Source organism: Pagrus major, chromosome 1 (assembly GCF_040436345.1).
Source record: "Pagrus major chromosome 1, Pma_NU_1.0".
NCBI lineage: Eukaryota > Metazoa > Chordata > Actinopteri > Spariformes > Sparidae > Pagrus > Pagrus major.
Genome location: NC_133215.1, coordinates 7,342,450 through 7,414,079, shown reverse-complemented (window position 1 = coordinate 7,414,079; position 71,630 = coordinate 7,342,450). Strand labels below are relative to the sequence as shown.

General features: G+C 41.7%; 1 protein-coding gene and 12 non-coding genes across 15 annotated transcripts; 5 read left to right on the top strand and 8 right to left on the bottom strand.

The window, feature by feature from the left end:
* Positions 1-22,378: 22,378 nt before the first annotated feature.
* On the bottom strand, positions 22,379-40,093 carry LOC141005820 (uncharacterized). Of its 3 annotated transcripts, none has more exons than XM_073477876.1 (7): positions 39,185-40,093; positions 30,557-30,659; positions 28,212-28,274; positions 27,903-28,099; positions 25,964-27,116; positions 23,756-23,891; positions 22,379-23,442 (listed from the first exon to the last, which is right to left on the bottom strand). In XM_073477876.1, exons 1-6 carry the CDS (start codon positions 39,254-39,256, stop codon positions 23,764-23,766), a joined length of 1,716 nt encoding a protein of 571 aa, XP_073333977.1. In that variant the 5' UTR covers positions 39,257-40,093; the 3' UTR covers positions 22,379-23,442; positions 23,756-23,763. The 3 variants fall into 3 exon arrangements, with proteins under 3 accessions (XP_073333977.1, XP_073333962.1, XP_073333969.1); XM_073477861.1 differs by having other exon boundaries at positions 28,212-28,277; positions 39,185-40,063; XM_073477868.1 differs by having other exon boundaries at positions 27,903-28,096; positions 28,212-28,277; positions 39,185-40,063.
* Positions 40,094-50,298: 10,205 nt separating this feature from the next.
* Positions 50,299-50,370, top strand: trnac-gca (transfer RNA cysteine (anticodon GCA)). Its single transcript has one exon. It is a non-coding gene; the product is annotated as a tRNA-Cys (tRNA).
* Positions 50,371-51,258: 888 nt separating this feature from the next.
* On the top strand, positions 51,259-51,330 carry trnac-gca (transfer RNA cysteine (anticodon GCA)). Its single transcript has one exon. It is a non-coding gene; the product is annotated as a tRNA-Cys (tRNA).
* Positions 51,331-52,069: 739 nt separating this feature from the next.
* trnac-gca (transfer RNA cysteine (anticodon GCA)) lies at positions 52,070-52,141 on the top strand. Its single transcript has one exon. It is a non-coding gene; the product is annotated as a tRNA-Cys (tRNA).
* Positions 52,142-52,402: 261 nt separating this feature from the next.
* On the top strand, positions 52,403-52,474 carry trnac-gca (transfer RNA cysteine (anticodon GCA)). The gene has a single exon. It is a non-coding gene; the product is annotated as a tRNA-Cys (tRNA).
* A 347-nt stretch (positions 52,475-52,821) lies between these two features.
* Positions 52,822-52,893, top strand: trnac-gca (transfer RNA cysteine (anticodon GCA)). Its single transcript has one exon. It is a non-coding gene; the product is annotated as a tRNA-Cys (tRNA).
* A 414-nt stretch (positions 52,894-53,307) lies between these two features.
* Positions 53,308-53,379, bottom strand: trnac-gca (transfer RNA cysteine (anticodon GCA)). The gene has a single exon. It is a non-coding gene; the product is annotated as a tRNA-Cys (tRNA).
* Positions 53,380-53,741: 362 nt separating this feature from the next.
* Positions 53,742-53,813, bottom strand: trnac-gca (transfer RNA cysteine (anticodon GCA)). Its single transcript has one exon. It is a non-coding gene; the product is annotated as a tRNA-Cys (tRNA).
* Positions 53,814-54,076: 263 nt separating this feature from the next.
* On the bottom strand, positions 54,077-54,148 carry trnac-gca (transfer RNA cysteine (anticodon GCA)). The gene has a single exon. It is a non-coding gene; the product is annotated as a tRNA-Cys (tRNA).
* A 472-nt stretch (positions 54,149-54,620) lies between these two features.
* trnac-gca (transfer RNA cysteine (anticodon GCA)) lies at positions 54,621-54,692 on the bottom strand. Its single transcript has one exon. It is a non-coding gene; the product is annotated as a tRNA-Cys (tRNA).
* Positions 54,693-62,844: 8,152 nt separating this feature from the next.
* On the bottom strand, positions 62,845-62,916 carry trnac-gca (transfer RNA cysteine (anticodon GCA)). Its single transcript has one exon. It is a non-coding gene; the product is annotated as a tRNA-Cys (tRNA).
* A 325-nt stretch (positions 62,917-63,241) lies between these two features.
* Positions 63,242-63,313, bottom strand: trnac-gca (transfer RNA cysteine (anticodon GCA)). The gene has a single exon. It is a non-coding gene; the product is annotated as a tRNA-Cys (tRNA).
* A 648-nt stretch (positions 63,314-63,961) lies between these two features.
* On the bottom strand, positions 63,962-64,033 carry trnac-gca (transfer RNA cysteine (anticodon GCA)). The gene has a single exon. It is a non-coding gene; the product is annotated as a tRNA-Cys (tRNA).
* Between the last annotated feature and the right edge of the window lie 7,597 nt (positions 64,034-71,630).

Sequence of the window (71,630 nt, the reverse complement as noted above, 5' to 3'; positions counted from 1 at the left end):
TACGATTCATGGGGTTAGAATTGTCAAAGAGTGGTTCAGGGAGCATGAAACATCACTTTCACACATGGATTGGTCACCTCAGAGTCCAGACCTTAACCCCATTGAGAATCTTTGTGATGTGCTGTAGAAGACTCGATTTGGTCCCCCAATGTTGACTTCATGGTTACGACCTTGCAACAAATTATCATTAATTCCTAGTTTAGGGCCTCTTGGATTAAATAATATTATTCTACAAGTCTTGATACAATTTAGTTTTCACTACCATGATACTGTGGGCCTTCATGCACAGATGCCCAACAGATTTGAGTCTGTAAATGCCTTCCCTGTAATAACGTAACTTTGACCTTTCACTGTCACTTCTACTTGACCTTAAATTTAAACCCACCGTCCTCTCAGCTCAGTTTGCAGAGTCAGAGGTTCACTTTACACCTGGATCACACAGACTAATGCTTTGCATGAACAGCTTTGATTATGTCATATGACATCTGACCTTCACTCACAGGCCAGTGACAATGACAATTGTATGATGCAGCTGTCCTGTATGTGCTTCAGTCTTGTATCATCATGATCAGGCGAGGATTACTGTGTCCCAGTGGCTGAATCGTATAGCAGATGTGAGAAAGTTTCAGTGTTCATTAACTGCTGTAATTTAAAATTGTATGCCTCTATATAGCCTGGATAAAAAAATGTCTTACATTATCATTATTATCTGAGGTCTTGTTCCAGGTAGACTTCTGTCAGCTAATGGGATGTAGCTTCATGGCTAACTGAGCTAACAGCAGCTAGTAACTACAGTCAAAGATGGCTAGCTATGAGAATTGAGAGCAGTAGTTGGTGGTTACTCTGGTGATATGCTGCCCCCTATATTTTTGGAGATACCTCTGGCCTTATCTTACATGTTGCACCTATAAAAGGGAAACAAGGCAGCACTGATAGTGGAGACCCTGTCAGCACATATTCAGTGCATCAAGCAATAAGTTGTTAGTCAGATTTTAACATAAGGTAATGAAATACTATTCACCTCCATCACATTTGAGTGGCAGCTGAAATCTCAGAGATGGATATCTGTAAACCTGGACAAATTAATTCAAAAACTTTCAGCGTGGCTTGATACCACTCACTGAGGTTTTACATCTCTACAAGCTCTTTTTTATGATGTAAAGACAGGAAAAGAAACCACCGGCTGTCTCAAAGGTAGTAAAACACACTCAGAAGTCTAAAATACTGCAATTCAGCAGCATGGTTTGCAAAGGTTTGCTTGAGAAACTCATCTAGCCTCCAGTTCGCCCCTGCAGTCACTCAACAGAGTATTTTCTGCCTTTTATCTACAAGCTCTTTAACCGTTACGGTTCAGTGAGGAGGCTCTCCACTCTCACCTTTCTGCGTGTTTTGTGTTGTGTCTTTTCCTTCAGCCCTCAACGTGCAGCTGTGCTTGCACCACATTAACATTTCCACTTAAAGAGGCGATAGATGCAGGTTAAGATGCTGGTGTGTTTGTGTGTGTCTGAGTGTGTGTGTGTGCACCCGTATACACACAAGAAAAAAGACAGAAAAGGGCTCCGCTTTCACTTTCCAAACATCCTGACGAGGGAAACAGATACACTCATCTTTAGTGATACCCTCAGTGTGTGTAAAGGAAAGAAGTTAGCCAAAGTGCATTCATCCCCTATCAACAGCTTGACTTGATGGGCAAAGGATCCTCTTTCACTCACAAACCACTTCCACTACCGCCACAGCTTTTAACACTTTAAATAGGACTCGGTGACACGTAGGCCCTGCATACACAGGGCTGACAAAACCTGGTTTTATTTTTCAGCAGAACTGGGTCTCGAGAGTGGATTGATAGTAATTATTTATGAGACAGCTTGAATTTTTGGCATTACTCCTCTAAACCTTTAATTTATACTCAGATTCCCAATCAGATCTATAACTCTCACAGTGTAGAAGTGAAGAAACAGAGGTACAATCTTAAAGTCGGTCTGCTCGGCCTCTGTGTTTCAGGCTGCCTGTCTTCAGGTACAGAAAAATGAAATGCAGCAAGGCTGGCAGGCCCTGCTGACACTTCCCACTGTGAGCTGCTTGTGGGCAGGTTAATCATGCTGTCACTGCAAACACAGTTTACTGCCTTCTCCCATGGTTGCTGCAGTTTAGATCACAGATGGCTGAAAAGACTGCAGCTAATTGGAGTTCTGTTTCAGCTGTCAAATATTTTAGCTGTAATTACCAAAGTCTGTCAGGTCAACACGTCCTCATGCCTAAACAAGTGAATATGTTGATTGCTAATGTCTCCCCAAAAGGACACATGCAGTATATTTCCCAATTAGTCCTGTCTGATGACACAGCCTGTCGCGCTGTGTCTACAACATTGAATGCATGCATGCATAGACTCTTACCCAGTGTTGTATGTTTTTACCCACAATGTTGTTTTGCTTTCCTTGCTCTTAATGTAATGAACTAAAATTGTGTTCTCAAGTCCATTTCAGTTTGCAGTCTTTTATGAAACTGTGTTGACAAAAGCACAGGCAGATAATCCTCACAAAGGCAATCTTGCCAACACTTGAAGGCATTTAGTTTGACTTTTTTAAAGTTTGAATGTCTGTGTCCTGCCTCCTTTTCTTTACTCCAAGCAGACACTTAGTAGACTAAAACATGCAGTCATAGCTTTTGATGGAACACAGTAGCCCAGTGAGATGTCGAGAATATTTTCTTCTTTTTTCCTGAAAGACCCTCAGTTGAAACAGCTGTTACGCCTTGTTAGAGCAGATGTATCTGTTCCAACGATTTTTCCGTCATAAGATACAACAGAGCTTTGTTTCTTCACCAGAAACAGCAGATCCACTGAGCTGAAGTCTCACTGTGTACTGAACCACTCAGCTTCTAAACATATTGGTTTTTATGTCAAATAATAACTTAAAACATTAGAATAGAGGGAGAAAATGACATACAAATATCGTATTGCTTATGTAAACAGAGTTGTGTCAATCATCAGTAACACACTAAGGGTTGTTTTAGTGTGTAATGGAGATGTTCTACTCATTATTTGTGCAGCTCACATGCTCAAACCTGAAGGGCGGGGTGCTCTACTGCACAAGATTCCTCGATAAATATTAGACGCCATGACAACTAAAAAAGAAAGCAGCAGCGGGCTAATGAGGAAGCATCGTATTCTTGATTTAAGTGACTAAGGTCTGAAAATGGCACGTTGTTGCTACACATCAGTGCTGCATTTCTATCCTCAAAACGTGCACCTGCTTCCCTTCAAGGTCATTATCCATGAGATGCTGTCTTATATTAGACTTTGTCTATTAAATACTAAACAAGTTGATATTTAGAGTAATAAATTAAAGGTGGAATATGTAGGAATTTTGATTGAAGACATTTGAGACTTACTCAAAAGGGTTAGGGTTAGGGTTGTGCTGTGTTGTATTGTTAAGATGCAAAAGCGCTTGAAACCCAAGTTCCTTTAAATGACAGACTCTGTGCACAAACTGTAACTCTGCCTGCTGTGCTCAGCTTATGAAAAATAATTAATAACTAGGGATCCTACATGCTGAATATAAAGAGCTTTTTTACCTCACAAAATTAGCATTATTATACATTTTTTAAATACATTTTTAACATCTGGTGTGCCAAACTGAAACTTATGGCAGGCCAACTTTGGCCCTGGCCTAGATAATCCTACTTCTAAAAGTAGTGTTCACGAGCAAAAATCGCCCTTAAGTTTAGTTTAAAATCTGCAGTGTTTCTGTACATCGATGTTTTCTTTCTGAGAGTCTTCTTTCTTGCTTCTTGGGGTCTTTTCACCACAAACATGTGCATCTCCTTTGTCTCACTCTCACTTGGAATAGCACAAAGCTGTCTTCAGGTCGGTGTTTTGGGGGTTAAGGCAGCGAGCGTGAACTGCAACATCCCCGGTTTACATCCAGCTGGGGAACTTTTCCAGTTCTCTCTCTGTGATCTGTGTTCTATCAGCTGTCTAACCAGGGCATAAAAAATGTAGATAAAAGAATCACATAAAACACACACGCTCGTGTCCTTACATGTGTGATACATCTTGCACATGCTAAAGAAAAGCTATATGAGCTCTATAGCACCTCTAGTGGCCAGAATCTCCACCAGCTCCCTTTAATGCATGGAGTGAATGATCAATATCCATCTAGCTAACATTACCAGGCCAGCCAGTCGCTACTGTATGGCCGACCATTCAGACCTACAGTACATCACGCTGATCTTACTCAAAACAGCCTCTTCAACAACATCAGCTACTGTATGTTATAGCTTCATGTCTCCTACGCTGCATGTACTGCAGTGAGGACGAAGAGCTCGTTCACCGAGTTCAAAGCTGTTTCTGATGCTCTCGATGAGTCCCACCATCTGTAGTGTGTCTGTGTGTGTTTGTGTATGCATGTGTGTTACTCTACTGTCTTTGATGTGTACAGTATAGGTCTGTGCATGTCTCTCTCCCTCTCTGTGCTACTCTGTCTCTCTTTCTCCACTGACATCTGGACGGGTGTGAAACAGCTGTGTCTGCTGCTGTCCCCCTCGGGATTTATAGCTACACACACACACACACACACACACACACACACATATACACAAATACTTCCCCACGTAACCCCTCATCCCTTATCTTTCCATAACATCCCACCTCACGCTACACCCCTCCCTCACCCGTCCTCCACCTCTCTCAACCTTTTTGTTAAAGAGGATCATTTGGACATCTTTACATAGTGTGTGTGTGTGTGTGCACTCATGTGTGTGAGCGCGTCCAAGTTTTTCTATGTATTTGACAAATGGTGCATTTTCATGTATGTAATTGCATCACTCCTTTTTATGTCAGTTTGCAAGCACACGCATGTGGGCCGTCATATTTCCATGTGTATTTAGCGCTCGTGCGCTCCCAATGGCGAACATTCCTCAGCCTCTGATCTTCCACTCTTCTCCTCCTTTCATCCCTCCCTTTCTCTCCTCCTCTTCTCTTCTCTGCTCTCCTCCTCCTCTTTTCATCCTCCTCGGGGCAGCCATTCATAATCAAGATCATTCTGGAAGAAAAAGAGTCTGTTGGGGGGGAAAAACACCCCTTTCTTTCATCTTTTGCCCTTTTCTCCCCCTGCCATTTGGACTAAAATCTGCTTCAATAAAATGCTGCAGAATGATTTATGGGATGAAACTGGCTCACTGTCTTGATGGATTCTGTGTGATGCTCACAGTGTGTGTGTGTACTGAGATATGAAAAGGAAAAACAAAATCTTGATATTCAAGAAATAAAATACAGTATATTTGGAATAGGATGCCATTACGACTAGTGCTGATCTTGATGCAGTTTCATGCAAATTTCAAATATTAAATATTTCAGCTTCAGTGGCCAGCAGTTTATTTGGTGCAACTCTCTTGTAGCTTGTGTGCTGCGCCTCTTTTGGCCTTCAGAGCAGCATGAATTTGTCTGGACATGGATTCAACAAGATGCCAGATGCAAAATGAAAGCATCTCTGCAAATTGGACAGCTGCACAGTCTTGCTGTAAAACCCATTCCACCACATCCCACGGATGCTAAATGCTGTTGGGATCCTGGACAGTAAAAATCACTGAAATAAAAGCAATTAAACTGCAATAAAAGTTGCTGTGATGTTCCCAGAAACATTTGGAGACAGAACTTTTCTCAACCCTGCTGTGTAATCAAGTCAAGTCAATTTTGATCGTGCTGTATAGTCTAAAATTGCAAATTTGTCTCACATTAAAAACATTTAAAAAATCAACTTAAATTAACAACAGAATGTGAATAAATAATACTTGATATTACCTCAAAGATGTCTTTGTAGGCTACCATGTTGCAGAGATATCTACTGAAGCCCATCCTGTCTTCGAATACCACTTTGTACCTCAAGAAGTGACAGTCCAAGTGTTTAGCTAGGCATCCAGAGGTGGGCGCTGATGACGCCGATGCTGGGCTGGCAATGCCTAACCTCCTGCTCGTTCCTCCCTTGTCCCCGCCCCGCCGTGTCTTTGTCTTTCCAGGAGTCATAGTCTTGGTCAGAGCGTCTGTACAGTAAATCACCTCTGTAGTGTGTTCCCTGCCATCAGACGGGTGGTTAGCGGTTACTCTGTTGCTATGCTGTCTCCTATTCGTTGAGTATTGATCCAATAGGTGGTCAGTTCTTACAAAGCGGTGTGATGGTTGTGACCAGACTTTGTTTGCTTGCTAAACCCTTGAAACAGCATGAAGAGATGACAGCTGTTGGGACACGGTAGCCGCTATGGCTAGCACAACTATTACGCTTGTCTACCTGACTTGTACCACACAGCACGGTAATGTAATACATAACTTGTTGGAATGTACATTTTGTGTAAAGGCGGAGGGTTAACCTGACAAATTGCATGTGCTTGTCTGCATCAGCTTCTGATAATGGCCTCATCTGTATGTGCTAAACTCTTTATTTTATGATTTATGTGAACAAAGTGTACTGGGGGAGAGGAAGCAAGACGGAGACAGTAACAGACTAATTGGAAACAGTACTTGCTTGTGTGTCTTTGTGTGTGTGTATGTATGTGTGTGTGTGTGGTTCGTGCCTGATGGACTGCAGCTCCCGTTATAGCCCCAGAGCAGTGATTAGACTTGTCTGTGAGCTGATTAATATTCTCCAGAGACGCCGGGCGAGGTGAGGGAAACGATTATGGGATGGACAGATAATGGAAAGATAATGCCCCCATGGATCACACTGTCAGAACAGAGAGAGATGGAGAGCGAGGGAGGGGAGAGAGGGATGCAGGTACAGAGGAGAAGAACTTTGTTTTAAAGTGCTTGGTACAGGATTAAGAGAGAGGGATACAGATGGGAAAGAGGGAGATTAAGGGACAAAATACAATATGGCCAATGTAAGTAATTCATATGTGAAAAGGCAGATTTTACATGTGACATTTTTTTAAGAGTTGGTGTGGACAAACTTTAGTTTCCTGCAGAGCCATGACCTCAAACACCTTTAGGATGAACTGGACAGCTGACTGAGGCAAACCTCATCACACAACATCAGTGGCCACTGATGTTCATGTGGCTGAATGGGAGCCCTAACAACCGACTACCACTTTTCTAACACCTGTATTTAGAAGACTTTTGGCAGATGGGGAACATTTTAAGACTAAACCTTGGGATAACTTTCCCAAGATACTAATCTACAGGAGAGCAGAGAACCTGTATTGTTTATGCACGATCTGTTATTGTCTGTTTTGTTTACCTTATTTTCTTTTTTCGCAAGTCATGTTGTTTTTAAATTTGCTATAGAAATCAATTTTGACTCGATTTGACCAATAATTAGCTATTAATTAGTGGTCATGATAAAAGTAAACCTAATAAACAAAGTTAAGTACAGACATTGGACAATGAGGAAAAAATAAAATTAATAAGTAAATATTAATAAAAAAGATCCAGCCAAGTGATACGTCCAGGCTTAATGGACGTGCCAGTTGAGCGTCTAAGAATATATTTTGGTCTTTTCTAGGTGGAGAAATTGCAAAAGATCTCACAAGTCTTTTTTTAGCTCTTTCGTAACATTTATGATATTGTTCGTTCTTGGCAGCTTCCGATGATTCTGTCCCCGGTTCGTTTCTGCAGTAAAGACTCCAGGCGACGGTTTCCACTTGTTTTCACTCGTCAGGAATTTATTTCCTCCGTCACAGCAAAACATATTACATTAGAAACTCCTGCAGGTTAAACTGGGCTCATTAAACTGATCTGACTTCATTAATGAACAATTTTCAAGTCTTAAAATATAATGCAAACAATCATTTTTACAAGTTATTTCCAGAAAAATTATCTTTTTCAACGCCGTAATGCCCATTATTTTAGAATTAGATATTCTACAATGATATATGTTCACGTTGTCTTAGCCATGCTGTGCAGTAAGGGATGCAGGAGTCAGGAGAGTGAGAGGAAAGAATATGAAACAGGTCGAGAGGAGACAAGAGGAGAGTGAAATCATGAAAGACGAGGAGTGGATAGAAAAGTAGGCAGGAAGACAAGGAGACAAAAGAGGTACAAAAACTAGAAGAGAAGGGTAAAGAGGGATGCAGATGAAGGAAGGGAGATGGCTCCGAGAGAGGGGGAGGATAAGAATTGAGAGAGGGAGGGGAACCGCAGCAGCAGAGGAGTAAATCCAGCCAGTGTTCAGCCCGGCATAATCTATGCCAACATAATAACGTCACTCACAAGCTGACAAACAGCAAGGCTGAGAGGGCAGAGAGAGGAGGGGAGAAAGAGCGATGGAGTGAGACGGAGGAGGAGGAGGAGACGACGGCACTGAGAGAAAAAATAGGGAGAAGCAGAGGAGCTTTACGAGGAAGAGAGCAGCTTTTTGGAAGATCAGCATGTCGCTCATCTTACAGGTCACTGTTCAGACATCCAATTAAAATCTGCCCTGGATGATCTGATCACAGCCAAACGGCTAAAAATACAGGTGTAAATGCATCAAAGACGTACTGAGAATCTGATCACCCAAACCACACTGTGAAGTTATCAGAAATGCATGTGACCACTTTGTAGTGAACACATATGAGTTCCCTGAAAGACTGGACCATATGCATGCAAAAATGAAATGAAAAGATTCTGATCAACACATTTAACAAACGTGGCTTTGGTGAAAAAAGGCATATCAAATCCATTCATGTGTCAGATTGAGGAAAGTTCCCTCTTATAGTTCATACTTGAGGTATGATCTAACAACTTGAGGGGACAAGCTCACCTTGTGGAGGGAAAGATAAAGTCAGATTAATGTTCTGAGATAGCCACACAGGAATGTTCAGAACTGTTAATGGGGAAGCAAAAATCCAATCTTGAATCGTCACGGCAGTTTGAGAAGCAAGCTGATGCTGCAAATCACCCTCAGTCTTTTCAAAACAGGGTGTGTAATCAAATGGTGATCAATTTGCTCCGGTGGTTCTTTAACATAATAGTTCAGTTGTTATTGTTCAATGTGAAAAAGACTTGAATGACAGTAATAGACCTCGTCGAAGCTTTAGCTTTTGATAGTAGCTGGATCTTTGTTTTAGGTTTCAGAAGTGCAACTATGCATGTCAGCCCACTATTCAAGCAATTATAGTATATTATTCAAAAACATTATGGATTTATACACTATTTCTGTCCAGTGTTCTGCAGATATGTTCAGTACAGTGTTTTAAAAAGTACCCAAAAGTCATACCATAGTAAAAGTAAAGATATCGTGTCAATAGAGCAGCATTTTCCCCCTTCAAAATGGATTTGCCATTGCAAAAGTGTTGACTGTAATTATTTGCAATAGCCACACATTTTCCCAAACCATAACCATCAGATGAGTAGATATTGTAGAAAAAGTCATTTGAAAAATGTTGGCATTGAACGTAATCCAGGGGTTTTGCAGAATTGATCCATCAAAACAGTAATCCACAGCCTTACCTCATCAGAAGCACGGTCATATAGCTGGCCTGTGCAAGCCAACCCATATTTACGGTGAATGTTAGGTTGCAACCTCTAGTGGCCATAGTAATTATTACAGCAGCAAAGGCGGAAGTCAGGTGAAGAGGTATAAAGAGCGACAAAGTTCACATAGGGAGGAGGACAGGCACAACGAACACAGGACTTTCACCCAGGAGACAGCTGTTTGTGGTCTGTGTGAAACCAAAATCTTGTTAACTTATGTCATGTACATAATGTTGCTTAAGTTACATAGGTAACATACTTATTTCAACCTAAACCACAGTGTTTTTACAATCCTAACCATGTGGTTTTGTTGCCTAAACCTTCCTTAACTATGAGCTAACACCTGTTGCTGGTACGCTGCAATGATTGTCCTTTTGAGAAGAGTGATATATGTCATTTTGGGAGTCATTGGGCAATCGAGCTGTTCAGTAGTTCAGATTTGAGGATGTGTTCTTAATCTAACACAGGATGCTATTAATGCATTAATTTCAAAATAATAGACCTTTATAGGTGCACTATGTAGTAACTAACTCAGAAAGTTATTATTTACAATATTAATAAGGTAATGATACAAACTGAGAAATAGTTATTAGATATATTTCCATGCAAACAAGTGGTTCTCGAGGGTAATAAGGTCCTCAGAGTACTGTTAACACTTGAAACATAGCTACTAAGAAGGGTCCTGCAAATATAAACAAAGTGAAACAGTATGAAATAGTGTTGTACTTTGATGACAGATTGTATATTCATTTATTCAGCCATGAAAATCAATAAGTGAAGATTTTTCTCTTCTCTTAAAACACTTATAATACAGCTTAAATGTTAACCATCTGGGCAAAGTTCCTAAAAATGTTCTTCTGTCACAGTAAAAGAGCAAAGGTCAAATCATTTTTCTTTATGTAATGGTTAGTCTACCACTACATGATCTATTAGTATAACCAACCCCCTAATCAATCTCTTTCTTCAAAAATGAAATGAATCTTCTTTACTGCGTAGGGCTCAGGGTGCACTAAATTCAGTGGACGCTTATTTATGATCTGAATTTTCAGTCTGCAGATTTCTATCAGAATTTTAGTCACAAACGGATGTCGGTCTATTTGTGTTTTGGAGTTATTATTGCTACGAGACAGGAATGACATTCCTGCTGCGACTGTTTCTGCAGATACGTGCGCATTCGCCCATATCCGACATAATTGTCTTTTCTTTCCACGGCTTCATAATTGACCTTTTGTGTGTGTCTAGCCATCTGTGTGACTCCAGCCCTCCAGTTTGAACATTTGTGTCTTTTTGGTGAAACTGTGTGCTGCTCATTGTTCTCTCTCTCTCTGGTTCTGGCCCTCGCTCCATCACTGGAGTAAAGACACGCTGGAATTCGAGGCACGCGGTTTGTACTTCCTGTATTTTCCTCGTGTTGCTAAGGTAGCACTTCCTGTCTCAGGAGCTGGAAAACACTGCTGGGATGCAAAAACACACACGTGTGCCCAAACACCACATACACACACACGTGCCCACTCTGTACAAAAACATGCTGTGGCAATGCGCCTATTAATGTACCTTGGCAGTCAATTGAAACTAGCATGCAGATGCTATAACAAAAGTCTTTCTCTCCCACCTGTAGACAATCCCTCCGGTCTATAAACCATAAAGATGTGGTTTTATCTGAAGAGACACTGGTGTTCTGCCAATGTGGTAAGCAAAAATGATTTAATGACACTACCATAAAAATCAGGCTAATGCAAAACACTATCTGACCTTTAAACACGTTAAAAAGACTTGATAGAAGCAATGAAACTTGATGAAAAGGCTTCTTTTTTCTCTGCATTACTGGTGTTTTAGTTAGCTTTAGTTTCTCCTATGTTCCCTGCTTGACACTTGCAAGATGCCACCGTTAAACTAAAAAAAATAAAATGTTGTGTTGCTTCATCCAGGCATATTTCAAAACTGACAGGCTGCTGTTAGACCCAATTTGCACAAAATAGCAGGCAATGTTGGCTGCTAGCTGGTGAAGAAAATGGAACATTTAGCACCTGAAGACCAAGATATTATATTCAGGAGTAGTTTGAGACCAAAACAGAAACACAATTTCAAATAATGCTAATGTTGTTGTGTCTGCTGGACAATAAAGTGATATGAGACTTTATATTGTCTTAGACTGTGGATGTTGTCATACAGTATATTGATATGGCACAAGTGTTGTCTTTTTCTGGTTTTAAAGGCTAAACAACAGTAAAGTGATATCATGTTCTGAACTTACCACACTGTTCTATTTATTCTAACACTTGCACTTAGTCATTATATCCACATTACTGATAATTATTTATCAAAAGTCTTAATATTTTGTAAAAAAAACTACAAATAGTCATCCCTACAATAGTGTTGCAATATCGATATCGAGGTATTTGGTCAAAAATATCATGATTTTTGATTTTGTCGTTCAGTCCTGGCATTTATGAAGTGATTTCAAAATATCAGGATATTCAAAAGATTATTTTATCTTAGTGAAAAATGTGTTTTTTTTTCTTTTTCACAAACTTGAACATTCAAAGTAGCTGTGGGACTAGTAGCAGCAGAAGCAGTTTTTTGTTCTCTCTCTGACTCTCCCTCCTTCCTCCTCAACAGTCACACCAGGTTTGTGACCCCAACTCGATCACAATGGGAGACTGAAATACGGTCCTGCTGTCACTTTGTCAGATTCTCTCTCTCTCCGGCCCTGACAGCCTGTGACAGTACGGAGGGGGACACACACAGAGTCGCACACAGACTCACATTCTTTGAGTCTTAGTCACTTGCCCACAGAAAATGCCATTGTCAACATCCAGAGAAACAGACAGAGGGGGTGGGAGGGGTGGTACTGCTGCCGTCGGGGGGGTAAAAGAAAGAGAGGATGTTGAGTGTTGACTTGTGACTTTTCGAAAAGGCTGTTGTCGTATTTCTCAGCTGTCAGCAAAGGAGAGGGGCACAGAGATAACAACTGCAAGGGAGAAGGACTGATAAGTCTGGCGGTGAGGTGTCAAACGGCTGATGTCTGTTTGAAGTGAGGTGTTTTTCACAATTAGAAATGTACCTCTTTAGTTCATGTTTAGGAGGAGAAATGGAAACATTCATTCTGACCTGTGAAGCATTTTGACATAATTTGGAGGAAGGTATTTTTGTATGATTAAAAGGGTTCAAGCACTGTGCTCAAGTGCAATTTTATTTTTACTTCACTTGAGTGTTTCCATTATATGCTACTTTATACTCCTCCACTATATTTCAGAGGGGAATATTCCACTGGACCTTTAGGGAACATTTTGAATGCAGGATTTTTACTTAAAACCAGTGCTTTAAGTGGGCCGGTAGTGATCAGTATGCTACATAATACTCTTCGGTGTATCATGAGTTTTTCTTGTGTACCGGTAGTTCTCACAAGCTGCCACGTTACATGTCTAGCTCTTTAATAGATTTTGTGTAATCAACAAACAAAAAACCGGGCACAGGTAAAAACATAGTGTCCTTGTCAGAGGTAAAAATTAAAATCATTTAAAAAGAGTTAGCATACGGAAACTAACATTTAAATACATTTTTTCTCCTTCACCCCATCCTCACGTCTTGTAACGTGTGTTGACTGACTCTGGGCCCTGTAGCCTTTCTCATTTCAAGGAATGGTTTGCAGGACGACATTCATTCATCAAATGTGGCGAGATGTTCGTCGATCTTTGTCCTGCATCACCCCGTGTGTGTATATCCCATTAATGTTTATGTGTGTGTGTGTTTGGGATATTGGGCGTGTGTGATAAAACAGATACCTGACTCCTTACGTAAGCTAAAGCCTCCAAGGCTGTGGCACACCTCCGCTGTCAAAGTTTCCACTGCACTGACCTCACACTGATGATATGCAGGCACATGTATGCACACACACAGACACAAAGATATACACACACGCATGTAAATACGGTGTACAGTGGACTAACATTCATGCAAACCAGTACAAAGACAGTAGAGATGCACACACACATTCACACATCAAATGCAGTTTGACTTATAAAATGTACATTTACATATTTAGTGTTTGTACACGTGTATGCACACTCTTTCCACATCGTACACAGAGCTGCAGTGGCTTGTTTTTAAGGATCTGGGTGTAATTTCACGTGTCTAATAGAGTGTGACTCGATCGTCGATGGTTTAACTAACTGGACGTGCTGAATCAGCACTGAGCGCTCTTTAATCAAAAAGAGAACAGACTCACGAAGAAAATGGGACACCACATGCACACACACGTCCAATAAGGAAAGAATATGACAAGGCAACTGAGCTGCAGCGTGATGACCACTGGGCCAGTGAGGACAACAGCGGATTATAGAGTGACAGAGTGTGAGTTAGAGAGAGATCAGGGTCATTACAGAGTGAGAGCGCTGAGTATTAGACAGGACTGACAACAAAACTTGAAACAGTGATGAGCAGGTGACTGGGTTGAAAAAAAGAGGGGAAAAGATGAAAGTAAGGACCTCTGATTTAGGCACAAATAGAAAATAAGAAAATATTTTTTAATCATTTTCTGTATTGGTCCAATTTGTTTGGCATCAGGTCATCAGTGATGAAGACACAGTAAGTAATGAGGCCAAAAGTGTCACTAAGCTTGTCTATTAGAAGCAGAATGAGTCAGTTTATTTTCATTGGCCGAGTGTTGTATTGAGTCTTAAACTGAATATGTCTGTTTGCGTCCTCGAATCTCAAAGTGGACTGTGTTTTTCTGCTAGTGAAAATACAAAATGGTAACAAGCTAATCAGGTCTAAATAGATTTTTTTTATGGGCCACCTCCGTGTCTGCTTAGAACATTTTCATCCATGGACAAATGTAGTTGATAACCCCAGAGGTACAGTGTTGATGCGGGGGTGGTACAGCAGCAATGTCAGTATAGCTTTCAGGCTAGCAGTGTGGCAGCAGACAAGGCAACAAAAGAGTGATCAAAGCACTGATCAAGAGGATGCAAAGGATATATGCATATGCAGTTGGAGTTCAGGTCTCAAATGTGTTGGATTGAGGTTTGAATCTTGATTCTGTGCAAGCCTAGTCTGACTCAGTGGATGTAGGCTGCTGGTATAAGCTTTTTGCTACAGGAAACAACAACAACAACAACAACCTCCGAGCTAGCAACCTACATGCCGAAAATGGCAACTTAATGTAACACTAGCCTGGTCGTTAACAGTCTGAACGTAAACCAGTTAGCCGCTCTTACCTTTTCTTTTGCAGCGATTCAGCCATTTTTATGCCACATGCAAAACAAGTTCAAGCTGCACTATTTTGCAGGGGCACCCTTAACTTAAAGACATACAAACGAGCCAGAGCGTTTTTTTTATCAGAATGAGAACTGGTGCAGCCAGACCTTTCTCCAGCACTGACACAGCTGGCTATATGAGACTAGTGCAAGCCAGTCAACTTCTACACCAAACTGGGAAAACCATTTCTTTCTGGCTCTTTGCCGAAAAGCTAACAACACACTATTGTCTAAAATATCACTGGATGTTGTAGCGTTGAGTTTCCCTTCGATGTAAGTAAGGGGATTTACCCAAACCATGAAAACTAGCTCCTAAACAAAATAACACAAGTAGTATATGGGGAGGGTTGTCCCCATACTTTTGGCCACCTTGTGTATATGAGAATCGGAAGAACTTTCTGTGCATTCAAGGTCTTAGTTGTCACAGAATATAAATACTACACTATGTAATGCTGCAAAAAATTGTTTAAATACTGTGATACAGTTCGAACCTAATTTGTGAATTAATGCATCTTAAGTGGAACATTTCAGGGACACAAATTTGCAAATTTCATTGATTCAGTGACATGTTACAGTTTTGATCATTTGTATTTATTATTATTTTTCAGATTTTCAGGTTTTTAAAATGCACACTCACAAAAATAGACAGCCAATTTCTATAGAAAGACAAGGAACCAAATGAATTTGAGGTTATTTTCGGGTATTTAGTCACAAAAGATTTTCAATGGTGAGACTTCTGCATAACAAACCATCAGGAAAAGTATGTGTGTGTATGTGTGTGTATGTGTGTGTGATTTGAGGATGTGAGTACATGCAAAATGTTGCAACATGGTTGCCACATTACAACACATCCTCCAGAAACCAGAGTCAAATATAGTTCTAGTTAGAAAGAAAGAGCAGTTCCTCTTTCAGTGTTGCTTCCCTCCTGTGTTCATGTGAAGTACAAGTGCAGAGCAGCATGATGGGAAGAGAGCGATGAAAAAAAGAGGGAATATAGGAGGAAAAAAATGGATCTTAGCACTTGTATGTGAACAAAAGGACAGGGAGAGAGTTGGACGAGCATGCACTTCTCGTTTCACTTCTGTAAACCTTACTGAATATCTGGAAATGAGCTAATGGCTTTAGTTACCGTAACCAAGAGCCCTGGGACAAATAAACTCACTCCTAAAATACTTCTTGCTGTCCTGGGGATCTGCTGGCTCAGGTGGCGCTCCTTTCCAAGGACTGAAATCAGGGTTAATGAACAACTGACTTAGGGTCCCAGAGCAAATGAAGTCTCCATGAGTATTTTCAGACCAAGCATGAGGGTATGGTCAAAACCCTGTTTAGACCCTTTGAACTGAGCTACCAACGGAGAAACGTTAATTTCCCCGTGGACAAAAAACATGAGTCATTATGACACCTTGTACAAGTGCGGACATTATATAGTCGGGTAAAAATAAAAATCTTATATGATGGCATTCAACCAAGTGCGGAAATGTAGTAAGAAAGTGTAACTCCTGTTTGTGGGAGAGAAAATTGATTCTGAGTGTGACAGATGCAAGAGAAAATGATCTCCCTCCCTCCCTCTATTGATTATCTCTCACACACACATGAAGTCCAGTAATTATGACTTCAGCTTGCTGTAAGATAATAACAGGAAATTGTGCAGGATGATGTGCGGGAAGACTGAGTACCATGCTATTGTCTGAGACTAGAATGATGACAAATATGGAACAGGGGCAGAGCTGAACTACTTTGTATGCGCTGCTTTTGTACTTCAGTTTTTGGGAAGACTTCATATTTTGACGTTTTTTGGGAGTGAAGTCATTTTGGGCGTTCACGGGAATTCTTGATGGGTGTAGACTTGGTTTAGGGTAAAGGTTAGAGTTGGATTTGAGATGTGCATGCTCATCTGATCTTTGTCACATAAGTAGTTGACTTGACACTTGAGTTGGACGTCAGATTTTTAGGCCTTTGAACTGTATTATTGTGTTATTAATTGATTTGTATTCAGGGTGTTGAAAGATTTGCAAATAACCCCTAACCCTAACCCAATTTAAAACTTTACTTGAGACCAGCTTTGACAAGACTTGATAAAACATTTAACTTGCACTTATCCCCTTATCTGTCTCGATTGTTTTGGTGTGAGTTGGTGGCCGTAGAGATGTCTGCCTTCTCTATACTATACTATCATACAACTAGATGGCCCTTGGCTTGTGGTGCTCAAAGCGCCATTCAAAATTAATTTGAATGGCGCTTATATAATGATATCCACAATCTATATATAGTCTCATATCATGAAATTATATAATATTGATATATTGCCCTGCTCTAATGTTGAGTCTTTTTGATTTTTATGGTCAACTGTACCTTTAAGGGTCAGGGGACAGTTTGACAATACTGGAAATCCCTCCCCACAGTCAAATCCAGCTTCTCAGATAGTGTTCAGAACGTGTTTGGGTTTGTCTTTGTGTCTCTTGGTGTCAAACTTGCAAATGTCTGTTCAGAATAATGTGCACACGGGTGTGCATGTGTGTGTCCTGCAACAGAAGCCGGACTGAGGACAAAGCGTAGGGGTTTAGACAAGATCGCACATGGAGCCACAACACCCCCACAGCAAATAACAGGGAGACCAAACTACTCGCCCTGCCCATACAAACACACTCTCACCACATGACAACACTATTGTGGCAGAAGGAGGCTGTGTCTGTGTGTATGTGTGTGTTGTTGGTGGGGTGGGGTGGTCATCTGGGTTTCCTCCAGGGAGTGAAACAAACGGAGTGAGGGAGATTCACTTCCCCATTGGGACAGACAGTTAATATTGACACAGTCTGTCACAATAAGAGGCAGACTGAGCCAAAAAATTCTGACCCGCCAGGAGGAAAGGTTTCCTGAAAGTCTGTTCAACAAATAAACTAAATCTGAGTCCATGTGACTTTCTTATCACAAGATGGGCTTTCCTTGTAATTGGGAAACAAATTAGTAAACAATCCAGATATACATTTAAGTCAGACCAAAGAAACAAACTGCAGGTTAGAGCTCACGCTTATAGATTTTTATCGGATGGAAGATAGCAACAGTTTTTACAACTGTATGCTGATGACACCCACCTGTTGTTGCCCCCAAAAACCTGACCCTATTGGACACAAAGAGAAAATCAGCATCTTTGCTTTAAATATCACATTATTTGGCTGGTTCAGTCTAGCATTTATCAAATTATTCAGGGTCGTTGCAATAATTTAACTGAACTGAATCTTTTATGTATCATTTTACTGTTGAAATAGTAAAATGCACCTCCCTGATGCAAGAGGCTTTTGACAGATGCCAAAATTTCAACAAAAATAATGGAGTCACTTTATTCCTTCCTCATACTGGATTCTACTTGTTTTTGAATTGATTGCATAATATTTACTTTAACAAAATACATATTTAATGACATGGCTTCTTGTTACATTGCAAATTGTATCGAAAACCAGGGCTAATCCAGCCCTTTGGTGTAGCGGTGCTGATGCTCTGAAACAATGTATGTGGAGCATCTGATTATTTGAGTTACTCAACTTTAACTTTTTAACTTTCTTTTACTTTCAAAAATTAAAACATCTACAGCCTGATTCCAATTCAATTTACCTGAGATCAGAGAATATCAACTTAGATAACCATTCATGGCACTATTAATCTAAATAGACTGTATACAAACAAGTGTAAACTAAACATGATGTCACCCATTTGATTTGCTAACTATGGTCTTGAAGGCTTGAGTTTGGCATTGCAACCATTGCCATCTAGGAGGACTGGAGGATGGAACCAGGGAGAATATCCTGATTGGATCTGACTGAGAAACCCAGGACAAGAAATGATAAGGACCTGTCAATCACAAGGTAGCCATGCCCTCAAGCATACCCTGCTTTATTGTCTATTTTACTCTAAATAGGACCATAATTCACAAAATGAATGTCAGTAGAAGTAGGGTAATTTTCTCATAAGCTTACATACAGCTGGACTTCTTTTTGAAACCACTGGAGTCGCCCCCTGCTGGCCATTAGAAAGAATGCAGGTTTAAGGCACTTCGCCATCGGCTACACTTTTCAGACCATATTTTATACAGTCAATGATACAAACTGACTTCCTGATGTTGTGCGGTCATTGGCCTACCACATGCAAATATGTATTTTCATTATTTCAAAAACATTTACACATTTTTTATTGCTTCTGCTCTGTTTTAATCTCTTTTCTTCACCTACGTGTCCCCTTGTCCTTGCTTTAGTCCTTTTTTTCCCCCTTCAAACTGCTGATGAAACATTAGATCATTATGATGATTTTACAGGAATGTGTGTGTTGTATGAAAACAGTGTGAGTAAGACGAGACATGGCACAAGGTACGTGTGTTCATATTGTAAGTGCACGTTCAGCACGAGTCAACTCATAATGAGTCACTCTCCCCTCAGGTGAAAGGGACGCACACATAAACATAAACACACAACGCTGATTCAGGAAGGTGTGTCTGTGAGTGTGAATGTAATCTGTCTGCATGCATGTAAGCGTCTGTGTGTGTTTATCTGCTAAAACTGTGCCCTAACCACTGTGACCCCTCCACTAAGTGTGTGTGTGCGTCTCGTCAGGTGCACGTCAAATGTGGGCGGTCCGACCGCACTGTTTACACACGACGCCATGGTGTGACCTCGGAGGTTGCCGGTGGCCGTGATTGGCTGCCAGCTACCAGCTCATTAAACCGCTCACATGGGGACACAGTGCCAGCAGACACACTCTCCATTTGTTTCACAACACACGGACACAGTCGCACACACTCGTCAGAGGGGCACCGCAGGTATGGCAGGCAGCCACATGCACATGCCCACTCCTGCATCAGCACACACACACACACATCACAGTTCGTCAGTAGCAGAAGGTCTGTCTGGCCTCGGTGACCTGACTGAACTTTGGCTCACCCTCATTGGTTCATTACACCACACGGCCTCGCACCTAGATGCCTATTGGCTGGTGGACCAAACTTCAGGGTCATGACTTACAGGAGGAGAACAGAGGAGAAGAATTTGAGATGGAAAAATCTGAAGGAATATGGACATTTTTTGACGAAGAGGACAAAAAAGGAGCCAGAAGAAGAAAATAGAAGAGAAGAGACAAAATAATTACAACAAGGAAGATAAGTGAGGAAAGGAGAAGGAAAAAGATGCAAGCTGCTTTTTAGTGGAAATCGAAAAAAAAAAAATCAACTTTAGAGGAACTAGAAAAAACGGACTTGATTTTATCTTGATGACTATGAATTTTTCACATAGTCCAATGGGTGTCTGAAAGAGTGTTGTCAGCAAAACTAGTCAGAGAATTTTCTCGACGCACAAAAGAGCATCTCATGACAGGAGAGAGAAGAAGCGGCCAATGACTGTCATACTGTATTATAATTCCTGTTTATCGTAACACGGGTCTTATTTTCATTCCTGTCACTAATAACACCATTATACTCACCAAGTGAACTGACAAACCCTGAGAACATGGCGACGTTGTTGACTTGTTAACAACCTGTCTTATTGTCTGACGTTATCAAAACTGAGAAATATGACAGTCAGAGCTGCAAAAATGGAGCCTAAATTCTAACAAACTGCAATTATCCTTTAAGCAACGATACATTTTAGAGTTATAAGTGATGTAACTGGTGTCTGACAAAAAAAAGAGCCCCACAGTGGGCTTTAAACATCAAGATGTGGAGAAGCTTTCAGTCAGAATTAGCAAAAACTTCAATTAGCACTGAATGAAGAGCAGAGGACATGCACACTGTATTACAATTGCTGTCCTTATGTCTAATTGCATAAGTAAAAGTATCAATATCACACTGCAGAAATACTCTGTTACAAGTATTCAAGTATTATCATCATCATAAACTTAAAGAACCACAAGTAATAAGTAGGCTCATTTGAAAATAATATATATTATTGGATTATTATTATTGATGCATGAATGTGTGCATGTCTCCAATGTTACAGCACTATCTTACGAACATACGTCTTGGTATCGTTTTCTGGGCATAAGTCATTTTCTTATCATATCTGAACCTTTGATTATACATATCAATGTATCTTTTCTTTATGTTTGGTATTGTTTATCTGAATCTGCAATGTGACTATTAACTTGAGTAAGAATAGCTATATTTTTACACAATATAATGTAGTAAAGAAGAAGTTTTAGGCCGTAAAAATGTGCGATATCTACTAGCAAGTTAATGATTCCAACCTGCTTGCACATATTCATATTTGGCGCAGCTGTGATTCAGGAGGGAGCGCTGATCCGAGGGTCAGTGTTTTGAGCTCTAGCTCGGGATGCAATGTCCTTGGGATACCTCCTGATTTCTTTCCATCTGTGTTTAAGTGGTTGTATGAGTGACCGAGCATTAAAAATGGGGCACTGATGGCACTGATGAGGAGGTCGGCACATGGCATGGCAACCTCTGTCATCAGCGTGTGAATGTGTGAGTTAATGAGTGAACTTGGCAAGTGTTGTAAAGCACACTGAGAAACAGATGAGGTGTTTGGATGAAGAGGTTAATCTGAATGGACTAACGATCTCACAACAACGCTAATCTCTCCTTCCAGTTTTCTTGTTTCATTTGAGAAGCAAACAAACCGTCACCTCCGCTGGATCTTTATAAATCATCTTCTTCTTCCTATGATTTCTTCCTCTTTCTTCCTCTGGTACAACTTTGTGTTAGCTTCCACAATTAAGATGTTTATTGGTGCCATCTATGTCACTGTGACTCATAACAACACCCTCTGGCATGACTTGTGATACTTTAAAAATAGTTACGGTACAATTACAGTATTGAAAACGGTGACATTTTTCCAAGTCAAACTATCTCTACCATCTCTTTGAGCTGAAACACGTGAATCTCACCAAAGTCGCAGCTTTGAGGTTTATAGGCGACGACAGTGACTTATATTTCGGGTCCATCTTCATGGCAGATTTGCAATATCCAGGCAGCCTTAAAGTGTGTGTGTGTGTTTCCATGTGTGTGTTTGTGTGTTTATGTACCTTGAGGCCTGGTAAAGTACACGCTGAGTCATCACTCTTAAAGAAGAGAATTCGCTGACTGAATTAGCTTTGCAGGGGAAACCCCGTTACACAACAGAATGGCATTTAAACGGCCTCTCTTTCTTAAATTATCTTTCATACAGGCCTGCCCTGCACTCTCTACTCACCGATTCATTTATTAAAACTTATTTACATACATTTTTCTGTCCTTGCTTTTTCTCCTTCCCACTCCGCTGTGATGTTTCGGCTCCCTCCACCTCTAACTGGGCCTTTACCCCCTCATTCTCCCTCTCCCTCTCCGCCGTTCATCTTCTGTCCATTCCTGGTCTGACACCCCCCCCTCCCTCGTCTCTCTTTCACCATACGATACTTCTCTGTTGACGTGTCCGTCAGCGAGTTCCTATAGCAACCAGACATTTCTGCTGACCCCTGCCTTGGTTTGCGTGACAGAGCTGCAGGACGTTCAGTCGTAGGGCAAAGATTAGGAGAGGGGTCTACTGTATGAGTGCGTGTACGCAGCAGAAACATACATGCACACACACTTTACATGCACATGTACTCATATGCATGCATTTACAAGTCCATTCATCATTTAGTCACACAGATATGCACACACACACCCACATAATCCGAAAGTAGACAGCTGCAAACAAACTGTATATTCATTGAATATTTTTATTTTTTATTAAAAATAACATTCATAACAGGAACAGTTGTACAACCAATAATTATAATCTGAAACATGTCGGCAACAATAATTACACTTGAGAACTGGAGGACTTCACATCCTCCTTTTTTTTTTAAATAAGTTAAGAAATAAAGTTTTTCTTTTCCCCCCCAGAAATCATTTTCTAGAAGCATTTATACATACAGTGTTGGCTATAACTGGCTCACAGCGATCTCTAAAAGCCAGGTCTTTAAGACTTGCTTTAATGTGGATATTCATAGCATGTTATCTAGGCAGGCATTTGGTTGTTATTCCATTTTGATCTGGCAGTAGTACAAAAATGAGCAGGTTATCGATATTTTTCCAGTACATTAAGCTACAGTACACGGTAGAGCACTTCTCTAGTCAATGTAGTATGATCAGTGTATGGCTACTCCAGTGTTAGATAAAGTTAGATTCAGACATTGTAGGACAACAGCAATGTTTGGCATTGAGGCCTGAGCTGCACTCTCCAGTTTCCAGTTATCGTCCCAGTGTAGAAATCCAGTTCTCCACATCTCCAGTTTCATCTTGAGCTCCACATTTAGCCCCCAATTATGACTTCTTAGTCCGACTTCTAGTCAAGTTCTCCATTTGTGGACCAATCAGTCGTCAAGTCAAAAGTATTCAAGCAGCCAATCAATGGCTGCAAACTGCAAGGAGAGACCACCGGTCTAAGCTTTGGGCATCTCATAGGCCTCCATCGATCCATGTTAATGGGATTATGTGGTTCATACAAATGAATTCCAGTGTTTAGTGTGACAAATATCCTCCCTTTCAAGGAGTTCATAAGATTGCACTTTTATTATATCCATGAAGCTGGACACTCTGCGGCAGCTCTGGAGCAGGGAGGGTGACTTTTTTTTTTTCTAAAGCTGTTCATGGAAACAGCAGCAGTGTCCATCACCTCAGCATCCGTCACCCCACATCGAAGAATCCCATGTTTCGTGTCTCTCCATATTCCTTTGGTGCAACGTGTCCGGCCAAAAGCTTTTGGTTTGCTTTACCATTTCCTGTCAGGGAAAGAGAAAATCCTATGTGTTATTACAACGTCCAAATGGAATGATTTAAGGACAAATACTGTAGCCTTTCATTTCACCTCCTTGTTTTTGTTAAGTCAAATACACTCCAGAGAAAATAAAAAAACTTGTAAGGTAAATGTTTGCAAATTCATATCATCTCACTCACGTAATATTCCTTCAGCAGGTAGGAAATCCAAAGATATTAATGGACATTCTTCCCTCTCATTATGCCCCCATGCTTCCTCACGTTAGGTCAGTATTACCACCCCAACCCCTCTTCCATCCCTCAGGCTCTTTCTCTCACCTGCAGCTCTACATGATCATGGCTCTGATGGTTGATTTGCTGATGCGTTTGCGGTGCTTCCTCCTGCGGCGGGGCGAGGCTGGTCGGAACGGGGCCCGGCGGGCTGAGGGTGACATGGGGGCCACAGTGGAGAGGGCTGAAAGACAACCAAGAGAAGGTAGAGGACACGGTGAATACAAAAGTCGACACCAAACAGCCAATTATGATCTTTCAACACAGCTCTCCAAGACATTACTGAATACTGAAATCTAAAAAAAAATGTATCAATGATATTGTGTGTGAAGGAAGACAGTCGCACACTTCTTAGCACATTTTTGTCTTGCAACGTAGCTACAAGTGTGTAACCATCTTTCTTCCAACCTGTACTTATATTGAGGTAGCACTCTCCAACATTTGTGTGCATTGATATGATTATAATTTTTCCTTTACTGAGTACTTTATGTTACTAAACTTTGGAAAACAAGTAATGCTGGTGTGTCTTTGTCTACCAACTTGGGAAGCAAATCAGCAAAAGGTTCATTAGGACTGCATGAAGAAGCAACATGTCTTTGTCATTTAGGTATGAGGACTCGATTGTGTCCCTGGAAGATCATAAACCAACACAGATGAGAAAAAAACTAATAGAAAACGTATAATAGCATATGAGCAGATAAAAAAAGGAACCAAGTAACAAATGAATCACTTGAACATCAGTTTCATCTTGGTTTCATGGCCATATATAGCAGCAGTGGAGAATAAACACAGGGTGTGTTGCTCCTGTAGGGGCTCTAACTGCACTCTGAAGGGCGGCTGATAACCTTGAAGTCTGCGTTACACAGTGTGTGACCGCCTGCAGGTTCAAGTCAAAGCATGAAGTCATGAAGCAGTGGGAACAGCAGAGCTCTCGGGGGGTCGAGGAAGAATAGCAGGACACATGTGGCTGTGTTGTTTAGTCATACATGTGCAGTGGGCTGCTTCCTGCCTGGGAAACTCTCCCACTGATTCTCTCTTACATTAGAAGCTAATATTTCAAGACATGCTCCAATACAGAGACTTGTCTGCCATTACATTTGACAAGGACAGCAATGGTAATACATGTCCTCTATTCTGCAGTGATGTATCACGCACAACAGCTTGGAGCAACAGTTGTCCACTGTCAGTGTAAACAAAGACATCTTCCTTGTTACCTTCTTAAAAGGGCCACTCCATCGATTTGTACTCTTATAGATGAGTTTTCTTGTCATTCGGAGGACTTCTTGTATAATGGGTTATGTGGCCCTTAAAGCAGCTCTCATAAATAACCCTGATGATGTCACAGTTATGTCATCAGGGTAATTGAAGCCTGCGTCCACATGCTCCTCAGATGGTCGCATTACCCATGTTGGAAAGGCTTTCTGTCAACCTTGCTGCATTCATGTGCTTTTAAGTCGTAAAGCGGAAACAAACAGTTTTATATTTGGCTACAAAGTTCGGCATTCTTGCTGCACCAGTATGTGCCACAAAAAACCCAAATTATATCACTTTACCTGACTTGTTTTCCTGGTTAATGCTAATTAATTACTTTTCTAACTAATCTAGGTCAATCTATGTGGACAGAAACTGACAGCTCCAGCCTAATACCATATTACAAATTACATGAGAGCAGAAATGGATGGCTATATGAAACTGAATACAGTTTTCTAAGTTGTCGAGTCTCTACAAACATTTTTGTTGTTGTTGTTCCAACTTGATGAGTCCTTTCACCTGAATTTTTCCAGTCGAGAACTAATTTTTCCAATTATTCAGACGACAATGAATGCATCACATTGGGTTTGACACAATGCTAAGTGCACACCTGAGTTGAAAGCTTGGAGCGCAGAGTTTAAAAGATGTGGTTTACAAGTCAGGTAGTGTCTACTGAAATATGTTATTGATTTGCATGATGGGAAATGTAGGATCTAGTGTTTTTGGACCTTATCTTTTCTTTTTATAAAGATTACTGCAGATAGGACTGCAGTATCTTGGGGAAGTGATTTGCCTTTCCCAAGAAAAAATGACATAGGACTTGCCTGAGACACAGACGTAATGACTTGAGTCAGATGTCTGCTTCTGAGTCAAAGTGCAATACTAAAGTCCTGGACTGCCCTTCTCAAAACTTGCGTGCAGATAAAAGGAAATACACATTTGGAAAAATCAACCAATGCGACTTTCAGCCACACTATCACACATTCTCACACAGCTGAGCAGTACCTGTTTTAAATGTGGTTGGTTTTGGTCTTTGCTGAGGAGGATGAGGATGAAGAGGAGTCTCTCGATCTAGTTCTTTCTGTACCGTCTCCAGAATTTTCTGTCTTCTATCCTCCTGTGTTAAATGACCATCCCCACTGGTCAGTTTAGAGTCTTTATCCTTCCCCTGATTGGCCAGCTCCGCCCCGGCCGTGTCCCCACTATTCCCACTTTCCTCCCTCTCGTTCCCTTCTTTCTGACTGGCTGTTGCAGTCTCAGTCTGTCTGTGATTTGTGACCTCTGTATTTTTTTGGCTGGTCACTGAGTCTTTCTGAATGGTGGTCAGAGGAGGGGTGGGGTTTTGTTCCAGTGTTGGCAGCTGGGTCGGGCTGCTAGGCGGGGAGGCGCTGTCTGACTGGGGAGCGTTGAGCCGATATTGTGTCCTCAGCTCTTGGTCCTCCGCTGCTCCATGGTTGTACTGCTGTGGATAATGTGGCTGATGATGATACGGATACTGCTGCTGTCTTTGCTGATGCTGTAACAGCTGCTGCTGCCTCTGCATGTGATCTGGATGATGCGCTTCCCCGCCGCTGCTTGCTACGTGCGCACCGCTTTCCTCCTTGCTCCCATCATTCCCGCTCCCATGCCCCACCTGCTGTGCACTTCCCATGACGCTATGCTCCCCCCTCGCTTCAGATGGCCAGCTGCTGACTGGCCCGAGCACCCCGACAACCGGCTGGTGCACCCCTGGCTGCACGTGTGTGGGCGCCTGATGAACCCTGGGCTGCGTCCAGTGCACCAGCTGGGTGTAGCTGCCCTGCTGCCACTGCCTCGCCACCGGCTCACGCTCCTCAGTGTGGTAGCGCTGCTGGTTGTGCTTCAGGTTGTCGAGGCGATGCAGGTCGGCCTTGGAAGCATGAGTCTTTGGTGGAGCGGGGTGGACGGGTCGGGGGACGGCCAGGGGAAGGTGGGAGGATGGGGGAGGCTGCTGCGGTGAAGCTGGGTTGGGGTTGCTCGTGCCGGAGGAGCGAGTGACAGGAACAGACAAGGAGGAAGAGGAGGACGGAGAGGATGAGGACGATGTGGGAGGTTGGCACCTGCAGCTGACGTGATCTTCCACTGATATGATGGCTTTGTCATAATGTGCTTTCCTGTTTATGTACTGGATCTTTATCACCTGGAAAAGAGGCAGAAAGAACCAAAACGTTAGCACACAAATCTGACACACATGAAGCGTAAGCCTTTAATGAAGTCTGGGGTCCAGACATGATGGAAATCAAACAGAAAGATCTCAAACACATTAATCAGATTGTTTTTATTTCTCTTAAGTGAACATACTGTTGCTGTAATGAGGCGAGTTGCGACAAGCAGCATATGAACGTGATTGACTGAAGTCATTTCCAGGAAATTTGGTGGCTTCATGCCAAGACTTTAACTGTATTTCTGAGGAAGTTAAGGCAGAATTACTTGTTTCCAAAGCAACATCAGCTTGTAATGTTTACACAAGCGTGTAAATCATAACCTGAAGCAAGTTAGAGTATTGAAATGTCATGCAGAGCTTTTTGAAGCGTCTGAGACTTTGTGTTGCATCACAGTACAGAGCTCAGCTGCTCAGAGACGGCCAGCTCTGGAGGAGAGCGTCGGCTGCAGAGCCGGACCTTCTGGAGGAATAAACACCCACAGATTACTTTTTAAACTTTTGGGATTAAAAATGAGATTTATCTTCACTCCATTGTCAGGGTGTTTTTGTACTGTATGGATGACTGCTGACTGGAGCTGGAGGGGTAATGTACTTTACCTCATGAATGTAACATCACAGAGAGGAGAGGGGAAAAAGAAGAAGAACAGCTCTTCCAGATTTAGCCACCAATGGGAACTGTTACCAGCATTTCATCTTTGGTACAGCAAATCACCTAAAACCTCTTTTAAATCATGAAGTCATTCTTTCATGGCAGCTGTGTACCTGCAGGTATCTGCTGGAGGTGACAGTGGGGACACACTGCAGCACCCTGGTGTTACAGCAGCCCGAACATCTCTGCACCTCCACACAGGGTGGCCATAACAGGAAGTTGGCATTGCGGCGATCCAGCATTGACCTCGTCACCTCCATCACCTCCGTCCGAACTTTACACGCCGCCTGCTGGGCCGGCTGCGCCTCTACTGATGGGGGAAGAGGAGGAAGAGAGTGTTGAGAGACAGATGGTTAAAATAGATGGATCGAAATAGAATAAAATGAAGACAGGAAGGGACACAAACGGAAGTGGAGACTTACCAAGACTTCTAGTATATCGGCCATGGGTGTGGTTTGTGAGAATATCATGCTCATCTTCTTCTTCTACTACAGAAAGAGACGGGGGAGGAGGGGAGGTTGGAAGGGAAGAGAATGAGACAAAACAGAGTTAATGAAGACAACCTAATATTTTCCAACTTTAATCTAAAAACCAGGCAACACTGAGCCTGCACTTTTACAAGCGATGAAAGAAATCTGGAAAGTATGCAAAGCTTTGAGGGGCAGTTTTTAGCAAAACTCATTGTTCACTGCACACAGGAAGCCATTTTTTCCTCCTCTCGCTAAAACAATTAGGCTATTTTCTGCCGCAATTTGTCCTCGTGCTGTCAAGAACACTGTTGAGGAGAGATGTGAGTTGTTAAATATAGCTCGTGTGCAGATCTGTGAGTGTGCATGTGTGTGTTTGCACTCTCACATATGTCGTCATTTCATACTGTAGCCCCCAAGTCCTAATTATATCCCTGGTGTAGATTGCTTTTGGTCACTGTGTGTGTGTGCGTGAGTGTGTGTATGTGCAACACACAGATGCATGAGGTGTTATTGGGTTGCCTGTTAGCCCTCATTAACTTCCTGGTGCAGAAAGAGAACAGTTTCGTATTGTTCTCAGGAGCTACTTTCTAATTTTATCTGTGAATGTGTCTAAATGTTATGGGAGACTGACTCCCTTCTTCCTCTTTCATTTATTAGCATGTGACCCATTTTATTCTGGTAAATCCAGCTGACCAGTAAGAAATCAACATACTGGTTCTGCAAGGCTTTCTTCACTTCCTGTGAGGCTGTACTTATGCTAAATCCAACATGCAAGCATGTTCACAATGACAGTGCTAACATGTCCATGCTAAGCAGCTAATGTTTATCATGTTCACCGTCTTATTTTAGCATGTTAGCAATCTAACATACCTTAAAAAGCACTGAACAAAAAGTGTCATTATTTTTGCAGATATTTGGATGTGAACTTAAGTAGTGCAAAGTAAAATTTCGATCAGATGATGGTGCTAAATTACGATGACCTCGTTTGACCAGGACTGTCCTGGTTTTCAAGCTGGGTGGCCCGAATCCTGACAAATATCTGTAAAACCCCCAAATTTCCTAGAGTCCCAGTTTTCACCACAATTTCAGATTTGTCTGTATGTGTGCCGAACAATGAAGGCGTTGTTGTTGAGGTCGTTGCTGGCCTATGAGTCATAGGCAAGCGTCATGGGCTATGCTAACGGTTAGCTGTCATGCCAAAGATAACGTCAGTCTTTTCCAAAGAGCTCAGGGAGGCCTTTCCAAAAGCGCCGGGCAACGCAAGTAAGTGCTGATTGAATTGTCCCCCATCCTGGTGAAAATGAGTATAGTGTCTGCACAAGTGCATACACGTGCATGAATGTGCGGTATACCTAAAGGTCCTGATCTGAGGATTTGAAATGAATGCTAAATGCAAAGTTAAGGGAGCACCATAGCGTGTGTGTCATGGTTTCACTAGAGGTCAGTAGGACTCATCCTCTGGGGACAATGAATACTTGTACCAAATATCATGGCAATCCATCAAATTGTTGTGTAAACAGTGGTGGATCGACCTACTGACATTTTCATCCCCAAACTTGCTAAAACTCCAACACTCACAGGACTCAGAAAAAAGTTTATTTTTGATAAAAACATACACTCTGAGTCACTTCCTCGCGCCCTGTTTCTGAGCATCCTTCCCTCTGTTGGTTCCTCTCTGTGGTCGCTGTTATGTCACCGTGTTATTTATGCATTATGGAATGATCAAAGGGGCATCTATTAATATATGTATGTGTGACTGGGTTCCTCAGAAAGATGACTTTAATGAATTTTTTAATCACCCACCGAGCTGCATGCGCATGTGTCTGACTTTGTGTTTGTTTGGGCGAGGTGGAGGCGTGGGGGGGGGGGGGTGGGGGGGGGGGGGGGGGTGGGGGGGTGGTGTCGCTCTGGCGAACACAAACACACACATCCATATTTCAAAATCTGGAGAGGAATTCGGAGCAGGAGAACAATGTAGTGACCTTGTGCTGCACGTTTTTTTTCTCTGTGTTTCAGTTTGCTCAACACACACCAAGGTCACAGTTACTCTCTCTCTCTCTCTCTCTTGCTCTCTGTCTCTCTCTCTCGCTCTCATCAAGCTGGTTCATCATCCCTGCTGCTGTCTCGGGTAAATATTGCCTTAACATGGTGCTTGGCATGTACTCCAATACTCTCCCTCGCTGCATTCCGATCTCTTCAGGCCTCTGGAGACACACCCACACACTTACCTCCTCCACGCCTGTGTTATTAGTGTGTGTATCTGTGTGTGTGTGTGTGTGTGTGATGGTCATTAGTACCTATTGCATTGGTTTCCTGCTGCAGCAGCAGCTTCAAGTCGTCCACAGAGGAGATGGGAGAGTTCCTCACCAGGTCGACCAGCGACGGAGGAAGGGGATCACCCTGTGGAGACAAACAGTTGTCATGCATTTTTACCCTTTCCCTGGAAACAACTGTTATCGTAAGGTATGCCAGTAAAGTTTCGGGGGTTATTAGAGTGAACAGATTCAGTAGCTGTGTCTAAATGTAGGGGCTGACCCCATTAAATCTTAATTTCTACTACAAATACATCAGGACGGACCAGCAAGGCATGGGATCTAACCAACGTACAATGTCCTTTGAAGCCTGTCTGTTGTTTAATGAGGAATTCAGTTTATAAAATCATATTTTCACATTGTTATGAACATGAACACTGATATATATATACTGAGGCAGTCACTGAACATATAGCCTAAAGTATAAATAGTACTAAAAGTGCATACTGTTGCATGCAGTATGTACAAAGTTGGGACATACTACTTTGTCATGACTGTGCACCTTGATCTTTGACCCTATGGCTCCTATATTGCAGCCTTAGCACAAAATTTGGGGGTACAGATAGCGCTGTCATCTGCCACTGCGGCTTGTGTCATTCTGTCTAATGAGCTGTCAAATGTTTGTGCTCTCTCAGCTTTGTTTTCATTTGCGTGACACACCCTGACGCATGTGACGTATCTTCCAATTCACAATGATGCCAAAAAGTTAGTAGGTTTGAACAGAAATGGAGCAACAGCGGAGGGAAAAATGCAAAAGTTACAAACTGACAAAGATAGTTTTATACATCTTTGCAAGGCTTTTTCTTCCTTTTATCTGGTTTTCATTTAAAAAAATCAAAACGTTTGAGTGAGAGAGAGAGAGAGAAAGTTGAGAGACATGCAGAGAAAGAGGGCTGCTGTATAATATCTCATTCCCCCATCTCCAGTCAACACTTGCTCCAGTTTCACTTCCTCCTGCAGAGGAAACGATGGCTGATTGGTGTTTGTTGCTGCTGTTGTCACTCTCTCCCTGTCTGTTTACCCACAAACACCGCTGTTGCTCCCGCCGTAGCACAGGAAATTAGCCTTTCTCTCTCTCTCTCTACACCTCTCTGTCTCTGTCTCTCTCAGTTTAACATTTAGCACCAGACATCAGACGAAAATCAATATCTCGTGGCGAACCTGAGAATTTCAAAGAAAGTTGTCTGGCAGCATTTATTGTGATTTGCTCCAAAATCTGTTATTTCTCAACAAGATTATGCGAGATTTTAATTATCGGCGGAGATAAGAAGAGGAATGCGTTATTTAATAAACTTTTAATGACTACCATGGCATGAATTCATTATGGATTCAGGGTGGCTGTTTTTGAGACAGACTCATGTGGTTTCTTTGGCGAGATCAAAGGCAGATTACTCGGGCTTCTGTGTCACATTTTGCTTTGGTTGGCTGTAAGCTGATACTATCTTGGAGCAGTCGGAGCCTCGTTTGATAGAGTCACATGCCAGAAAGATGCCAAAACAAATTAAGGAGTGTAAAGAATGTGAGAGGAAAAATATTTTGGGCAACGCTCTGAGATGCCAGGAGAGAAAAGTGAAGACGTTCATCTTTTTTTACTGCAATCATGCTACAAAATTCATGACGATGGATATAGCATGTTTACAGTACAAACATCTGGGCTCTTTAATGATGTAGGCAGCCCTCACTCTCCAAAGATGGAGATGAAACAGCCAGTCAGAGGATTTATTGGATTCTGGGACCATATTCATTAATGAAAAATGACCCCACATGGTAGAAGCTCCCATTGGTTTTGACAGAAAAAACATCACTGATATATTCTGACTTACCAACTTGAATCACTGATTTATCATTAAAACTATCAGGAGCACCAGCAGTCCGAGCGCTTTCTGTATCTATTACAGTTCTTTGGTATCTGTTTGTAATTCATTCGACCACGTTAACCCAAGAAAAACAGTCCTGCTGCCAACTTTCATCCAATTCTTCCAACACACAAACCAGGTTTCTTCCGACACGCACCCCTGCTCTGATAAGACAAAACATAGTTTCTGTTTATCTTGAATGGGTTGGACTGCAGCGTAACCTCACTTGATCTCTGTGTAGCCACCTATTAGAACTAATGTTATTACTTTAGAGGTCAAATTAAGATAGAAACAAGAAGGATTATACAGGACATGCAATACAAGTAGGGTTAAGTTAATGTTGCACAGCGATGATGAGGTCTGCCAAAAATTCTACTAAAAGGCTGCTCATGAGAAAGAAGAGATCACAGTACAGTATTTACAGGGCAGGTGTTACATGATGTTATTAGTTATTAGTTTCCTTACAAATTTGTTGCATTCTTTAACTGAATTTTAAAAAAAAAGACAAAAGAAAATACTAATTATTGTGCATTTCGATCGACTACCTTTACGCAGATATTGGGGGCTGAACGCATCGAAATAAAGAGCTTGTGGCGCCAATTCTCCAGTATTGTGCCATTAAACTATTGCAGAAGAAGAGGATGCAACAAGTGGACTTGACTGAGTTCTTGTTGAGTTCGACTTATGCATTCTTGGAGTGTTCATGCATTTAAACAAGTCAAAACCGAATAGATGCAACATGCGTCCTCAAAAGGCGTAAAATCGGAAAATAATGATATTTCTAAAGGTATCGTTTGATTTTTGTTCATATTTTGGTTGTTATCCAACGAGGATTAACACCAGCTGGAGGACCAATCAGATCTAAAATGATCTCGTGACTTGAAAACTGTCTTTGTATCATCATTTTCTGTCCCTCACTCGGTTCATTTTTCATTGAGCTTTCTCCTTCTCCCTCCTGCTCTCTCTCTCTGTCTCTTTCTGTCTGTCTGCTTTGTGGGCGGCGGTGGCTCAGGACACCTGGATGACTTTCACGAGCCATTGGCTGACCTAGTTAAGCAAACACACACACACACTCACACTCACTCACACTCGCCCCCTCTTTTCCAGTTCACATACAGATGCTTAACCACTTAGCTGTCCGCCCAATTTGTCCCGAGAGCCACACACACACACACACACACACACACGGTTTTCACTCTGCAACAAGCTATCATTACAGTCACAGTGTTAATCACCAACACACACATGCATGTACAAATACACACACACACATGGAAATTAGAGAGTGGAATAAACAGACAGGAAATAGTTTCTCACAAGGACAAACAACAAGCTGCTGGTTTAAAAAAAGGCCAAGAATTGGACAACAAGCTAATAATAGTGGTTTGAGCAGAAGAGCTAAATTACCCAGAATGGCTCTGACGCCAAGTTCCTCATTTGCCATCTAACACACACACGCATACACACAAAAATAGGCCTCTCTTGTTGTTTTTTTTTTACTCTCCAGTCCGTGAAGCCTCTTGAATGCCTTTGCTGCTCGACGTTGTTACGGAAAGTTTGGCATTTTTTCATATCTTACACCGCGTGAGCGTGCGTTGCTAAGCTCTCGGGTCGAGAGGACTGTCTGGTAGGATGTCATGATCTACAAGCAGGTCACACACACACACACACACACACACACACACACACACACACACACACACACACACACAGACACACTCTTGCAAAAACACACACTGCATGGGGGCCTTGGAGAAAAAGCCTGGAAGGCAAAGAGATTGTATGGAATGTTTGAGGAGAAAGGTGAAGTGTAGTGGAATGTAATTATGGGGCCAGCTGACTGCACGCACACACACACACACACACACACACACACACACACACACACACACACACACACACACACACACACACAGTCATACATATACAAACATGTTATCAAAAAGGGACAAAGATCTGACAAAGTAAACACACACAAACACAGCGAATCCAAGTGTGTGATGAGTGACTCACAATCACAACGCGCTGTCACAACACACGTCTTCTTTTATCAGAGATGTGGCAGATGGCCAACATACTGTCGCATAAACTTGATAGAATCGCAGAGCTCGATGGGTACTCTGTTTCTTTTCTCCCTCTCACACACACACACACACACACACACACACACACACTCCCCGCCCTCCCTCGGCTGCAGAGATGAGGGTGCAGATGATGGATGGAAAGACGACAGAGGAGAGGAGCAGACAGGAGGGGAGGAGGAGAGAAAAGAGGAGACGAGATGAGGATAATCACAGAGGAGGAGGAAGAGGAGCAGGGTAGTAAACCTCTCTGCACAGTGTGTCATTAAGCTACCGAGAGGCTCTAAAAACCTTCCACAGGTGCTTCTGCAGGTTTATGACAAGAATATGAATTTCCACAGTAAGCATATTCACTCGTTGGTGTTTTTTTTGATTACAGAATAAGTATAAAAGTACATTTTCATGCAGATTTTAAACTCCATCTTGTGAGTTGTGAGGATCTGCTGCTTTTCTTTGACCTTTATCATTGTAAGATGAATATCTTTGGCCTGTTGATCAAACAAAACAACAGCAATCTGATTATGTTATCATGATGGCCATTTCTCACTCACATTTTCTGCCTTTTTATAAACAAAACCAATTAACTGATTAATTGCTCTTCATAAATGCTCGGACTGGGCGACAAAATCAAATATCATCACAGTATTTTTGATGCGATACCTCGATATTGATATTGCGACAAGATATTAACAGAATTAGATTTTTGATATCATGACTACGTGGGTAAAGGCGAGTATTAGAAGTAGAGCCTGACCGATATGTATTGGTTGGCGATATTATCGGTTGATATTTGCATATTACATATATGTCGGTGTCAGCGTATATGTTGCCAGATATGCACTATTATGAAAACTTCCTTTTTAAAGATGTTTTATGCAGATAAAAGTGTCTGATAACCACAGCTAAGTTGCCAGAAATGTGTGTCTGTTGGCAGACATATGACTATCGAAACGTTTTACTTCCTCATATCAGTATCAGCATCGGTATCAGTCGGGTTTTAATTAGAACAAGTAGTTCAGAAAATCACCTTCCTGGAATGCAGCCTTTAAAACCAGGAAGAGGCAACACTTCCATATAACAACGTATAACATATATAACGACATCCAAGATGTAAGATGATTTATAGTCTCATATCACTCATAATGATATCATATTGATTTAGCCCAGTCAGCTGATTGCCTGGCGTTAAGGCCATCGCTCTGTGCAGCCTTACACAACACAAGAAGTCGCCCTACAAGAACCAACAAGAACAGAGAAGAACAGTGAGCTACTGTCTGTCTCAGACTTCCTCTTAACTGGACTAAATTCCAGTCCTCTTTAGCAATCTTTCGAACTGATTCGATATCAAAAAGAGCCAAAAAAACTCAATGAACACAAGCTATTTGGCGTGAATAGTTAGCATTCCAGGCTAGCTGATATCGTTAGCCGCATGCCTTCAACGGCTATAAAGTAAAAAAGGGTTTTTATTGAGTAGCAGCCTCAGGCCAAGTGCTTGAGTTAGCCTGCAGCATCTTACTGCTTAATTAAAGTTGGTCTAAATTTATTGTCTATTTGCAATGTTTTCTGTTTTTTACCAGCAGAATATTATTATTACTGTTATCTGTTGTCACAGAAAGTGTCAAATAACTCAGAAGTTCTGTAAATTCCAGCTGTAATTTTAATTTTGGGTAAATATATAACAAATCCATACTACTTTTATCATTTATTATTGTTATTTCCATTATTTCGAACTGTCCACAGGACTCTCTGACTAGATTTTCCCTCTAATGCTGCACCGCACGGGGCTTACAAACAAATACTCTTATGCGCCACTGCGCTTTTTCTATCTGACACACATGCACGCACAGAGGCACAACCCCCCCGCTGCACACGCGCACACTAAAACACAAGCACATATGTCCACCAACACATACGCAGATACACCCAGATGTGTGCACACGCGAATACACACACGGCACACACAGGGCACACAGCGTCCGTGAAATCCCTGGCAGATTAGTTGTTGTTCTTATGTAAAATGGATCAAGCTGGGCAGCAGCAAATCATCAGAGCTCGCCCGCAGAGACAATAGTCAGACAGCAACCTGTTCAAAAGCCACCAATCAGCTGTGTGTGTGCGTGTGTGTGTGTCACTGTGAGCGTGTGTTGATGAAACAATTTTCATTTGAACATCAGATGATGAAAGAAATGAGGTCTGACCTGATGTGTGAGCGCTGTTGTGTGTTTGTAGCTCCAGTTCTGTTTAAATGGATTTAAAAATGAACCGTAGCAACCCCTCAGTGTGTGTGTGTGTGTGTGTGTGTGCGTGTGTGTGTTTGTAAATGCATTGTGTAAGCAGTGAGCCTTGATTGGATTGTTCATGGACAACAGCTGCACAGTTAATGGTATTTTATAAATTATGATAATGTTGTCTGGATGTACTTATTATGTCAACCTCAGTGAACCTGTAGTGATTTTTGCTGAGTAATCTGTGTGTGTGTGTGTGTGTGTGTGTGTGTGCGCATGTGTGTGTGTGTGTGTGTGTGTGTGTGTGTGTGTGACTGTGCAAACTGAAGTCTTTTCCACAGACAGATGTGGCAGAACTAAGACGTCAAAGATGTCTCCATTTTTTCCACCACTGGACTAAACATTGTGACAAGAAGAGGATTAAAGTGTCACAGAGTGTCAGTCGGACCTGATGCTGCCTCATGCTCGGGTCACATGTCAGGTCAGCGTTTGTTTCGTTATTAAAAATATGTCTCATGTCCAAAAGATGTCAGCTGCAGTTTACCACAGCGTGCACATGAGGCCGGGCACGCTAATAGTTTCCGTGATTATGCTGCAGACGACAGGATCACAGGTCTAACTCCGCCTAAGTGTCCTCGTGCAAAGAATTCAGCTTCTGCCTGCTGCAGCTTGAGTGTTTGAAGCATCATATTTGCAATGCGTGAACTGTAATCTTCTGAATGTCAAGGAGTTCTCCAATCATTGGTTCCAACAGTTTCAGGATGCGACGCCTTTGACGAAGAGATAATGTTAGATTCATACATTCGTAGTATGACAAAGCTAAAAAGACCAAAGACTCCAACAAAGCGCAGATTCTGCCCGTCTGTGAAGGCATCACTTCACAGGAACAACAGGTAGGATGCTTTAGAAAGAGTCTGTCCTCACGCCAAGAGCAACAGCATCAAACACTCATATGTTCAAATTTGCAAATGACAAAGTAGATCATATCCACAGATCATATCCCATCTCTTACCGACAGTCTGTTTGTTTCTTTGAGCTGAAAGTAATCTGTATCTATACTTAATCACGTAGTGTTTGTTGCTGAACCTTTAAGCAGACCTTACGTTTTGGGAAGACTGATGTGCTTTGCAACAGGCTAGAGGTCATCTGACAGCTCCTCCACATGACCGACAGTTAACGGAGACGGGACATGACCGAATGAGGGCGGCAGGATTCTTCAGACACTTTACCACCTTGTGTCAATCTCTGAGTGTTTATAGAAGATAATAATGCAGGTTTCGTTGGCATGACACGATAAGAAGCTCAACCAGATAAAGATCATTGGCACGTAGCAAAGCCCAGGTAAGTGTTGAACTGCTGAACATTTCCACCAATTTTAGCCATGTAGAAGATGCTCAGATGGAGTTTCCAAATCGCTCTTTGGTCACCTGAAAGTTTCCGTTTGCTGACCAAACAGGTGTCTGGTGGAAACACTGACAGCACAAACTGCACTGAAAGAATACATCTCGAGGGAAAATCATTTCAGTGGTGGGCTCATGGATGGATGTTTGGCTCCAGCCTCAGACTGTAGCTTAACTCCTGCTGCCCTGCCTCACCCTCAGCCTCCCTCTGACAGTAAAACTCTTCCTTGCAAACACTTCAGGAGAATCCCTGTCGTGACACATGAAAAGGAGCTGCAGAGATAAAACAGATCCCTCCATATGACACGAGCTGCAGAGTCACAGAGGGAGATGTACAGGCTGTCATACACACACGCACACTACAGCTCCTTGTTTTTTGCCCTGCGGTTAAACTGTTACACAAAACATCCACAGAAGCACCTCAGGGGATGATCTCTGTCAAAGACTCCTTGCAAGCAAAGGAAATTCTCACCAGTCGAGATATCGCCGTGTTCGTCCCATGACTGTCACCGTCGATGTGACATATCTGAGTCACAACGTGAACTTGCAACCTTTTTTCCTGTTTTCCTGTTATGTTCTTTGGGAATTAATCTTTCACCGCTTCCTCTGAAGAGACCCCAGGCAAAGACATTTAAGACAACAACACTCAAGAGAATCTGGGTGCTAAGTTGATGGTGGAACATAAGGATCTTTTTAGGCTTTATCAGTGTGTTTCCCCCTCACTGAAATCTTCCTTCCAACTTAAGCAGAGGTGTAGTGGAGGCTCAAAGCACCTTATCATCATGGAGACACAAATATGTGAGGCTGCAAATCAAAAATAACTGAATTTGCCATCACACAGACTTAAAAGAACATGAAAATTTAATGTGGAGCAATTATTTTTGGTGGTAGTTTGCCTCCTTGATCACCACTTTTTTTTTTTTATCAACCACTACATCATTAAAAAATCTGTCATTTATAGACTGTCAATCATGCATTTTAAATCCATGTGTTACTCCCCCCTCCACCGGCTAGAGGTCATAATGTTCACCGGCACATTCCCAGGTCTTACCTCAGCGCTTCCGAGCCGCACACGGGCCGCTGAGAGCGCAGCCAGCAGCAGCAGCAGGACCCAGGACCTCATGTTGCCGCCCAGCCTGAGGAGCCGCAAGCGACCGGCTGGACATTTAGCACCTCGGCGTCCAATCCCCCGGCTGCACCGAGCCTCGTCCCAGCGTCGTCGTGTGCTGGCCGCTGCTGGTGCGAGGCACGCACTGATAAATATCCTCAAATGTGTCACTGCTTATAAGCGCCGCTTGTCCAAGTGTGTGCTCACGGTGACTCACGCGCAGGCTAGACGTCTGACTGTGTCCATGCCGCTGGTTTGAAAAACTCACACAAGAGGAGAGACGTCAAGGGTACTGTGGGACAGGTGCGTAATGCACAGTGTTGAGGTGCACGTCAGGCTACAGCCGCGCAGTTCCTATGATATCAGTCTGCAGCGTTGAGAGAGAGTCCCAGTAAGCCCCCACTGAGATCCCAAGAATGTCTCCAAACGTGTGATTTTTTAAAAATGATTCGTCAACATGTGCCAAAGTGCTCGATGCGTCCACCTGAACTCCAGTCCAAAAATGATCAGATTACGAGCTCCTGTTCCAAAAACTCTGATACATGTGAGAATAACGCAGCATTCTCCTCATGAGTGAAGCTCCGCATCTCCAAAGGTCCGTGCGTAAAAGTTGGTACACCTTGGTCTGGCGCGTTCGTGCGTAATTCTCTGGACGCTCCGCTGCAAAAGTCAGATTATTCTCCTCCCGGCGCGATTCACCTGACTGCAAAAAGCCTGTCTGTCTTATCTTAACGTCTCTATTGTCAATAGCTCCTCCCTGTGCATATCTCAGTCTGACTCTTTCTCTCCTGGTTCTGCTCCGTGTTCACAGGCTCCTGGATCAGGATGTTCTCGCCCCTCGCGCTTCTCCTCTCTGGTTGCCTCTTGAGCTGTGAGCAGCTTTTCCACATAGAGACAGGGCCTCCCTCCTGAAGTTTAACACGTCAATCGACACGGATCGTAGCCGGATCATATCGGAAACTGGGTGATTTTACTTTCAAAATAAGAGGATAGACTGGAATTTGCATGAAAATGTCACAATCTCTGCTCTGAAAGCAGCGAAAGAAGTAAATAAATCTGATTTACAAATTAAGACTAGTGAAGTCAAGAGAACCAAGAGTACTGGTTACACTAAAATGACATAACTTTAAGTGATTTATAGAAATGAAAAAGTATGTGAAAGGCAAAAAAAAAAACCCTAAATTCTTTTTAAAGATATGCTGCATTAAAAATAACTTGAAGGATAGTATAAAGCTGTCTAAATCTTATTATTTTGAGACTGACTGACTGACTGCTCTGAATAAAAGTATTACGGAGGGGAAAAGGAAAACTCTAAAGGAAACGTTCATTCATCGCTTTCTGCTCCTCTGATTATTTCTCTTTTCTGATTATTTTCACTTCATATTTCTGTACTGGAGATGATATTTGACAATGTGGCATGCAATTCAAAGTTTTATTTTGAAAGTTCTGTACCGGAAGTCTCACTTCTCCTGTGGCTGCCGACTTGACTCTGGTCCTTAAATGTGTGCCAGGGCCCCCTGTCCTCTCCTCTTGAAGGCAGGGTTTACCACCTCCTTATTAGGAGCAAGGAGACCTGAGCGCCCATGGGTGCTCTTAAAGGGGAAGTCTGAAGCCATGAGACAGATTATTATTAAATGTTTTTTTCTTAATAATTTACTGACTGTGATGAACAAACAAACATTTTACATCCGCAGAAAACGTTTTTAAAAAATGAGATTCAGTTGATTTTGAGTTATATCTTATATAGTTTTTATTTAATCTATTCTTGTTTTAATTTTATATGCTTATCATCATTTATTTTCTTAATTCCTTCATTTATTTGTACTTATTTCTGTCCTTGTGCTGCTTAGCTGTAACACCTGAATCCCCCTCCATGGGATTAATAACGGATTACGTTATTTCATCTTGTTAAGACTTTATTTGAAAGCAGCAGTTGGAGACTTAAAGGTAGTGAGGTCACCCTCCTGTTTACATTTGAGTTGAGGATTGCACCTTTTACAATATGATGAGGTCACAATAAATGCAGCGCTGACATCACCGGAGACATTTTTCTTTATTGGATTATGATATTAAAAAGAATATTAAGAACTTTCAAGGCACAGTGGATATCAGATTTGAGAGTGCATTTTTTTTTTTTTTTTGTTTCACTTCCTCTAATGTAAAATGCATGAAGAGCATTACATCATCAGTAATTCCAACTAGCTAAAGTTATGAGTCAGAGCTGGGGCAAGTGGTTTACCAAAAAAACACTGGAGTTTGTTGTAATCTGCCTGGATTATTGTTTGGATTGAAGGGCGGGGTGGTTGGCAAACAGAAAAACAAAAAAACTCGGTGACTTCACTTCACTGCTGTTTGAGTTGTGCAGACGGGGGTCAGCTGATTTGTCTTTTTCAAACCTCGAACACCTCATGATAGTGTTAGATGTGAATATCATAGACGGGTAACGCTCACCAAGGGCTTCCTTATGGCACAAACGTTATCTAACCAAAGAAAACTGCATAGGGAGCCAAAGTGTGCAACATTTTTCCACTCTGTGAAACAAAGGATATGCTTTGGACACATTTAAGGCCTAGTGCACATGCTCATGGGTATTTTTGAAAAACCGTCTCCGTCCAGGTGAGCGCTTGAGCCCTGTAACATAATAATCTCCATCAATCTCCATCCCAGTTTTCATTTTCAACAGGAGCTTCCCCTGTAGTCGGATTTCCAACCCCGACCTCAAAATCCAAGATGGCTGCTTGGCGAATTAACAGCTGTGAAAGCGGCGTAATATACAGTTTATCGGCACTTCTGTCTCATTTGTGTCTCATTAAATCAGTTTTACAAACAGTTCTGTCAGACTTCTACTCGTGGATATGTTGCTGTGTGTTCATACGAGCAAAACACTGTGAAATGTTAATCAACTGGTACTGTAAACAACCGATAATGATCTCTAACTTGGCAGAACCGGTCTTCCGACTTGTTGTAGTGGAACGCATGCAACTCGGGTATGATGTCATTCCCAGCGCTTCACGTACGCCTGCCAGTGTAAACAGGAAGCAGATCGTATGCGGTTGGCTGCTTAGTTACAAAAAATAATATTGATGATTTTTTACTTTTACTTCCTCATTGCTTACTTAATTACTTTAAGTTTCTATTTTTATACGTTGCGATTTTTCGTGACCGCTCTTCACACATTGCACAGCAGCTGTCAACATCCATACGTCCATAGGTACAGTCCCAAATACTCCACAATGTCATAGCACATACTTCGAGTTCACATGTACTAATACACTGATCAGACACAATCAGGAGGAGAACGTTGGTATCTGCGTCACTGTTTCCAAAAATCTCTGTTTATGCTCATCCAGAGCACTGAAAACAGAGTTTCTGAATCTCCTCACTCTGGGGGAAGTTTCCCAAATCTTAAGAAATACCCTGGCACGTGTGGACAGAGCTGAAGACATGTGACGATGCTCTGCTTTGAATGATGCTTTGTGAACATGACAACCAACAATAGAGCTTGTTTCACTGAGAATTACAGGATGAATATGCAAATAGAGATTCCCCGCACCACTGCTGCTCCACTTAGTCCTTAATGTAATAACTAGACATCACGACAAGCTGATTCTTATCATGTTGGTTTCGTGACTGCGCTCAGGCAGAATTTGAATCGCAAAAGGGAATGACTGGTGTCGGAAAAAACAAATTGCGGCCGTCACGCTCGGATGGCCGGATAACAACGTCAATACTTCGCGTGTCTAAAAGATGGTATTATTAGACTTTCCAGAAGTTCTTGTGGCATTCAAATAGTCCTTTAGTACAACGTTTTATCTACAACATCTCAAAGATTTAGTACCGCTCACATTTCGAAAGTAGGCTGCAACTGTTTTCCAGTAAGCTCCGTGTTTCATTTCAGGGTCACGGCTCGATGGGTCAACATGGAAGCCGGGGGTCATGGTAGATTCTTCCTCCCCTGCACAGGGAAGACAGAGGAAGGAGACATCCCTGTGCGGCTATTCCTGGACCACTCACACACACACACACACACACACACACACACACACACGTAGTCATGTACCAATGTGAATTGCTGACCTTTTACCTTCATGTACAGTGTACGGACTGATTGACAGACTCTGAGGACAACCTGCTGTCACCTCAGCTCATCTCAATAATGACTGCTGAGTACATGTAGAGTGTGTGTGTGTGTGTGTGTGTGTGTGTGTGTGTTTGACAACTTGAAAGGGTATCAGATTTACAATATTGCCTGCTGTCAGCCCTCGATGTGCAACATGGAATTCCCAGTATGTCCTACAGGAAGGAGATGTACTGTACACGTGTGTGTGCGTGTGTGTGTGTGTGTGTGTGTGTGAGAGAGAGAGAGAGAGAGAGAGAGAGAGGGAGAGAGAGCACAGGTGAAATAATGTAGAACAGCTTGCACAAATATCTGTGACACTGGAAGTCACAGGTGTGTGATATCAGAGACACTATGTTTGCCATGAGAGGGGCAGAGGCAGTAAAAGTTGTCATGGATGTGCATATATTCTGTGTTGCACCCTGTGATGCAGTTGACAGATTATCCACATACATTAAACTGTGACTTGCTTCAATGTGGTTCGGATTAAAGTACTCAAATTTGTTCGAACGGGCTTGATTTTAATTATTTGTGCGTCATTTCAGCACAAATACGCTGGATCTCTTCGCACTGAGTGATAAAAGACGTTCAGGGATTCATGAGCCTGGTATTTAACATGTTTTATTTGTAACCCATAGCAAATTAGTAAAAAAAACGAAAAGTTTTGATGTAAACAATTAAAGGGAAGACTTTTTTTTTTGTTAAAGGGCCAGATTAGGCCTTTAGGCTGTTTGCCCACCCCCGAAGTAAGCCTTTTGTCAGTGCCTGTCAAATGACGCATATGAAAGGAATGCATTGTCGATCGCCTGCATGTTAAACAAATAGAAGCCCAAAAGCTATAAGACTTGTGAAGTTGTAGTACAAGAGATGGTCAGGTTACCTTGTGAATACTGATTGTGTATTAGGATCCTTTTTTGTGGGTTTTTTGTGAATATTTAACCAAAAATGTGTCATTTTCGTGGGAAGATGACTCGCGCTTACACTGGTGATTGCTAATCATTTCTGAGGAGAGCTCAGTCCATTTAGCTGAACATGTAAAAAACAACACAATCTCTTCTTCTTCCACATCTTTTCAGTTTTTCCAATGTCAAAAACAAACTGTGCATTACAGCCAACATCTGGTAAAAGCCAGCTGACCAAATCATGTCATGATTGCGACATCGTTGTACGAAATCAACACAAATACAGCTGAATGACAGCAGCTGCAGTGTGTATTCAGTTCAGCTGGCATCATAGAGAAAGTGAGAGGCGACTTAAGGTTGTCTTACTTTACTGGCACACAGCTCGACCCCTAATGAAAGCTCTATTTACCCTGTACACACTCTAACACCCACTTGCAGTTTCAAGATTTACACAGACTGGAGGGTTTTTTGGAAAAAGCTCAGTTTTGGGGAAGAAAAATTCAGTTTTAGTTTGAAAGGAGGGCCGAGACGAAGCACAAACTAGAAGTTCAACCCTGAAGTGGACGTACTCTTCTTCGTCTGTTCAGACGGGACAGACAAACGTGTTTCATACTCACCTAATCTGAGACGCAATATTGAATTTAGAGCAACAAAGACACATTTTATCCCCTGACCAGACAACCAACACAGAAGCAATCAAAGGAGGTCTCACATTTAGTTAAAAAGAGTAAAGAGCGGTTTTATATTGAGTTAGCTGAAGTCAGACTGTCTGTTTTGGTTCCTTTGAAGGCCGCGTCTGCCCAATCATTTTTAATTTATTCGGTTTTGTCCCCTCTCTTTTCACCCTCCTCTCCACTTCACTGTTTCTCTTTAGAAATCTCACTGGGCATGTGTGTGAGAGTGTTAATTAACTTCCTGTCCAATATCCTGATCTAATTAATAGAGTGAATTTCTTTCCTCCTCTCCTCCTGCCAACTTCCTCTGTCAAGCGCAGCCAGTTGCAGGATGAGGCAAACAGCCGCTGCTCTCCTCAGTCAGAGTTCAAACTCAGGTCACGAGCTCAACACACGACCTCCGCAACGTATTCTGCTGCTGTCTCGGCAGCCTGTCTGAGGCGTATTAGATCTGTCGTGGATCTTCGAGCAAAGATTATCTCTGATAAATCCCACAGGATCGATGGCAGAGAACCTTGGGTTTCAGCCGCTGATCAGCAAAAAATATCAGGTATATTTGAGCTTAAAATTAAAGTCGTAAAATTTAAACTATTTTCGTGGCAGAGTGCTGAGGACGAATTGACATTGCAGTGACATTTAGCCGAGTTTTGGGGCCAAATTTCAACAACCTCTGAATGGAGGATTACATGTATTCACTTCATCCTTGTTGGGAAATCTGAAACAGCAGTTAGAAGATTACAAGACACGACACATTTCTCACCGAAATGCAGACTAATGACATTTCTTTGACCGCTACCAGCTGCAAAATGCAGACACCCCCGCCAATTCAGTGTGTGGAGACACAAACAGTGAACAGGCAGTGTCTGAGATACAGTTGGCCTTTACAGTGAAAGGGTAATAAATTCATGATGAAAAACACAAGTGTATGATTAAATGAGTAGCTGGGCAAAGACGATATAATTTCATTTAGCACTGTAAAGACCTGCTGTAGTTGCAGTCAGAGGAAACTCTTAATCTGAGGAAACTCTTTAAAGGGATGACACTGACTGACGTCACGTTGGTTCGGTCGATAACGTGAGCAGTAAGCTTTTTGGAATTCACCGGCAAACACGGCCATTGGAAACACTAATTGAAGTAAACAATGGGACCAAGAATAGTAAAGTACAAGTATAAGAAACTTTGCCAAATTGTGAGTATGAGTAATATCTGGAGGTGTTTCCCTCCCTGGTCTGGATTTAGATTTTTCACAGTCTCGTTCCATTTTTGGCCGTCATATTGTATCTGAACTGGTGTTAATCAAACGCCGAGTGTGATCCGGAAAAACATGGCTGCCCATTGGCATTGTTGCGGCTCTGTGAGTCACTTCACAGTTTATTTCTCAAAGAAACGCTTTGATGAGATGGAGAGCGAATGAGGAGAGGACGGAGCACTGAGTCAAGGGAAGGCGTGAGGGAGGAAAAGGGGAGGAGGGGGGAGGATGCTGAGGGCAGAATCACAGCGGTATTGTTGTGTGTTTTCCCACCGTCAACAGCAGAGGAAGTGGAACCGGGCAGCTAAATATACAGAACAGCACAATGAGGCAGCGAGCGTGGAGCAGCTGTGGAACATGGCTGTCACCGGGTTCAGGAGTGTGAAGCACTGAGGACCGCCTTTTTATTTATACAGGAAGAGCTGACTGAGAGTACACACGCTGCCATTCAGATACACCCACACATCCAGACAGTCAACACAGTCACACACCTCAGAGCAGACCTGCACAACCGCAGTCTATCAGGGTCAGGATGAACATATCAACAGCTGCACAAGATTTAGCACATTAGCCTCAAGTCGCAAATACTTTTAAATATTACCTACCAAGGTTATTCTAGTAATCTAAAACTAAACTTTTACTAGAACGAGGTGTTAAGAGGTCATTGCATTTTGGTTTAAAAACATTCAAAAAATGATCTGACATGAGTGTGAAGAAACAACAGTGCTGACATTTTGTCAGAGATGTCTGCGCTGTTTCACAAAGAGTTATTGAGGCAGTTAAATTCGTTTTAGTTGGGTAAAAGAGAAGTCCTTGAATTCAGACGGTGTACAGTTGTATTTCTCTGTTTAGTAAGGACAAAAGGTGTAGACATAGAGGTCTTTCACGTCAACATTGTTGTTCCTCCACACACCGTTGATATTGTTAGATCATTTTTTTTAATGTTTTAAACTAAATTGACATTGACACTTTTAATGAAATAGAAAAACAGAGACTAAAATGATAGTGTTTTCTTACAAAAACTACTCAAATATAATAAAAATATCCAAGAAAAGTTTGTCATTTTGGTCACATTTTTTAACATAATAAGCGTTAGTGACAGTGAAGTGTTTGTTTTGTAATGTTGACACTGACAACTGACAAATATCCCCGATATGATCTAAAAACAAACAAATCTCAAACTGAAACTAGATATTTTTAACTGAACCATAAAAACCAAACTGAATTGAGGAACCCGTTTTGGAAACGTAACTGAAACTAAATGGAATTAAAAACAAAACAACAAACAAAAAGAAATCAACACAGCACTAGAATAATATTGCTGCCAGCCACTGGTTCGAATCATTTCAGTTCACTAATATTCAGAATTTACTGCATTTTTCTTTATAACTTCATTAACACAAGGTGAAACTAGAACACACTGGTCGCTTTCAGTGTTAGTTTATTTAAGACATAAGAAAACTCTGGTGTAAAAAAAGAGAAAGTTATAGAGAAAGAGAAACCTCCTTAAGAAACAGCCAGCACTCACAACATCACATACAAACACAGTCTATATCTGTCCTGTATGGAAGCCCTGGAGGGCCAGGGAGATTTTTTTTTCTGGTGCTCCTTTTCCTAAGTTCTAAACATTTTTTTACATTTGTGAAACAGAGTGAAAAAAATGTTTTTCATAAGTAAAAAAAATGTTTTTCATAAGTGAAAAAAGTTTTTTTTTCATAAGTGAAAAAAAAGTTTATCATAAGTGAAAAAAGTTTTTTTTTCATAAGTAAAAAAATGTTTTTCATAAGTGAAAAGTTTTTTTCACAAGTAAAAAACATTTTTTTCACTTCAAAAAAATGTTTTTTACTTGTGAAAAAAACCTTTTTTTCCATAAGTGAAAAAAAAATCTTTTACATAAGTGAAAAGTTTTTTTTCATAAGTGAAAAAAATGTTTTCCATAAGAGAAAAAAAAAAGTTTTTTCATAAGTGAAAAGTTTTTTTCCATAAGTGAAAAAAAATGTTTTCCATAAGTGAAAAATAATGTTCTTCATAAGTGAAAACATTTTTTTTTTCATAAGTGAAAAAAAAGATTTTTCACTCTGTTTCACACATGAATACATTTTTTTAGAACTTAAAAAAAGGAGCACCAGAAAAAAAAAAATCTCCCTTGCCCCTCAGGGCTTCCATAGTCCTGACCTTTTTTCACTTCACAAAAAACCTTATGGTGCTGTCATTTTGTCACATGTAATATCACACATAAAACTCCTTTTATACATGTGATAACTAAAATATGGCCACAGGAGAAAACAATTGTAATTTTACTTTGAAAACCATCTTGTGCTCTGAATTGCTTATGAGACAGATATACAGCGAGACGTTTTATGATACTATTTAATTCCATAAATACTCGGTACATTTGAAAACCATGAAAAAATTTCACATTAGAGATTTTATGTCCTAAAATTCCACTGGGTGTGAATCACTTTGAAGAAAAGACTCAGTTGGTGAAAGGATGCCATGCACCCTGGAACAGCAGGAAGAGTCTGCACTTCATGTTCTCAGCTGCTGTGACATTACATAGTGCTGGAATATTATGTGTGTGTGTGTTCATGTGTGTGTGTGTCCGGTTTCCCCCCTGTCCAGGTCATGTGGGAATTGGCCCTCTTGGCCAGGGGAAAAAACAGGAAGAAATGCAGCAGACGTTTTTTCCTCATTACCGTGGCAACAGCGGATGCAGTTGTGATGTTGTTATGACTTTATATGGACCTGTGCAGTAGCATGACTCGATTAGTGATAAGCACATGAGAGCAGCATGACTGGACAACATCGTCTTCATCTGTATTGACGTATATGAAGGACACTTTTATCCGTATCTGTTATTTCCAGCACGGGAGGCTGAGCGGCACGGCTCCACGTCACCATCATCAACACCGCTATCATCATCATCATCGTCTCCATTTCAGCCACATCCTCCCTTCATCACCTTTTTATTATCCCCTGTCTCTCTTCCTCCTTTTTCATATTGTAATCTCTCCTCCTCTTCCTCTCGTGCTTCACTTCCTGCAGCATGTTCAAACAATGATTCAACAGCTATTATTTTCCAGTCCGTCTATCTATACCGTTACTGTTGCTAATGTTTTTGCCTGATGTCTTTCTTGAAATCATATGAGGTCAGCTGCTGGACCTTATGATAACTTCTCAGATGTGCTGTCCCTTTTCTCCCTCCCTGCTCCTTGTGACAACCAAAACGCTCACGCTGTTTTTTAAAGCCGCCCACCTGCTGACCAAACTGCTCTCAGCGGGATGATCAGCCGATGCCAGCTGTGGCTTTCTTCACTGCTGATGTTTCCACTGTGTCGGGCTAATGAGAGACTGTGCTAATCCTCTTACACAAGTTGCGTCTGTTTCCATAATCACACATGTATATTTACTTTATTTTCAGTGTACTTTTTCTTCCAGGCTTCTGTTCCTGCCGACGCTAGGCTGTGAAAAAGATGGGGATTTTATGGGTGTCAGCTCTCAACGTCGCCTCCTCCATACAGCCAGATTAATAGGATAAATACAAGGATGTGAAATGAAGGTAGTGGTGTTAAATGCATGCAAGGGTGTGCGTTGAGGAGCCGTAATGGCCAGGCTGACCTTTTTAAAAAGAAGAAGAGGAAGGATGAAATGATGAGACGAGACAGTCTGCAGAGTGGAGGCAAAGAGCTTGAGCAAGCAAGACGGGAGGCAAATATCAATAAAGTGGAAGCTTTTATACCAAATGGAGTGAAAGTTGGAAGCTTATTTCTTCCTCTTGGGAGTTGTTTCATCCATTTTCAGCAGCAAATGGACGGAGCAGAGTGACGCATGTCAGGTAGGGCTGCTTGCACGTGCTGACCTGTGTCTCTGGACTGGGTTACCAGGTACCCCGACACACATCACACACAGAAACTGAAAGACTCTCAATTGATTTGGATCACTGTGAAATCACAATATTAATGTGAGAAATGACCAATCAGGAGCACAGCGGGAGAAATTGTTAAAAACAGGAAGGCTGTGACCAAAATTGGGAATGTGTTAGCATCTATGAACTGGTGATCTTCAGCTACATCCACTCTAAGAATACTATATTTATATCAAATGATATTCATTCAGGGGGTATAGCTCAGTGGCAGAGCATTTGACTGCAGATCAAGAGGTCTCTAGTTCAAATCTGGGTGCCCCCTTCACAGCTTTTGTTCTCAGAAAGCCCTTTCTCCTGGTCAGGAAGTGACAGCTTTTGATATTTAGGCGTGAGTTTCGAGCTGTGCTGACTGGGCCAGCTGTGTCCACAGGCCGCCAGCTGTAAGGATTTCACAGAATTACAAGTGAATACACAGGCAGCACGGAGGGCTCCTGCTTAAACATCCACTCACGTCCATACATATGCTGAGCCTCTTACAAACACTACAGGATCTGAGGTTGTATAAAAATCACGCTGAAATAGTATGATCAAAAGTGACACATGCTTTCAGGGTGAACATTTACCACATAGGGTGCACCAAGGTCGAATTAAGGACTTCTTGATCTGTCGTCAAAGGCTTCACAACTGAACTCTGAAGGGATTGTCACATAGTATTACTCATCGACGCAAGCTACACTCCCATTCAGGGAACTATGTCGATCAGCAAACTTGATTTTGCATAAAACACATGATTTTCTGTTTTTCAGTATTCACTGCCTGCCTTTAAGTGTAAGGGGTTACAAATTGTATGATTAAAAGATAGACTGTGGATAGGAAAGTGCATTCTTCCTAAGTGTGTTTTAGCATGTTGAGAGGTCACACCTGCAGTACAAGAGAGCCTGTAACATGTTAAGCGACCCGTCCACTTGCACACGTGTAATGTGGTAGACTTTCTAATCTGATCTGAATTATTTTCTCTTGTGTGTTTATGACTTGAGAACTGGTGGAAAAAATACCATGATGATCTTTCCAATTAAAAAAAACAACAAAAAGATTTTTTTTTTTTCATCTGTGAAACTGAGAAAAAACATTTTTTTCCTGGAAATTTTTTTTTCCTGGAAAAAAAACAAAAAGACAAAAATTCAGGAGAAAAACATTTTCATATGAATGTGGGGGTATAGCTCAGTGGTAGAGCATTTGACTGCAGGTCAAGAGGTCCCCAGTTCAAATCTGGGTGCCCCCTTCATTGCCTTTAAATCAAACACTGTTTAAAGTTGGTCTCCCCACACCTGCAGTACAGAGAGCCTGTAACATGTTAAGCGACCTGTCCACTTGCCTACGTGTAATGTGGTAGACTTTCTAGTCTGATCTAAATTATTTTCTCTTGTGTGTTTAGGACTTGAGAACTGGTGGAAAAAATGCCATGATGATCTTTCCAATTAAAAAAAAACTTTTCAAGATTTATTCTTGATCTTCTTTTCAATTCAACTGAAAGTATGTGCTGTATTCACAACATGGAATTTAACTAGAAAACTTTCACCACCACTTTAAAGGATGATTCATGGTTGTGGAGAACTCTGACCCTTTTTGATTCAGATGAAGTTGGTGGATACTGTTTACTGTATTTGTAAAATTGTACACAGGTACCGTCAATAACATATAGAAGCCCTGAGGGAAAGTTGAAGTTTTTTTTTTTCTGGTGGTCTGTTTTCTAAGTCTGATCTAATTATTTTCTCTTGTGTGTTTATGACCTGAGAACTGGTGGAAAAAATGTTTTGCCAGGATAATCTTTCCAATTAAAAAAAAACATTTCAAGATTTTTTTTTTATTTCATGTGTGAAATCGAGTGAAAACTACTTTTTCAGGGGAAAAAAATAATCTGTGAAACTGAGTAACAACATTTTTTTCCTGGACATTTTTTTTTCCTGGAAAAAAAACAAAAACAAAAACAAATCAAGAGAAAAACATTTTCACATCAATGTGGGGGTATAGCTCAGTGGTAGAGCATTTGACTGCAGATCAAGAGGTCCCCAGTTCAAATCTGGGTGCCCCCTAAATTGCCTTTAAATCAAACACCATCAAAAGTGTAATGTGGTAGACTTTCTAGTCTGATCTGAATTATTTTCTCTTGTGTGTTTAGGACTTGAGAACTGGTGGAAAAAATGCCATGATAATCTTTCCAATTAAAAAAAAACAACAAAAAGATTTTTTTTTTCATCTGTGAAACTGAGAAAAAACTTTTTTTTCCTGGAAAATTTTCTTTCCTGGAAAAAAAAAAAAAAAAAATCTGTAGAAAAATATTTTCTCATCTATGTGGGGGTATAGCTCAGTGGTAGAGCATTTGACTGCAGATCAAGAGGTCCCCAGTTCAAATCTGGGTGCCCCCTGGAAAAATTCCTTCTTCCTTAATTTAACCAAATTTATGTCCTGTATCGAAAACATTTTCAGCAAATAGACCTGTAAAGAATGAAACTACATCTCTTTTTGGTTGCCCTTTCTCATGCCAGTGAGTTTATTCAGAGACGTCACCTATGACATACATTCCAGCATTTCTCTTCAACTGGGTTTGTTTCAGGTGAAAGTCATGAATTTAAAAGTCTATGTACAAAAGGGAGGATGAGGATGTATCATTCAAGTGAAGTGCTTCAGACTGTCGACCTGGAGGATCTGGAGGCTTTGAATCATGTGGTGGATGCCAAATCAAGAGTTCACTGATCAACATGGGATAGTGGATGGGGGTATAGCTCAGCGGTAGAGCATTTGACTGCAGATCAAGAGGTCCCCAGTTCAACTCTGGGTACTTTCAAAACATGTTTCCCACCAGTTCTCAAGTCATAAACACACAAGAGAAAATAATAGTAGATTTAGATCAGGCTTAAAAAATGGACCACCAGAAAGAAAAAGTCTAATTTCAAATACATGACTTTCATCTCAAACAAACCCAGTTGAAGAGAAATGCTGGGATGTATGTCATAGTGACGTCTCTGAATAAACTCACTGGCATGAGAAAGGGCAACCAAACTTTACAAATTAATCATCATCAAGTATTGACAGAAGAGCTACCTTCTGACAACCATCAACACGTTGATGAAAGTTCTCAGTCATCTTTGTAATTCTAAGTCCTGTATTGTAGGCAACTGGACGGGTCACCGTAACTGCTCTGTACTGCAGGTGTGTTTAGCCTTATGCTGTCAGACAGTGTTTGATTTAAAGGCAATTTAGGGGGCACCCAGATTTGAACTGGGGACCTCTTGATCTGCAGTCAAATGCTCTACCACTGAGCTATACCCCCACATACATATAAATATGTTTTTCTCCTGATTTCTTTTTTTTTTCTCGGAAAAAAAACGTCAAGGAAAAAAATCATTTTACTCAGTTTCACAGATATTAATTTTCCTGAAAAGTATTTTTCACTCAATTTCACACATGAAAAAAAAAATCTTGAAATGTTTTTTTTAATTGGAAAGATTATCATGGTATTTTTTCCACCAGTTCTCAATTCCTAAACACACAAGAGAAAATAATTTAGATAAGACTGGAAAGTCTACCACATTACATGTAGGCAAGTGGACGGGTCGCTTAACATGTTGCAGGCTCTCTGTACTGCAGGTGAGGGAGACCAACTTTTGATGGTGTTTGATTTAAAGGCAATTTAGGGGGCACCCAGATTTGAACTGGGGACCTCTTGATCTGCAGTCAAATGCTCTACCACTGAGCTATACCCCCACTTCAATGTGAAAGTGTTTTTCTACAGATTGTTTTTTTTTTGTTTTTTTCCAGGAAAGAAAATTTTCCAGGAAAAAAATGTTTTTTCTCAGTTTCACAGATGAAAAAAAAAAATCTTTTTGTTGTTTTTTTAATTGGAAAGATCATCATGGTATTTTTTCCACCAGTTCTCAAGTCATAAACACACAAGAGAAAATAATTCAGATCAGACTAGAAAGTCTACCACATTACACTTTTGATGGTGTTTGATTTAAAGGCAATTTAGGGGGCACCCAGATTTGAACTGGGGACCTCTTGATCTGCAGTCAAATGCTCTACCACTGAGCTATACCCCCACATTGATATGAAAATGTTTTTCTCCTGAATTTTTGTCCTTTTGTTTTTTTTCCAGGAAAAAAACTGTCCAGTCATTTTTTTACTCACTTTCACAGATGAAAAAAATAATTGTGAAATGTTTTTTTTTATTATTGGAAAGATTATTCTGACAAAACATGTTTTCCACCAGTTCTCAAGTCATAAACACATGAGAGAAAATCATTTAGATCAGACTTAGAAAACAGACCACCAGAAAAAAAAAGCTACTTTCCCCTCAGAGCTTTGGTATGTTATTGACGGTACCTGTGTAAAATTTTCAAATACAGTAAACAGTATCCACCAACTTCATCTGAATCAAAAAGTGTTAGAGTTCTCCACAACCATGAATCATCCTTTGACACTTTAAAGTGGTGGTGAAAGGTTTGTAGTTAAATTCCATGTTGTGGATACAGTACATACTTTCTGTTGAATTGCAGGTGAAGCAAGTTTCCCAGGGGGCACCCAGAGTTGAACTGGGGACCTCTTGATCTGCAGTCAAATGCTCTACCGCTGAGCTATACCCCCATCCAATATCCAACATTGATCAGTGAACTCTTGATTTTGCATCCACCACATGATTCAAAGCCTCCAGATCCTCCAGGTCGACAGTCTGAAGCACTTCACTTGAATGATACATCCTCATCCTCCCTTTTGTACATAGACAAAATAGCAAAACAGGCAAATTCATGACTTTCATCTGAAACAAACCCAGCTGAAGAGAAATGCTGGAATGTATGCCATAGGTAACGTCTCTGAATAAACTCACTGGCATGAGAAAGGGCACCCAAAAAGAGATGTAGTGTAACTGCCCACGTCAGTTAATACATTCTTATTTATTTATTTATTTTTGGTTCCTACCTATCTTTTCAGTGAAGCGGGCTCATTGTTTGTTTTTTGTTTCTACACGGTGCCCTTTTAATGAGACACCACCTGGCGGAGCATGGTAAGGGAGAAACCACACGGCAGGTTATCTCCACAGAGATATTAAAGTAAAGTAATATAAAGAGTTACAACGTTAAATGTAAACAAAGAAGACAAAGAAAGAAGAAAGGACAAGATTCAGCCCCTTTGGTAGTGTGCAGCCTACGAGGTGTGGTTTATTGGTGTATTGTGTAATTACATTAAGCTACAAGCTCTGCATTAGCATATTCATTTACGTGATTGTTTGTTTATTTTCTTTTGCTTCAGTTCTCACGGGTCTGTCTGGGTCGCTCGATGACTGAATAAACCCTGTTTTATAAAATGATCTCGGGCCTCATGCTTTACTACCGAGAGGAGCTACAGTGAGAACTCGACTGCTTCGCGTGAGTAGCCGAGGAAACGTCGCTGGAGCACGGTGATCCACGGTCGGGATGAAGCCTTTCCACGTCGCGGGTGCATCGTTTATTGCCGTCCACACAGCAACCAAGGAAGCAGCTGCGGGAGGGTTACGGTGCTGCTAGTGTGAATTTTGTTTAAATAAGAGACTTTGAGTGCTTTGCACAAGAGACTGAAACATTTTCAAGTTGTTGTTTACTCACCTTTCATTGTTGAAGTCCGTTGACGTTTATTGATACAAATCGCGCTGATATTGAGATTGTGTTTATCACAGTTACACTGTAAAATTTGTGTCAAAATAAGTAGTGTTAATATTAAGATATAACAGCACCACAGTTATTTAAAGGTGCATTGCAAGCATTTATTGCATTTCTAACTTACCTGTGTTAGAGTTAACACCTCTTTGTGTAGTTATCACTGATAGTAATAAGACTATTGGATAAGCCAAATTATTTAACAGAAAAGTACAATTATTGCTTTATGTTAAAACTGAGTGTTGATTCAGCTACGCTAAGGTTATTTTGGCCATTCAATAAGGTAACTACAAAGCTGAGAGTAGTATAACATTTAAATCTAACTGATTTAATCAAAGTAAAATGTCAGACATTGAACCCTTTTCTGAGAGTGACAGAAATGGTGGTGGTGAAGACATACAGCAGCATGAGACAGACATGCAACCACAAGCATCGGAAGACATCGAAGCTGCTTACCACACTTCTTCGCCAGAGCCACAAAGAAGTCAAAGAGCTCGCAAGTTAACGGAAAAAGGCCAAGAATTGCACAAGGAGCAAGTCAAAAGGGTTGAACACCGTTTTATTAAGAGCTACAATAAGTGGAAGACAATCATCAAGGATGCTAAAGGAGCGCTGAGTGAAGCATGCTCAAACAGCCTGCTGCATGAACTCATCACTAAGGTAAACGATGCTGCAAGGGAACTGAATGATGTTTATGAAGAGTTGAGACGCATTGACTTTCCAGACCAAGACACACGTCGCAGAATCGACACCTGTGAAGCAGTAACAAAGACAATAATTAAAACTGCTAAAGGTCATCTAACCACAGAAGCTGATGAAGATCAAGAGATTAAAGAACAAGACAAGAAAGAGAGAGATAGAGAATCTGTGTTTAAGTCTGCAGCATCAGATAGAACAAGTATCTCTCACCATACCAAGTCCAAGTCCGCCAGGTCTTCGGTTCATTCTCGAAGCAACTCAAGGGTCACATCCAGACGTTCAAGCCAGTATTCTGCTCACAGACAAGAAGCTGCTGCTGAAGTCGCCGCCAATGAAGCTGAATTGCAGGTACTGTTAGAAAAGGAACATCATATCAAAGAACTCGAACGACTTGAGGCTGAAAATGCAGAGATGCAAAGAGTGCTAGAGGCCAAGCGAAGAGAAGTGGAACGATTGGAGACAGTAAAGAAGTTAAAGGCTGCCAAAGCGCGACAGCAAGTGTATGAGCAAAATGAACGCTCAGATGATGAAATAGATCAACTGCTCCATCAACATGTCTCTCTGAAATTGAAGAAAGAAATTAAAAGTGAAAGTAACCTGTCTCAGCATCAGCCTCCACCACAAGCTATGACACTGCTAAGGAGAGAAGATAGCACAGCAGCTCTTGTGAGAGTGTTTGCAGAGTCCATCAGTGCAAGTCGTCTTCCTATACCTGAACCAACAACATTCTGTGGTGATCCACTCAGGTTTAATGATTGGAAGGTTTCCTTTCAGACGCTAATTGACAGGAAGAACATACCAGGTGAAGAAAAGATATACTACCTGCGAAAGTATGTGAGTGGCACAGCCAAGAAAGCCATAGAGAGCTACTTCCTGCTAGGCACAGAGTCAGCCTATCGTGCAGCATGGACCATCCTCGAAGAACGATATGGCAATCCATTCCTCATCGCCAAAGCTTTCAGGGACAAGCTTGATTCATGGCCCAAGTTAAACTCCAAGAGCAGTGTGGAACTTCAAGAACTTGCTGACTTTCTGCGCAGCTGTGAGACGGCCATGTCTCAAATCAAGGGTCTTGAAGTGCTCAACGACTGTAATGAGAATCAGAAGATACTCGCTAAACTTCCAGATTGGCTGACCTCTAGATGGAACAGAAAGGTCATGGAAGCACAAGAGCAAAGTCATGAGTTCCCAAGCTTCAGCAACTTTGTTAAATTTGTCACACGTGAAGCCAGAATCGCTTGCAACCCAATAACGTCTCTCCATGCTCTAAAGCCAAGTGAAGGTGAGAAGATCAAGGTCTCAAGGAACAGAGGTCCGGGAGCAAAGGTGCTTGCAACAAATGCAGATGAAAGGACTGCTGTTATAAGTTGTGTATTCTGTGAGAAGGCAGGTCACAGTTTACTCAAGTGTTACAAGTTCATGGAGGAAACTGTCTCTGCACGAGTTAAGTTTGTCCAGGAAAACAAGTTGTGTTTCGGCTGTCTGCAATCCGGTCATCGCTCGAAAGAATGTGAAAGGAGACAGACCTGCAATATATGTGAGAAGAAACATCCAACTTGCCTCCATGATAATCGCACTAAGGAAACGAAGATGCTAAAAGACAGAAGCACTGAACGGCGACAAGACAAAGCAATGAGACCCTCATTCGAGGCAACGTCAAACAGAGTCATACAGAACATTAAAGACACTCATACATCCACTATCATCCCAGTGTGGGTGTCAGCCACAAGTGAGCCTGATTGTGAAATTCTTGTGTACGCACTCCTAGATACACAGAGTGACACAACCTTTCTCCTTGAAGAAACTGCAAAGGCTCTGCACGCAAAAAATGAGCCAGTTCAGTTAAAGCTGTCCACCATGGCTTCAAGGAACACCATTGTGCCATGCCGAAGAGTTACTGGTCTGCAAGTAAGAGGATTCTACTCAGACAAGGTAATACCTCTGCCGGTGACATATACGAGAGACTTTATACCTGCAAACAGAGAACATATTCCCACACCAGAGACAGCTAAAGTTTGGCCTCACCTTGAACACATCGCAGCTGAGATAGCTCCTCAACAAAGTTGTGACGTTGGCTTGTTAATTGGCTACAACTGTCCTCAAGCTCTCGTTCCAAGACAGGTGGTGCCTGGTGAAGGAAATCAGCCATTCGGACTGAAAACAGACCTGGGCTGGAGCATAGTAGGCTATGGCAACCTCCGTCTTGATTATGGAGATGCAATAGGAGTAAGTCACCAAGTTGTTGTGAAACAAGTCATTCCAGATTGTCAGTTGGCTTCAGATGTCACAAGTGAAGTGCATTATGTCTGTAGAACGCTGATAAAGGAAGTAGTCTCACCTGTAGATGTCATTAAGGTCCTGGAGTCTGACTTTGTGGAAAGAACTTCAGGGGATACAAGCATCTCCCAAGAAGACCTCAGATTCCTGTCACAGATGCAAGGGAGCATCAGGCTCAATGATGACGGTCACTATGAGATGCCGCTACCTTTCAAGAAAGAGAGACCTAACTTACCAAACAACAAGGTATGCGCCGTCCATCGTCTCAGATGCCTAGAAAGGAAGCTGAAAAGAAACGAACAGTACTACAAGGACTACAAAACCTTCATGGATGACATCATTGCTCGCGGAGACGCCGAAAGGGTTCCTGAAGAAGACATCAACAAGACTCCTGCGTGGTACATTCCCCATCACGGAGTGTATCATCCGCAGAAGCCTGGAAAGATCCACGTCGTCTTTGACTGTTCTGCAAGGTTTCAGGAGACTTCTTTGAACGACCACCTACTAACCGGTCCTGAGCTGACAAACAACTTAGTCGGAGTCCTCTGTCGTTTTCGTAGAGGTCCTGTGGCGATAATGTGTGACATTGAGCGCATGTTTCACCAGTTCTATGTCAAGGCAGAAGACCAAGATTACTTACGTTTCCTTTGGTGGGAGGATGGAAATCTGGAAGCTCAACCATCTATCTACCGAATGAAAGTTCACCTGTTTGGTGCGGCTTCTTCCCCAGGCTGCGCCAACTTTGGACTAAGACATCTTGCTGATGAAGGACGGGGAAGATTCAGTGAAGACACCATCCAGTTCATCAGAAGGAATTTTTACGTTGACGATGGGCTAGCAAGTGTCACATCTCAAAGCCAAGCCATCCAACTTGTGAAGGAATCAAGAGAACTCTGCAGCACAGGCAAACTCCGGCTGCATAAGTTCATCTCAAATAGTGAGGAAGTCATGGCCACAATCCCTAAGGAGGAATGTGTTGAGGCTGCCAAAGATCTGAACATGGCGTTGGGTGAACATCATATGGAAAGAGCGCTTGGCGTTCAGTGGTGTGTGACCTCAGATGAGTTCCAGTTCCGAGTAGTCGTCAAAGAGAACCCACTCACCCGAAGAGGAGTCTTGTCCACGGTTGCCTCAATATTTGACCCGCTCGGATTTGTGGCACCGTTCATTCTGGTCGGGAAAAGGATTGTCCAGCAGATGTGTCGCGACAAGCTAAGTTGGGATGACACCTTACCTGACGACCTGCGACCTCTGTGGGAATCATGGCTCCTAGACCTGAAAAACCTGGCTGGGGTGAAGATCCAGAGGTGCTACGTTCCACCAAACTTCAAGGTTCTGCACTATGAGTTGCATCATTTCTCCGACGCCAGTGAGTCGGGATATGGAGAGTGTTCGTATCTCAGAGTGATCAGTACATCGGGAGAAGTGCACTGTACTCTAGTCATGGGGAGGTCAAGAGTTGCTCCCACTAAGGTGACCACCATACCGAGGCTAGAGCTGTCGGCGGCTGTAGTAGCAGTCAGAGTCAGTGACATGCTCAAAGGAGAACTTGAAGTGGAATGCATGCATGAAGTCTTCTGGACAGATTCAAAGATTGTTCTGGGCTACATCAGTAACGAAGCCAGAAGATTCCATGTGTTCGTAGCTAATCGCGTGGAACGTATCAAACAAAGCACAGAGTCTGCGCAATGGAGGTACGTGACTTCGGAGGAAAACCCAGCAGATCACGCCTCAAGAGGCCTCTCAGCTGACCAGCTGTCAACATCTAACTGGTTCACAGGCCCAGACCTGCTTTGGCAGAAAGAGTTACCAACTGAAGATGTCAAGGTGGGAGAGATCCCAAGTAGTGACCCAGAGCTCAAAAGGGCCCAAGTTCATGACACACAGGCAAAGGAGGTGAGGTCACTGTTGGCTCGCCTACACAAGTTCTCTGATTGGTCAAGATTGGTGAAAGCCATTGCCAGATTAAAGCGCCTTGTTAGAGAAGTCAAAGGCCTGAAGCCACGGTCCTGTGAAGCCACCAGTTTAGAGGAAAGGAGAGAAGCACAGATAACCATAATAAAAATGGTTCAAGAAACAAACCTGTCTCAAGAAATTCAGTGTCTTCAGCATCACAAGGAGACACAACCGAAGTCCAAGCTGCATAAATTAAATCCATTCCTGGATGACCAAGGTATCATCAGAGTTGGAGGCCGCTTGACTCACGCTGCCTTACATGCTCATGTAAAGCATCCAGCGGTTCTTCCAAGAGACAGTCACATCTCATCATTACTGGTCAAGCACTATCACGAAAGAGTACACCATCAAGGCCGGGGAATGACCATGAATGAGCTCCGTGCCAACGGCATATGGATCCTCGGATGCAGCAACCTGGTCTCATCCCACATTTACAAGTGCACTAAGTGCAGGAAATACAGAAGAGGTATGGAACAACAAAGGATGTCAGATCTTCCTGTAGACCGAACAGAAGCTACACCGCCATTCACTTTCTGTGGTTTGGATTGTTTCGGTCCATTTTACATCAAGGAAGGAAGAAAAGAGTTAAAGAGATACGGACTGTTACTCACCTGCATGTGCTCCAGAGCAATTCACATTGAAATGCTCGATGACTTGACCTCTGATGCATTCATTAACGCCCTGCGTTCATTCATTGCCATTCGTGGAGCAGTGCGGCAGATAAGATGCGATCAGGGGACGAACTTCGTTGGTGCAAGGCGAGAGTTTGCGGAAGCATTGAGAGAGATGGATCAAGAGGAACTCAAGGAGAAGGGATGTGAGTTCATCTTTAATACCCCAAGCTCAAGCCACATGGGCGGAGTCTGGGAAAGACAGATCCGCACCATCAGAAGTGTTTTGATGTCTATCCTAGAACAGTCTGCCAAACAGCTTGACTCCTCCTCTCTACGAACATTCTTGTATGAGGTCATGGCAGTAGTGAATAGCAGACCGCTGACTACGGACAACCTGAATGATTCATCCAGTCCAGAGCCATTGACACCAAACCACATTCTGACTATGAAGTCCACAATCATATCACCTCCCCCTGGGAAGTTCGTCAGGGAAGACCTTTACCTCCGGAAGAGATGGCGTAGAGTTCAACTCCTGGCCAACAACTTCTGGTCACGTTGGAAGAAGGAGTATCTCCTAAATCTCCAAAACAGACAAAAGTGGACCAAGGACCGCAGAAATGCACAGGTCAATGACATTGTTCTTCTGAAGGAGGATGGGATACCACGGAACAAGTGGAAGTTGGCAAAGGTCATGCAAGTTCATTCTGGGAAGGATGGAAGAGTGAGAACACTCAAGTTGTTACTCAGTGATCCAACGCTGGATAAAATGGGAAAACGCACCTCCAAACCAGTCTACCTGGAGAGGCCCATTCAGAAGACGGTCACACTGTTGGAAGCAGACTAAAGACCGCAGTGTACCATTCTCACTCTCAGTGTATTAGCTAGCCTTATCGATTTGTTATTGATTTGTTACATCATAATATTTAAAGTGACGTTCATATACAGTATATGTCTTCCATAAGTCGTTCTAAGAAATCACTTGTGATTTGGTGGGAGTGTAACTGCCCACGTCAGTTAATACATTCTTATTTATTTATTTATTTTTGGTTCCTACCTATCTTTTCAGTGAAGCGGGCTCATTGTTTGTTTTTTGTTTCTACACGGTGCCCTTTTAATGAGACACCACCTGGCGGAGCATGGTAAGGGAGAAACCACACGGCAGGTTATCTCCACAGAGATATTAAAGTAAAGTAATATAAAGAGTTACAACGTTAAATGTAAACAAAGAAGACAAAGAAAGAAGAAAGGACAAGATTCAGCCCCTTTGGTAGTGTGCAGCCTACGAGGTGTGGTTTATTGGTGTATTGTGTAATTACATTAAGCTACAAGCTCTGCATTAGCATATTCATTTACGTGATTGTTTGTTTATTTTCTTTTGCTTCAGTTCTCACGGGTCTGTCTGGGTCGCTCGATGACTGAATAAACCCTGTTTTATAAAATGATCTCGGGCCTCATGCTTTACTACCGAGAGGAGCTACATGTAGTTTCATTCTTTACAGGTCTAAATGTTTTTGATACAGCACATACATTTGGTTAAATTGAGGAACAAGGAATTTTTCCAGGGGGCACCCAGAGTTGAACTGGGGACCTCTTGATCTGCAGTCAAATGCTCTACCACTGAGCTATACCCCCACATAGATGAGAAAATATTTTTTTACAGATTTTTTTTTTTGTTTTGTTTTTTTCCAGGAAAAAAAACTTTCCGGGAAAAAAAATGTTTTTTCTCAGTTTCACAGATGAAAAAAAATAAATCTTTTTGTTGTTGTTTTTTTTAGTTGGAAAGATTATCATGGTATTTTTTCCACCAGTTCTCATGTCATAAACACACAAGAGAAAATAATTTAGATCAGACTAGAAAGTCTACCACAATACACGTAGGCAAGTGGACGGGTCGCTTAACATGTTACAGGCTCATGGTCAGACCAACTTTAGACAGTGTTTGATTTAAAGGCAATTTAGGGGGCACCCAGATTTGAACTGGGGACCTCTTGATCTGCAGTCAAATGCTCTACCACTGAGCTATACCCCCACATTGATGTGAAAGTGTTTTTCTCCTGAATTTTTGTCTTTTTGTTTTTTTTCCAGGAAAAAAATTTGTCCAGTCATTTTTTTTTTTTTTTTTTTTTTTTTTACTCAGTTTCACAGATGATTTTTTCTTTCACCCGAAAAAGGGTTTTTCACACACATGAAAAAAAAAAATCTTGAAATGTTTTTTTTTTATTGGAAAGATTATCCTGGCAAAACATGTTTTCCACCAGTTCTCAAGTCATAAACACACGAGAGAAAATAATTTAGATCAGACTTAGAAAATGGACCACCAGAACAAAAAAGTCTACTACTAGGGACCTGTTGATCTGCAGTCAAATGTTCTACCACAGAGCTATACCTCCACATTATGCACGTGAACATAATTCATCAACAAAACGTTGAAAAGGTATCCTCACGTAATAAAAATATTCAGGTCTGGAGCCACAAAATGGTGTATACTCCTTTTTTCAGATGCAGTGGTACTAAAGACCTGTAAACAGAATTTACTTTGCAAAGGCCACACAGTTATACTTTAATTTAATGTGCTCAACATGTTCTGCACACCTCAGTTTGTTGTCAGAGTCCACTGTATGATGAGAGGAGTTGAAGAACTGTGCTTGAAGTAAAGAGCTGGCCATATTTGTGCTGTAGGGGGCACCCAGAGTTGAACTGGGGACCTCTTGATCTGCAGTCAAATGCTCTACCACTGAGCTATACCCCCTCATGTTAGTGTGAATATTGATCAGCAAGGTATTGATTCGGCATCCTCCACATGAATATACTCACTCACAATGGATTTCAACTCTGAAACAGTTTTGCTCACCTACGCACACCCAAATGATTTAGACTGCTGCTTGAAGGTGGGTATGAAAGGTAAACAAACACCCATCGTCAGCATAGTGGGAACAAATGCTCTACCACTGAGCCATACCTCCAACAGGGGACATGTTGTAGACTTATAGTAAAACCTAAAGAAAAACAAAACTCAGACATTGCAGCCATTTTCATCTGAATCGGTCAAGAAAACATTCCAGCGTTCAAAGTTGTTGCCACCAGAAGAGTTCAGGACTCTCACGTCAGCGTCTCATGACTGTTGGAAGAGAGAAAACAAGAGAGACTGACAGCAACTATGTGTGTGAGCAAGAGAGACGTTTGACTTCTGACCTCCTTTAGTGTCTCATAACATCTGACATGAAAGAGGAAAAGGACCTGACACACATTAGGAAGGCAGCAACTCCCACTGCCACCCACATCTGCAAACACAAGCACATATACGAACACACGTAAATCACCAATAACAAAACAGATAGAGTGCCAGAAGCATCTTTCATAAATAAGCTCAGCTAATATTTAAACACTACGAGAATGCAGGAGCGAGAACAACGGAGTCTAATGCGTAAAGAACTGCAGGGGACACTGACAAAGTGTGCTGTGTTAAACAGCTTAAAGGGTGAGTGTGGGAGTGACAGTCTGGTGTTAATGCTCATGAGTCTGGTTAATGAGGTGAAGGCGGATGCTCACAGAGGGTTAGAGAAACAGAGAAAAACATGCCGCACAGCATTTCCCTGAGATTAAAACCCATTTTACAAGAGATGAAATAAAGTATGACACTGGACTTTTTCCATAAGTTTTAATACAATGCAGCAGGATGTTTATTTGTACAGTATATTATTTATTATTGTGTGACAGTATGTGACATGAGATGCAACATAAGATTTGATGTATTAAGTTGCTAATAAATTAAATGCACTCTGACACATGATACATTACGATACACCACAATGTAAGCAAAGCCTATTTTGAATTTGAAATGATGAAATATAGCAAATACATTTTCTTACAAGAAAATAAGGAGCTCAAACGGACAGAAAGAAACAACAGATAAAGCATTCAACACTCAGCAGTGGAGCATGGTAAGAAAAATGCTCCACCAGTGGATTGCCCATTAGTCTTTGGACTTGGATTCATGAGATAGCCTCCATCCTGTGATCCGAGTGTATGTGGGGGAAGGTCTAAGTAGTTTATAGGTAATTTAGTGAGTGGCAGTTTGTGCAGTCTAACCTGGATCAAAACAGGTGGTCATCAAAATAAGAACATAATCTGTGTTATTTAGTTCAAATTTTGAGTTTTAGTAAGAACTTTTGCAGCTTCTTTTTTTTAACATTGTTGTGACATTGTTGGAATGCATGAATGAGAATCTCTGCATCTGACTGTTTCCATCATTATATTTAAGTATCGCATTAAAGGTGCTATTTGTAAGAAAATCAGATTTTTGAGTTTCAATCCCAACTCATCAGATAATGACACTTTTAGTTCCCCAACTTGTCAAAAACTGACACGTTATGATCGTAACCCTTTGATGAGTTGGGAAATTAAGAGCGTCATTATCCGACGAGTTGGGAATGAGACTGAAAAATCTACCTTTCTTACAAATAGCACCTTTAAAAAATCTTTACGCTCACTTGAGGTGATTTTTGCCTTTGTTGTAAAAGAGTTAATGCACTTAATGTGAGATGGAAACATCTTTCCCCAAATAGTTCTGACATAGTGAGCAATTTGCAATTTTTCTTTTTGAGACATTTCAAAAGTCACCAACCCATTTCCCTCCAGGACGATCAAAGTGGCAGGTGTGAAGCAAAACTCATGAAAGGGAAAAAAACGAGTCAGATTTTTACTTGTTGAATTTTTAATAATGTTGTCATCAGCGGTACCAATTGTACAATGATCCAATGATGTTGGTTTCTGTGGCGGCATACATTAACATGTTACAGCTTTACATACAGCTCCAGTTAAAAGGCAGCACAATAACACTGTTGAAATGACCTTCACTGTTCTGACACCGACATGCTTCTGATCCCAGCCTGCTGTAACAGGTGTATACAGTATGTAAGTATGTGAGTCATTACCTTGAAAACAAACAGTGTTTGGCTCTGCTTGGTTACGCCGCAACATGACAGTGTCATATTTCCAAGCAGTTTTTAATGCCTGCATTCCTCAACACCTTTGAGCTCCTCTTCTCCTCGCCTCTTAAAGTGCGGGTGGCTCTGCTCACAGGTGTAGCACTTTTATCACACACACATACAAAACATGCACACACTCACTTTGATCTGAGGGGTGGTGCGTTCAATTGGTGGGAATTTCCCCTTGTATTGCTATAGGATGGTCCCCTTCCTCTCCAAGTCCTCCAAGTCCTCTGAAGCTTCACGAGGGTCGCCCTTTGGCGTTGGAAGTCTTTGCACACTCCTCCTCCTCTTCCTCACTCTCAATCCTCCCGTTGTTCGTAGCCTTGTGATCCTTTCACAACCAGGCCACCAAGCGTTCTCCATAGGTCTCCTATAAGGTCTTGGTGTCATACATCAAACGGCTCCTTCATGCACTTTCATAACACTTTCACTGTGTTGCTGACAAGAGCTGATAGGAAGAAGGAAAGTTGCCAAGTGTGAATGAGGGTCCCTGTCTTCTTCCTCCATCTTTCAAGGGACCAATTAAGAGTAAAAAAGATAAAGAGGTAATGATTGAGACTTTCATCAGAGTGTGAAGCAATGTTGACCTACCTTGTCTGGAAATTAGCCCAGTGAAGCTTTGACAGGATTTTCCGTTGTAAAAACAAATGATGGCCTTGAAACAGGGAAGCACCTCCTCCACCTCTCTGCTCCCCTCAGGCTGAAATGTTTTAATTTTCTGCTCTGGTTCTCACTCACTCAAACGTGAATTGGAGGACGCAAAAGGCAACAACAAACTAAGATTTATACCATTTTCACACTGAAATTTGTGCGTATAAGATATGCAGATTTGTCCTAAAAAAACCAGGTGATTGACTCTTTTCTCATTGCCTGGAGACGAGTTTGCCTTTCTGTTTTTTTTCTGTCGTGTCACGCGCGACTTAACAAACGCACTGGAACAAAGGGAACAGTAGAAAGCAGCAGATCGTATACACCTCACCAGACTGCATTAAAACTGGTTTTATTACTGAACTCTTAATCTGCAGCTCTACATCTTGCTTCCTTCTTATCTCTGTCGAGAGGTTGCACATGTGCGTTGCCAGTCTTTCTTTCAAATGCATTGCCGACTGAACGATGTGCGCTGCTTGAATGGAGACGGATGGAAACGCACGTTGTAGCATCGTGCTGGAAAAGGGTTGTTGTATTTTCATCATTGCCGATCAGTGACATCTGACTACTGAGTCATTTAACACAAAAAATGAATGCCAATGTTACCCTCTGCCCACTGAAATCCTTTTTTTGTCCTGCATGACAGATCAGATAAATAAATCCCCCTTTTTCGACATTTTGGACAGTCCACTGCACTGGCTTCCCCTTTTTTAAATTAATTAGAACTGATAAATGTAGAACTAGGATCCAGTTTTCAAAAGCACCGTTTTACTTTCTGATCATGTTAAACTTTGTTAGTTATTCACAGAAAAAATGTGTTTGTGCAAAGACAGATGTAGGAAATCGAGCCCCATATTTGCACTACATTTAGATCCTGTTAAACATCATAACAGAAATTTGTGTAGCGAGAATCAGGGTTAAGTGTTAAGGTGTTAAGGTGACAGGGTCGTGGTAAGGGGGACTGTTGTGTAAGTGAAATGTCACTGGTGCAATCTCTGCATGTACAGCTAACTTGTCCCCGAAGAAGAAATTGTACATCCATCTGATAAATTGCTGCCAGTTTCTTTCCTCTCACAGTTTAAAATAAATACACACCACACGTTCAGAGATCTGAAATAACTCAAAACTTTCCTGCACCTGTGTTTCCCACCTCTGTGACTCCAGCAGTTAACCTTTCGAGATGAACGACTTTTCAGTGAGGCACGACCACAGCTCTTTCCAGCTGGGGGTTTGTTTTCCCGCCACGAGGGCAAACAGACAAAAACGAACTCGGACCCAGCTTCTTAATTTTGGAACAAAGCGTCACAAGTGTCACAGAAAGCGCACAAAAAGGATTAAATGATGAACACACACACGTACGTACACTAGCGGAGCTTGACAAGCACGTACGGCAGACGTAAATACACATATCACACATCCTCGAAAGGAAAGCCACTTCCCTAAACTTGCCTTCTGGGGAAGTTTTGGTGGTTTTTCTGTGCAAATTTGCACAGTTGCGGTTTTTACAGCGCTGCTAAGAAAAGTCTGTACGGACATGTGGAGCAGGGGAAATGCGTCAGCAGAGGAGGAATACTAACCTCTCAGGACAAACTCATCCTTTCACACACAGATTCCAGTATACTGGGTCTGTGCGTATGGGTGTGTATGACCCCGTATAGTCAGGGTCATTGTCTGACTATTTTGTGAGTCAAAACTGGGGACACAGGTTAACATCGAAAAATATACAATGCTCTTTATAAACTGAATGCTGTGCGTCCAGGAGCTGCAGATTTGAGACCTTAGGAACGGCTCAGTTGAGAGTTAGCATTGGTTTCGTCACATTTCTTTGCTGTAAACATCAGTATGATTATTTTATTTTGTGATTTAGCCGTATAAGCATGTCGGCTACTGTGTTTGGTTACGATGCATTTCTTGAAATTAGTGTTTGAAATGGTTTAATTCAACGCGGTGGCAGAAAAATAATTAAATCACTTCAGTTGGAGAGCTCTTATGATTCCTGGAAAGAAAGGAAGGATTAAAAAATGGGTCAGAACTGTGGGGGCAGGTGAGGGGGTTAATAAAAGATGAAGAGGGGAGACAGAGGGATGGAGGAAGGGAAGGGAGAGAGAAAACGAGAGAGGGAGGCTGAAGGAGAAAATGACTCTGAGGTTAAACTATTTCTGGAATGCACCTTCGCTTAAAGTCTAACCAGGCAAAACACACACACACACACACACACACACTGTGACAACCTAACCCGTTTCTACGGTATGTGATAAGGTAATGGGGGCATTGGGTTTCCACTCTTTCCCCACAAACACTATCTGATTAAGGGGACTTCCTGCTCTCTTTCCCACCCTCCCTTCATTCTTTGATATTAATACTTCATGGTGCGTGCTGTCTCATGTGTGTGTACTCATGCCAGAAACCATACACCTTATAAATGTCAGTCTAGCAGTAGGGTGTGTACAGTAAGAGTATTTCTATGACTGCATTAGTGCATTTCTTTCTTTCTTCTGCTACTTCATGGTGTACAATATATGTGGCATGTTGTACATTAACTCAAGTGTAATAAAGCTATGTTTATAGTTGTTAAAGGAGGATGCCTTGCTGTATTTTTCGATGTCTCACACGGTGGTGTCTGTTAATGCCATGAACTGTAATTTGTTTGGTCCAATATATGTGTAGGCGGGCAGTAAGAATAGCTGTAAAGGCAGTAAACCTTCTGGGGGCCGGTGCATCGATAAAGTCTATTATAAGATCTGGAAGATGTTGCCTATTCGGACCAATAAGAATCGCTTGCCTAGTGCTAACGCCAAAAAAGTTTCCGGGTTTACGTCAGTGGTATGCAGCCCATTGATTATGCACTGTAGTTTTTTTACAGGTCACCCCGCTAGGGATCCCGCTTATCCCACAGACTTTAGTAAGGCTGATCTGAATGCGTCAAAGCTTCAAACTTCTACCGTTGCCATGATAATCAAATCCAAATGCTTCTGGTTTTTCAATTTCTTGAAGAGGAAGGACACACTGCCTCGGTGGCAGCTAAAAAAGATTGATAAAGAGTGATACATGGAGCTCCTCTGTAGTGTCTTGTCAGAGCTCAACCCTCCTAAAAGCTCATTTAGCCACTTGCTTGCTTGTAAAGTTGACTTCTTAGATTTTTGTGGCTGGCGTCCTCCTCTCCTGTCCTCGTCACATAATTATAGCTACAGCGAAGTATATTAGTTAATGATAACTGCAAGTTTGAGGAAAGTACAGGGTGAACTTTCTGTACTTTTTGTAACAACAGGAAAGCTGAGGTTACTGGACTAGCTGGACGAAAACAGTTTGTTAGAGCTGCCGATAAGTCGCCAGATATGGAAATGACACGGATTAGCTTGGCTAATTAGCACCCAAATGTTGAATGTTGTAAAGGGACAGATGTCTAACAGGACAACAGAAATGCACAGTAGTCTTGTTGAAAAAAGCTGAAAAAAACTTTTATATCAGCGTTTGTAGGCTGTGTGACACAAGTTAGTACGTCTTCTAGCAACGCTGGCCCTCAAACGTCAGTCAAACACCGCTGTGGGTTACATGATTTCATGATTTCTTTGCATGTATTATCTTAGATTTCACTTCAACTCTAATGTTGTGTTTACTTTTCTTAATGTGCGTGTGTGTGTTTGATGCTGGATGCTGGATTGACTTCCACTCCCCCCACCGCTGTCACATCCACTGTCCTCGCTGCTTCCTGTTTACATGAGACGACTTCCTCTGAACATCGGCAACACACCAGACAACCGCAGACCTGTCTTCTCTCTCTCTCCAGATAAGTCCATAAACAATGCCAGAGGTGGATGAATGAAGCAGCACTGCCCTCTTTTCTGCTCTTTGTCCCTCTGAAGGAATCGATCAATGGCGGAGAGTAATAGCAGGAAGCTGAAAGTATAAGCGGCTCAAATGGCCAAATTTTCTTTCATCTCTCTCCCTTTCAAGATGGTTTAGTGTGTGATACACATCAACACACATAGACACACACACACACACACACACACACACACACACACATACAGTGAAACACCATTTTCTAGGAGCTCTCTAATGTCCTGCCATGCAGGTGTGTGCTAATCTTCTAAATCCAATAATAATGGCAATCCTGATCTTCATACGATCTCATGAGATCAATGGAGCAGCTGTTGTGCGCGTGTATGGATTAACAGACAGGTACACATGAGTACAGTACACATAAAGTACTTCATACTGTATCACTACCAGTTAGTCCAGTAAGAGTTTGGGGGGCGTTTTTGTCCCCATTCTCAAATAATTTGGTTTATGCAATTTAATTGAGCTGTTAAAACATGGAAATGACAGTTAATCTTTGTATGGATCTTATCTTTTTACCATTAAGATGCACTGCTCCTCTCCCTCTTGGCAGCAGGTTTGGACAAGCCTCAACCTTCAACCAATTCATCTTCCATTTTCTTGACTGTTTTTGGCTCAAGGGATGGAATTATTGGTTTCAGACGGTTGGCTGGAGGGTCAGTCCCCCACACAAACTGAAATATCTCAACAAATATTAGACTGATTTCCATTTAATTTTGCACAAGACATTCATGGTCCCCAAAGGGTGAATACAACAGATATGATCATTCTCTGACTTTTCCTCAGGTTAGATTTTTCTTTTGTCCAATACTTTACTTTATGACCAAGACAATACCATCAGCGTCAACTGTACTTTGTGTAAAGTGC

Excerpts from the sequence above, each read along its gene's own strand:
- LOC141005820 (XM_073477861.1), bottom strand. The coding sequence starts at position 39,256 with ATGAGGTCCTGGGTCCTGCTGCTGCTGCTGGCTGCGCTCTCAGCGGCC. Across the intron at positions 30,660-39,184 it reads TGCGGCTCGGAAGCGCTGAG|GGTGATCCCCTTCCTCCGTC; the intron begins GTAAGACCTGGG and ends TTGTCTCCACAG. Across the intron at positions 27,117-27,902 it reads CCTCCAGCAGATACCTGCAG|GTGATAAAGATCCAGTACAT; the intron begins GTACACAGCTGC and ends CCTCTTTTCCAG.